Source organism: Staurois parvus, unplaced genomic scaffold (assembly GCF_062004578.1).
Source record: "Staurois parvus isolate SC_StPar_1 unplaced genomic scaffold, SC_StPar_1.0 ptg000796l, whole genome shotgun sequence".
NCBI classification, from domain to species: domain Eukaryota; kingdom Metazoa; phylum Chordata; class Amphibia; order Anura; family Ranidae; genus Staurois; species Staurois parvus.
In genome coordinates, this window is record NW_028318592.1 from 1,192,748 (window position 1) to 1,264,836 (window position 72,089).

The window sequence follows — 72,089 nt, forward strand, 5'->3', positions numbered from 1 at the left end:
TATAGTACCGCCACGCTAGATCCCTTTTTATACCAGTAAAATGAAAAGTCCCGTTTGACTTGAACGCCTTCGTACAATGGGCAATATCTGCAGACGCGGGGAATGTGTGTGTAGATAAACCAAGCTGATTCTCTATCAGTACCAGTGTGCCGATTACATGGACTTTCTGATTGGCTAGCGATGATGTCACGACTAGTTGTGTTTTGTTGGACTTTGATACATTGTAATCTGATTTTCCTCCATACAGTTCTAAAAATAGAAGCCCGGAACTTGTTTGTCTTTTGTATCTCAATTCTCCATCAAGTATGTACTTTATGGGGCTGGATTACTAAAGGCAAATAGACTGTGAACTTTGCAAGGGCAGTTACTCCAGAGCAGGGGCGGACTGACAACTCATGGGGCCCCCGGGCAATAGGGGATCATGGGGCCCCTGTGCCCTTGCCCTAACTCAAAAAAGCCTATGAAAAAGGTACCAGGGGCATCTCATGGGGCCCCCTACTGACCCCGGGCCCTCGGGCAGTGCCCGAGTTTCCAAATGGTCAGTCCGCCCCTGCTCCAGAGCTTAGTAAATGGACAGAAGCTCTGCTGACTTCATCCAATCACGTGTAAGCAAAAATGCTTTTTTTTTTTTTTTAATTTTCCTTGCATGTGATTGGGTATTCTTGGCAAAGGGAAGCTTCTTCACCTCATTTACTAAGCTCTGGAGCAACTGCACTTGCAAAGTGCACAGTCTATTCGCCTTTAGTAAATCAACCACAATGTGCTATGAGTTTAACTGCTGCTATTATAATGTAGCGATGGGCTGGACACCCCCCTGTTCGATTCGCGGTCGAACATTTGAACCTCACCGTTTGACCGTGAACTTCAAACGCGAACAATTTACTGAGCGTTATCTAATCGCATCTGAGTATGTGGTAAGATACTAAAATACTGCATGAGTTATGTTAATAAATAATGTGATATTCTAGTAGTTAAACATTCTTCAGGGCCGGTTCACACTATAGAAACGCAGTCCAGATGTGTTTTTGCAGGCGCGTTCTTGGTGCGTTCAGTGCATTTTTGATACATTCCAGTTCATTTTTTCCCCCTCTCTTTTTCTTCAATGTAAATGGGGACTTGTGTGTTCCAGTGCATTTTTGGTGCATATTTGTGCATTCCAGTGCGTTTTTAATGTGTTTTAGCATGCCAGTGCATTTTTGGTGTGTTCCGGTGTGTTTTTGATGTGTTTTACCGCGTTCCAGTACAGTTCTGTGCAGAAAAAATGCAGCCTGTTCTACTTTATTTTCTGCAGCCGGAACGCACTGGAACTGCAAGCGCTGATATGAACTATGACCATTGACAACCATATAACCTACTTTCTGTGCGTTTTGGATGCAGAAAAAAAATCAACTGAAACACATGTAGCGTGAACTGGCAAGCATGCAACTTAATTGCATGGCGTGTGAACTGGCATGCATGCAACTGAAGGGCACATAGTGTGAACTGGCATGCATGCAACTGAATTGCATGGAGTGTGAACTGGCATGAATGCAACTGAACGGCACGTAGTGTGAACTGGCATGCATTCAACTGAAATGCATGTAGGCTAGGTTCACACCTATGCAGTTTGCGTTGATCTGTTTCTGCAGTGCTTTTTGCATTTTTGCACATGCGTTCTTGACGTGTTTTTGATGCATTTTTTTTTCTTGTTGCTAGGCAGATTAAAACGCATCAAAAACACGTACAAAATGCATTACATGCTTTTCTGCAGCATCTCTATTGAAGTCTATAGATCCAAAAACGCAACGTTTTGTGTTTAAAATAGTACCTGACCCTTTCCAAAAACACACCGGGTGAAAACGCAGAGATGTGAACCTGTCCCAGTATCTATACCGTCATTTGTAAACGCTATAACTTTCACGTAAACCAATTAATTTGCACATATTGGGATTTTTTTTTTAGCAAAAACACGGAGCAGAATACATGTTTGCCTAAATTTATAACAAAATTAGATTTTAAAATTTTTTTTACTGGACATATTTCATAGCAAAATTGTCGGTCATTTTTTTTTTTCAGTGCAAAAAATAAAAACCACACAAGCTATCAAATACCACCAAAAGAAAGCTCTATTTGTGGGAAAAAAGGACGTAAATTTAATTTGGGTGCAGCGTTGCATGACCGGCTTCTGAAACTCTTAAAGGGCCAAGAGGCGCCAGTGCCAAGAGAGTAAAAGGTACAGGGATGCATGTGATGCCCAGCTATAGCCAGGGGCGGACTGACAACTCATGGGGCCCCCGGGCAATAGGGGATCATGGGGCCCGTGTCCTTGCCCAAACTCAAAAAAAGCTATGAAAAAGGTACCAGGGGCATCTCATGGGGCCCCCTACTGACCCTGGGCCCTCGGGCAATGCCTGAGTTTCCAAATGGTCAGTCCGCCCCTGGCTATAGCAAAATGACAGCAAAGGCAACCAGTGCGTCCCAGCATCGAAATGATCCAACTGCACAAAAAATGTCAACCGTCCCAACCAGGGGCGGACTGACAACTCACGGGGCCCCCGGGCAATAGGGGATCATGGGGCCCCTGTGTCCTTGCCCAAACTCAAAAAAGCCTATGAGAAAGGTACCAGGGGCATCTCATGGGGCCCCCTGCTGTCCCAGGCCCTCTGGCAGTGCCCGAGTTTCCAAATGGTCAGTCCGATCTATAACCAGCCTATAATCGAATGCAGTCTTTGAAGGAAGTCAGAATATGTTTCGATTCAAATTTTGGAATAAATTTTATTTTGTTATTTCGGATTCATTTAAATTCCTTACTATTTGAATTCAGAAATTCGAACACATCTGAATCTCCAAATTTCGTCAAATTTCGATTCGGAATGAAACGAAACGCACATGTCTAGTTTGAGTTCAGATCTACTGTTTGCCTTCAAATATGTTGAAAAAGTCAACATTTTCTATCGGGTGTACTTACTTTTTCACATGACTGCATAAATGGATGTTTCCTTGCTCGTCATTTTTTCAGCTATTCATAAAAGCGAATGTTAGATAACTCTGATATTGTACACCTGGAAATCCATGGCAGGCTGCCAGCCACACCGCAAACATATGACCAATATCTGTAGTGATAAGCGGGAGGTGGGGGCGCGCGTCAGTTTCACTGTTGTTTTCATGTGGTTTCTATTGCTAGTGCAGGAAATCTCACTGTCAGTGAATCTGGTGAACTCGCATCACTCTTCTCTCACAATCACTCATTTGTCGGATTCATTATAATCACGGTTGGTGAAATTTTAAAATAAAATCCGGCTCAGGAAATTTTTTCTCCTAAGCATGTAGAACACCCCAACCGATTCTCAACGGGTACACATACCATGATATCATTGTAACAAGCCTTTGTGGGCAGCACAGTGGCTAAATGGTTAACACTTCCGCCTGGCAGTACTCGGGTCATTAGTTCAAATCCCAACTACTGCACCACCTGTCTGGAGTTTGCATGTTCTCCCTGTGCCTGCGTGGGTACTCCAGTATCCTCCCACCTGCCAAAGACATGCTGGTAGGTTAATTGGCTCCTGTCTAAATTGGCCCTAGTATATGAATGTGAGTTAGGGACCTTAGATTGTACACCCCTTGAGGGTTAGGGACTGATGTGAATGTACAATATATATGTAAAGCGCTGTGTACATTGATGGTGCTATATAAGTACCTAAAATAAATTTATAAATGGCCGTACTCTCTGAATAAAAGAACAGTTAGGCTAGGTTCACATCTGAGCGGGTGGTGCCACTGCAGATCCGCACAAAAATCTGTGTAACCACACCACCCACACAGAAGAATGCAGACCCGTGGGCGGGTGACATTAGTTCTAATGGCACTCTGCCCACACTGGAAGAAGCAACTGTACTGGAAACCGAGGTTCCCGTGCGGGCTGTGTTTTCAGAAGAAGTGCAGGGACTTCCTCTCTACAGGGCACGGGAGTCTATTCAAATGAATGGGCTCTCGTGCCCCTGTAAAACGCGGCAACTACGGCCGCATATATGTGAACCGGGGTTAGAATCCAATGTGACTAGATTAGATACGATAATCAGATGACAGATGAACTTGCAGAACTGTAAAGAGGTTGTATAGCCATTTGTGTAGATATAAAAGTGAAACCAACCTGAAAGAGGCAATGAATATACAAAGGCTAGGGATGCCGAGAACGAGGCCATACACAAGAACATGTCCCCCAACTTTCCTTGGGGCACAAAATACTAAGAGAGACCCGGTCACCAGACCATTCACTACGACAAAAATCGTACAATTATCTGTGCATGCATTGTATTTTTTCATGTTATTTACCTGTAAAGGCATCTCTTGTGTAGACATCCAAAAGCTTCTGGGTGCCGCCATCTTGAATGAGATGTCAGTAGCCCCGGCAGACTCAGAACTGTCACTCAAGTGAGACACGATAGCAGCCATTTTAAACCAGGGCTCCTCCAAAGATTTTTAGGGGTTCCTTGAGTGGTGGCCTATTAGCCTAAAATTAGTTGGTGCCTGCATAGTTCCAGGGCCAACACCATTTGGCAAAGCTATCTGCATGACACCAATTATCTTTTTAGCTGTCTGTAAGGGGGGCATCAGGACCACAATATACTCACTGGCCACCATTGTAAGGGGAACATTCTTCCCACTGATCATCAATGTAAGGAGTAATCTTCCAACTGACCACCAATGTAAGGAGCATTCTTCCCACTGACCACCAATGTAAGGAGCATTCTTCCCACTGACCACCAATGTAAGGAGCATTCTTCCCACTGACCACCAATGTAAGGAGCCACCAATGTAAGGAGCATTCTTCCCACTGATCACCTATGTAAGGGGCATTCTTCCCACTGATCACCAATGTAAGGAACATTCTTCCCACTGACCACCAATGTAAGGGGCATTCTTCCCACTGATCACCAATGTAAGGGGCATTCTTCCCACTGATCACCAATATAAGGGACATTCTTTCCATTAACCACCAAAGTAAGGAGCATTCTTCCCACTGACCACCAATGTAAGGAGCATTCTTCCCACTGACCCCCAATGTAAGGGACATTCTTCCAACTGATCACCAATGTAAGGAGCATTCTTCCCACTGACCACCAATGTAAGGAGCATTCTTCCCACTGATCACCAATGTAAGGGACATTCTTCTCACTGACCATCAATGTAAGGGACATTCTTCCCACTGATCACCAATGTAAGGAACATTCTTCCCACTGATCACCAATGTAAGGAGCATTCTTCCCACTGACCACCAATGTAAGGAACATTCTTCCCACTGACCACCAATGTAAGGAACATTCTTCCCACTGACCACCAATGTAAGGAACATTCTTCCCACTGACCACCAATGTAAGGGACATTCTTCCCACTGATCACCAATGTAAGGAGCATTCTTCCCACTGACCACCAATGTAAGGAACATTCTTCCCACTGACCACCAATGTAAGGAACATTCTTCCCACTGACCACCAATGTAAGGGACATTCTTCCCACTGATCACCAATGTAAGGAGCATTCTTCCCACTGATCACCAATGTAAGGAGCATTCTTCCCACTGACCACCAATGTAAGGGACATTCTTCCCACTGATCACCAATGTAAGGAGCATTCTTCCCACTGATCACCAATGTAAGGGGCATTCTTCCCACTGATCACCAATGTAAGGAGCATTCTTCCCACTGATCACCAATGTAAGGAGCATTGGTCCCACTGATCACCAATGTAAGGGGCATTCTTCCTACTGGCCACCAATGTAAGGGGCATTCTTCCCATTGGCCACCAATGTAAGGGGCATTCTTCCCACTGATCACCAATGTAAGGAGCATTCTTCTCACTGACCACCAATGTAAGGGGCATTCTTCCCACTGATCACCAATGTAAGGAGCATTCTTCTCACTGATCACCAATGTAAGGGGCATCCTGACCACTATACCAGACCCTTATCCTTGCTGTTATTGAGGAACCCACAAAAGGGGTTCCCTCTAGAAATGCATATCAGACCCTTATGTTTGATGAGGGTCTGATATGGGTGTCAAGGGTAACCCCATGCATGGGGAATTGCTGTGATGTCATTGACCAAATATGTTGGTATCCATAGCTGCTCGATGACTTCACCCTGGAGACCCCTTCCCCTTTGTTTATACTCAGCAGTCATCTGCTGCCAACGTCTGCAGGATGTTAGTGTGTTTTTTTTTCGGTGGGCGTTGGGCATCTCCATTATTGGACATTCTGACTTACAATGCATTTACATTATGGGCCATTTCTTTCCTAATAGACTTATTAAAAACTGTGTTTGTGTTTATTTACTTTTCACGTTTTTCTCTTGTGAATGAATAGGGGTTCTATGTACTCCTTAAGCTGCCCATAGATGGAATGAAGTTTTGATCCATCTATGGATATTCGTCAGAAGTCAACCTAATGACCCACTGGCTGATCGAAAAAAAACGTATCCACGTATGGTCAGATTTACTCCTTTACATAGGGGAAGGCTATTATTTTTAAAGGGGATTCTGGATTCCGATAGACCCCTACCCAAAGACCCCACAACTGCCGGGCCAGGGTTGTGGGGAAGAAGCCCTTATCTTCATCAACATGGGGACAAGGTGCTTTTACAAGGACCCTGGGAAAGTACCTCATGTTGAGGGAATGTGGCTTGGTAGAGTTCAGGATCGTTGGCACAAAATTGTTCCTTGGCCAGCCAGGCTGTATGCTTGGATACGGGTCTATTGTGGATTTCTGGTAAAGAACTTGTGGGGACCCGGCCCTTTTTTCTTTTTTTTTTTCATGGGATGGCCCTTAAAATTCATACCAGACTTTCCCTCCAGACTTACAATCAGGGGTGGGATAATGGGTGGGCAGGAGGGGCGGCTGCCCTGGGCACTGTGGTATCATAGGAGGGGGCGGCACCACAAGGACACTGGGGGGAGAAATTTGTGTTGGGAGGGGGTAATTGGGGGTGGCAGGGGGCAAGGATTGTTCTGGGAGGGGAAATTTGGGGAGGTGTGCTAGACATGGTGATTTGGGGAGATTTGTATGGGTGCGGATGGGATTTGAGCTAGGAGGGAGGATTTGGGGGGTTTGTGCTAGAAAGGGTGATATGGTAGGGGGGAAGGGATTTGTGCTAGGAGGGGAAATTTTATTTGGAGGGGAGGGATTAGTACTAGTAGGGATGATTGTGGGGTATTTGTGCTAGGAGGGGAAATGGGGGGGATTTGTTCTGTGGAATATGGGGGGGGGAGAATTTCAGCTGTGGGCAAAGATTTGTGCTGGGAGGGGGATTTCAGTGGGGGGGGGGGGTTTGTACTAGTAGGGATGATTGTGGGGTATTTGTGCTAGGAGGGGAAATGGGGGGGGGGATTTGTTCTGTGGAATATGGGGGGGGGGAGAATTTCAGCTGTGGGCAAAGATTTGTGCTGGGAGGGGGATTTCAGTGAGGGGGGGATTTTTACTAGTATGATTGTGAGGTATTGGTGCTAGGGGGGGAGATTTGGTGGGGTGGGGGGTTGTCCTGCGGAATATGGGGGGGGAATTTCAGCTGCGGGCAAAGATGTGTGCTGGGAGGGGGGATTTTTAGTAGTAGGGATGATTGTAGGGTATTTGTGCTAAGAGGGGAAATTTTTTTTGGGGGGGGGGGTTGTTCTGCGGAATATGGGGGGAGGGGAGAATTTTAGCTGCGGGCAAAGATTTGTCCTGGGAGGGGGGATTTTTAGTAGTAGGGATGATTGTAGGGTATTTGTGCTAGGAGGGGAAATTTTTTGGGGGGGGTTTGTTCTGCGGAATATGGGGGGGGGGATTTCAGCTGCGGGCAAAGATGTGTGCTGGGAGGGGGGATTTTTAGTAGTAGGGATGATTGTAGGGTATTTGTGCTAGGAGGGGAATTTTTTTTGGGGGGGTTGTTCTGCGGAATATGGGGGGAGGGGAGAATTTCAGCTGCGGGCAAGGATTTGTCCTGGGAGGGGGGATTTTTAGTAGTAGGGATGATTGTAGGGTATTTGTGCTAGGAGGGGAAATTTTTTTTGGGGGGGGTTGTTCTGCGGAATATGGGGGGGGGGGGAGAATTTCAGCTGCGAGCAAAGATTTGTGCGGGGAGGTGGGATTTCATTGGGGGGGGGGGGAGTCAGGATGTAAGAATGCAGATTAATGCTCATGTTCTTAGGGGGGAGGGAATTTTGCTGACACATAATGCTCATACATCTTGGGGGGGGGCACAATTTGGTATGTTTTCCCTGGGCTCTAGATAACCTTGTCCCAGCACTACTGACAATGCTCCTGTACAAAGGTGTCTCCATTGTTTGTCCATCCAGAGCGGAGACACCATAAGTCAGGAAGTGTGTTACTGATTGACTCTCCAGGTGACAATAAAGGAGAAAAAAAACTAATGCAGCCACCACATCTATGGGCTGGTAAAGAGCACTATTTTACATTTTTTTGTTTGTGGGTTTAATACCTCCTTAAACCATTGCAAAGGGTGTGGCGTTTAAATCTTTGCATTGCTTTGGCTTTGTAAACATTAGATTCAAATACCAGAAATGACTTTGACCACCTTGTGTATCAGGAATGATGTAAGGAATGTTTTTTTCACTAGATGACTTTTCAGAGCCGACCACATTGAATACTTTCCACCTCCTCCTGAACTCCAGCCATTGTCATTAAAAACACAGTTTTGTGATGACAGACAATAACCGCATGCCTACAGAGCTGCTCACCCCTCAAGGGTGACATACAGACCGCGTTCCAGAAATGTGGACGTGACTCTCGTTCGGTGATGTCATAATCTGGATCCTGCTTATCTGTTTAGATAATAACCCGGGTACAATGTACACGTGGATTATGTAATGATACAATGTAACAATTGATACTTCCCATTTAAAGTGTTTCTTAAGGCTCCTTTCAAACAGTTGTCTTTTGTTCTGATCATCAGGGGTTCCGTGAACGGATCATCCGCTGAATCCGAAGAGAACAGATATCACTTTTGTGTGTTCTTTTTTTTTCATCCAGCTTGTGACCGGAGGCAAATAAACCCATGTTAGGTCTATGGACAGGCAGATGTAAATGGTCTGAAACAGGGCTGCTGTTAGAATTTTCAGAGCCCCATACAGCCAACCTGACAGGGCCCCCCTCCAAAACATTTTTAAAAAAACACAGTTTACTATGCTTCAGTTATGAATGAACACAGTGAGTGATCAGTACCGATCACTCACTGTGTTCATTCATAAAAGGAAGGGCTGGTAAATGTGACATATTTACAAAACTCTTCCCCCACCCTCCATCCTAAAGGATCCTATTGTGTGCTTGTAGCTGCCGGTAGAAAGGAGAGGAGGGAGGCCAGCAGCACTGGTGGTGGGGGCACACAGGCGGGCCTGGGCAGCAGGGGAAATGTATGATGCACAGGGAGGGTGATGGGTGCGGCAGGGGGGCAATTACTGAAAGTGATCCCCTGTATGACTCTCTTTGCAGCAGCTGAAAGCCAGCAGGATGGAGAGGAGAAGAAGCCAGCTTTCAGCTGCTGCTTAGAGAACCATGCAGGGGATTGGTTCCAGTAAGGGCTCCTCCCCCACCGTGCTGATCACCCTCCCTGTCCACATCTGATTCACCCAGCTGCCTGGGCCCCCCTGCTGGTCTGGGCCCCATACAGGAGGACTGATGGTACCCCCTTCACCCAGCTGCCTAGGCCCTCCTGCTGGGCTGGGCCCCATACAGGGGGACTGGTGGTACCCTCTTTACCCAGTTGCCTAGGCCCCCCTGCTGGGCTGGGCCCTGTATAGGAGGACTGGTGGTACCCCCTTCGCCCAGCTGCCTAGGCCCCCCTGCTGGGCTGGGCCCCATACAGGAAGACTGGTGGTACTCCCTTCACCCAGCTGCCTAGGCCCCCCTGCTGGTCTGGGCCCCATACAGGAGGACTGATGGTACCCCCTTCACCCAGCTTCCTAGGCCCCCCTGCTGGGCTGGGCCCCATACAGGGGGACTGGTGGTACCCTCTTTCCCCAGTTGCCTAGGCCCCCTTGCTGGGCTGGGCCCCGTACAGGAGGACTGGTGGTACCCCCTTCACCCAGCTGCCTAGGCCCCCCTGCTGGGCTGGGCCCCATACAAGAAGACTGGTGGTACTCCCTTCACCCAGCTGCCTAGGCCCCCCTGCTGGGCTGGGCCCCATACAGGGGGACTGGTGGTACCCTCTTTCCCCAGTTGCCTAGGCCCCCTTGCTGGGCTGGGCCCCGTACAGGAGGACTGGTGGTACCCCCTTCACTCAGCTGCCTAGGCCCCCTTGCTGGGCTGGGCCCCATACAGGAGGAATGGTGGTACCCCCTTATCCATAGCCTGGGTCTGAAAATATGGAAAAGGATGCAAATGTTTTCTTTTTTCATACCTAGAAGGACTTAGAGGTAATTGCAAACCCTTTGGCGCTATATAAATACTGTATAATAACAATAATAATAATTGGATGTAAATAGCCATGTGCTTTGATGAAGGTGTCTTCAACTATGAACACTTAAAAACATTATTTTCTTTGCAGGTTAGCAGTGTGTTGTGTTTTCCTGTACAGCCAGAAGTCCTGGAGAACCCGCCATCCCATAACCGGACTTTACGAGAAACCCAGTGCAATGAGAACGAATATCACTTCCAAGAGATATGTTGTCAGAAATGCCCAGCAGGTGAGAATTTTATATTATATAATTTTTTTTTGTCATCGTGCCACAAATTTCCATGTTTTAAATCTCAAAAGGTTTGGCCACCCTTGTAGTTTGTGCGGGTCACGTGGTCATTTCACGGGGATAGGCTCTAGCTGAGGGTTAACAATTTGAATTTTCCGCGCTATATATGATTAAATATCCCACAGTATAAAAAGGAAGCAATCAGCACAGTATCGCAGGTATCAATACATAGAGCTAATAGAACAAAAAAGTGCAGCGCTACCAGGGGCGGACTGACAACTGATGGGGCCCCTGGGCAATAGTGGATCATGGGGCCCCTGTGTCCTTGCCCAAACTCAAAAAAGCCTATAAAAAAGGTACCAGGGGCATCTCATGGGGCCCCCTACTGACCCCGGGCCCTCGGGCAGTGCCCGAGTTTCCAAATGGTCAGTCCGCCCCTGAGCACTACACATTTAAAAGTACTACTAAAGATAAAAAAAAAAAACATAAAAAATTATAGTGTCCAATAACGTGCAAAAAAAACTTGAATTAAACATAAAGTCTTTAGTGATAAATAAAAGTTCAAATAATTTCAGAAAAAATTGTGCTTCCAACAAAAATATATAAAAAAAAATATAAAAAAATTTATAAATAAACTTCTTGGGAATCCACCATCACCAGCACCTTAAAAATTACTGCCTCTTACCAGACTTACTGTATGTAACCCCCCAATTAAGTGACGGTCAAGAAAAGCATAGTACGGATACCAAATTAGGATGATGAACTCCATTACTGCTGACTTTGGGGGGGATACGGTGCACTCCATACACTGATGTAGATAGACGCCAATTGGATCCCTCTCATTAGATTCCCAAATCAAGGCATGAGCTCCCAAACTGATACTTCAGATAAATCGGGGGAGCACAGTAGCTAAATGGTTAGCACTTCCGCCTGGCAGTACAGGGGTCATTGGTTCAAATCCCAGCCATGGTACCACCTGCCTGGAGTTTGAATGTTCTCCCTGTGCCTTTGTGGGTTTCCTCCCACACTCCAAAGACATGCTGGTAGGTTAATTGGATCCTGTCTAAATTGTCCCTAGTATGTGTATGTATGAATGTGAGTTAGGGACCTTAGATTGTACACCCCTTGAGGGTTAGGGACTGATGTGAATGTACTATATATGTGTAAAGTGCTGTGTAAATTGATGGCGCTATATAAGTACCTGAAATAAATAAATTGACAAATATAGACCTAAAATAATGAATTATCCTCAGAGGACAAAATCATCCAAAAAGCAAAAGAATCCTCATGGTGTAGTATAATTAGCAGGATTTATTGCCTTACAACGTAGTATTATACGTACATCAAGATATACTTAAAACAGCATGTCACCATATAACCAAATGGCAAGTTTCTAACCAACAAGATGGCTGCCGCTTTTGGAAGCACAATTTCTAGCTGAGGGTTGTCAAACTGCTGGCCCTCCAGCTGTTGCAAAACTACAAGTCCCATCATGCCTCTACCTGTGGAAGTCATGCTTGTAACTGTCAATATTGCAATGCCTCATGGGACTTGTAGTTTGGCAACAGCTGGAGGGCCGCCAGTTTGACACCCGTGTTCTAGCTCATCCAAGTCAGCAGATAAGTCAGAACCTATAGGTGAGCATGTAAAGTGATAGCAAATTCAACACGTAAAAGTTATTACTGGAATAGGAACAGAGAGATAATATTCCAATGGGGACACCTGTCCCGGTGATAACGGTCTATGGGCTCATTCATACGGGCAGCCAGGCGGCATTACCGCCCCCCATCTGCCTACCTAAACAAGGGCATGTAGCTGCCCAGGGCTGTGCAATGCTGCGGCCGAGGCATCGGGTTCCTGGCCATCAGTATATTTATGGACAGTTTGTAAAAATCAGTGATTTGTACAATTGTCTGTAAATATCAGGGGCTGTTCAACAGGTTCAACAGGTAAAAAGTTTTGGGCATAAAATTAGCTAATCTTACATAATTTTGGGGTGCTGAAAACGAAAATGACCCTAAAAAATGTTGATTGGCTCTAGTTTCCATGATATATTCACCCATCTAATGACGTAAGCCATTCAAAATTATGATGCAACTTCAGCTGCATATTGCGCAATTGATACTGGTGACCAATAGAAAATTGCATGTATACTGAGATGATGCAATATTAGCCTTTAATTGCATCACTTCACTGCATAAAAGCTGCAGTATCTGTAGCTGATTGTAGTTCGACAGCGTCTTTACATTTCGTTTTATGCTTATATAGGCTACTCAGTAATGCCTCGAACTTGTGTGAATAAAGCAGATAATTTCTGCTATATCTGCGGTGAAATAACTTTTATCTCACAAAAAAGGAGGATAACAGGAATGATTAAGAAAGCCTACAACTTGTATTTTGGCTGCAAGATAGGAGACCAGGACAAGAGCTGGGCACCACATATATGCTGCAATTCTTGTGGGACGGCACTGGAGCAATGGTTGAATGGAAAAAAGGCATCTATGCCTTTCGCTGTGCCAATGATTTGGAGAGAGCCAACAGATCATGTTAGTAATTGTTACTTTTGTATGGTGCCTCCAATTGTAAAAGGGCTAAATAAGAAGAAAAAGTTATCTGTGCGCTATCCAAATATTCCATCGGCAATACGTCCAGTTCCTCATGGAGAGGGGCTACCAATTCCTAAAGCACCAGAATCCTTCGTGGTTGAGTCAAGTGAGGAAGAACCTGAAGCGTGTAGTCACGTGCAGTTGTAAGAGATAGCCCTTTCCTCGAATACAAGAGAAAAGCCAAGAGAAGCAAAACCGACACAAACTGAAGACAAAACTAGTGAGAATCCTAAGTATTAAAATGATTCAACTTAGCTTATGGCTATAATTTTTCTTGGTAATCCTATGCAATATATTATGCCATTTAGGCTTTGTTATGTAGTCAATATCACTTGCTTTATATTTGTGGAAAGACATCTATCTATATAATTATTGTGCATCATGTAGTCATTACGCCTATAGTAGAAAACTTTCCGTTTACAGAAAAACTAGAGCCAATTGACAAATTTCATTGTTATATTTGAACTCAGAATGTGAAATTCATTAAGAAATGGATCCTTTTGTTTCCAAAACTGCCAAAAAATAAAAATTTGTTGAACAGTGAAATTTGTCATGCTGTGTTGACTTTTGAAAGTGTAAACCAGTCAAATGATCTATTATGGGTATTGTCAGTGTTTCCATATTGTGTTTATACTGCTTAACCACTTTCTCCCCGCTCTATAGCAGAAATACTGCTACAGGGCGGCAGGGCTGTGTAAAATCACGTCTATATACTTGATTTTTCATTTCCTGGTGGAGGAAAGCTGATTGGCAGCCTGAGCTGTCGATCACCAGGTCTGCATAGGCCGCATATTTGCGTGTGGCCGGCGCCAAGAGGTTAAATATTGATGGTCTTAGTTTTTACTGCCCTTTTTCAGGTTGTAAGTAAAAAATGTGCTCCGTCAGTGAATTTTCAATGTTTTGTCAGTAAAAAATGTAGCGGGAGGTTGGCAATGCTGCCACGGCCAAAGTTAGTTCCTCTGCCGCATTCAGGAATGCCACAACACATGCGCAACAATCAGGGGCGGACTGACAACTCATGGGGCCCCCAGGCAATAGGGTATCATGGGGCCCCTGTGTCCTTGCCCAAACTCAAAAAAGCCCATGAAAAAGGTACCAGGGGCATCTCATGGGACCCCCCTACTGACCCCGGGCCCTCGGGAAGTGCCCGAGTTTCCAAATGGCCAGTCCGCCCCTGGCAACAATAATAATTCAAAATATGAGCTCTCAGATAAATACCTAGAGCTAGGGTGGGCAGCTGTTGTAGAACTACAAGTCCCAGCAGGCATTGCAAAACAAACAGTTACAAGCATGACTCCCAAAGGCAGAGGCACGATGGGACTTGTAGTTCACCAACAGCTGGAGGGCCACAGTTGCCCACCCCTGCCCTAGAGCAAAGTTAATAAGATCAATGATTTAAATCCTGAAATAAATAAATGTACATATCGTGTTATGGAATGTGTGATGTATCGTATGGTTCCTACGCTAGGTACATATGTCGCTGATCATTGCACTGGGAACCACCAACGAGGATCATGTCAGCCATGTTCTGCCGGACAAGAATTTTTGGCAAGCCCCAGTGGATTCGAGGCATGCTTGCCCTGCCTGGTTTGTAGATCAGGTGAGTCCAGCAGCCGCGGTCTGAGGTCACCTGTGCAGACCATGGGCCATTCCCACCAGGAGGGCAACCTACTGATCGACTTTTGTGTTGCAGACCAAGTCCAGGTGCATGCGTGTACTCCGACAAGTGACACCGTCTGCCAATGCAGACCTGGGACTTTCTGCATCCAAGGAGACGTATGCGAAATCTGCAATACGTGTTCAAGGTAATTCATTATACTGTATTTGCAAACCCTCCCCTTGTAAAACAAACCATTCAGTTTAAGAAATGAAAGGCGAAACATTTGTGTATAGATATAAAAAAGAATTATAAATACCTTTTTTTCCCCATTTTTTCTATATGTGTGGCATACCCTCTATTCTCAGCTGATTAGAGAGTGGGGGGAAGGAAAAGCAGCAGCACAGTGGTCTTACCAGTGAATGGCAAAAGCAGAACACTGGTCTTCCCAGTGAATGGCAAAAGCAAAACATTGGTCTTCTTAGTGAATTGCTGTTCGGGGGGGCATGTGCTAGGACAAGTCTGAGTCCTCAGGCACACTGGACGTTTTTGCAGCGGCTGTTTTTAGCTTTTGATGTTTTTTTCTACAGCCAGTAAACCCCCCAGCATGTTATCTTTGGTGTCCATGCACACATAGACTGGAATCAATGTTTTTTGGCAGAGGTGTCTTTTGGCTGGAAAAAAAACCCCAGAACTAGTGGGTTTCTAAAGGAATTATTTGACTGTAAAAACGCTCTAATGCTGAAAAACGCAGCAAAACGCAGTAAATCACAGAAATCGCGGCAAACCACCGTTTTTGGATTATTTTTGTCCAAAAAAATTAAACATTTTTGGTAAAAAAAAAATTTCTAAAAACAGTGCAAAACGCCAGTAAACGCTAATACAAGAACACTAAAAAATGCTGAATGGAGCCTGATCCTTGGAGGAAAGCAGACTGAGTTCACAGTATGGCTAGAGAACTGACCACACTGTCCTCTCATACCTACCGTGGTTAGTTTTTAATAGGAAAGCAGAGGGACTGGCAGGAACACCAGGGATTTCACACAAAGGAAGCAATACAAAGAGAACAGGAGACTTTCTCATACAAGTATATGGTACAGCAGGCACATATCAGGACTATGAAATGTTGGGTTGTCATATTCCTGATCCCCTGGTTCACACCAGATGTTGATTTGAAATTGTGCTGCTTCTGCGCAATTTCCAAGCTACCGATGGGTGTGACTTCATTGTACTGCTTTCCAACATCTGTACAGATGTCAATGCTAGTCACACATGCAGTCACAAAAAATAGTGTAGCAACCTTTTTCATGCAAGTCGTTGCAAGTCAGAGTCACCACGATTTGAATGATTCCATAGCCGCAAATAGGGTGCAATTTTTCTTGCGACTTTAATCTGTCAAGTCGCATGACATGTTGTACTCATGTGAACCAGGAGGTTAAAGCCAAAACCCTCCCTCCATCCCTTTCTCCCTTTATTTTTCCTCTCCTTCCCTTTCTTTTCTCACCTCTTTACTACCCCTACCTCCCCCCCCCCCCACTTCCTTTCCATCCTCCTCCCCTAAACACTCCTAGGAAGCAGCCACAGTCTGAGTAGAAAAGCCTGCCCCCTGCCAGCATGCTGTAGAGAAGGGCCTTTGTAAGGGACTTCCGGCAAGACGAATCGCGATTATAAATGCGCATAGGAACGCCCGGAGAAGAATTGTTGATTGTGCGCAGAAATGCGCGATCGCGCACGGCGAAGATTGGCACCAGACGGCCTATTGAAAGAGTGTCTCTGCCCATGTTAGATGCTGACTGGTCTTCAGCTCCCCCGTGTCCTGCTTGTTCCTATGTGATTCCTTTGTTGCTGACTTGGCTTGTTCCTCACCTGACTCTGATTGCTCTCCTGATACCAGTTCCTGACTTCGGCTCTGCTCCTGTAGCTTGGCTTTTCCTTCTGATTCTGTACTGTGCTGCCCGACTGTTGATGACCGCGGCTATTCCCATGACATTGCTCCTGTCTCTTACCCTCACTACCTGCCTTGCTCTGGTGCACGCCTGGCAATCTACAAGACCTGCTCTGCTTGTTACTACTGTGCCTGAATCAGAAGATCATCAGTCTTCCAGAGTCATCATCTGCAAGAGCTGCAAACAACAACTACTGGCACTCTTGTCTCCGGTCCTAGACTCCCTCTGTTCCAACTCCAGTGGGGTCAGGGCTAGGGACCAGGGGTGGACTGACAACTCATGGGGCCCCCGGGCAATAGGGGATCACGGTGCCCCTTTGTCCTTGCCCAAACTCAAAAAAGCCTATAAAAAGGTACCAGGGGCATCTCATGGGGCCCCCTACTGAGCCCAGGCCCTCGGGCAGTACCCTAATTTCCAAATGGTCAGTCTGCCCCTGCTAGGGACACAAGTGAGGCCGACCTCATCATTTCAGTCTCCCATCAGGTACGTGACAGCCTTTGCACAGTGTGTGGAAGCCATAGTCTCTCTGCCGAGGTCCAACACGCCCCCCTACTGAGTCAAGGCTAAAGTTTTCCAAACAGCAAAGCACATGATTGTTCTGTAATATGAAAATTGTTTTCTTCTTTAGATGTGGCAAAGGAAAGCGCATTAAAAAGGAATGTACTCCCACAAAGAATACGGTATGTGAGGATATTCCGAAAACACAACCTACCTCAAACACAACCAGCTCGTACCTCCTGCCAACAGGTATGTATCTGTAAATTATACTTGTAAAATATATATACAAACAACTGCCAGGCATTACCACTTACTTTTTTTTCCCTTTTTTTTTTTAATTTTGTCCCCATCATTGCCCTTGTCATTTATTTGATGAATAATCAGGAGAAAAGTATTGTGCGCATGAGGATTAAAAATGTATCTGTTGCTACAGTGATCTCACTAATATATTTTAACGTTGATGTTTTTTTTAGATCTAACAAAGATGATCAGTTCAACCCCTAAAATAGGTAAGACGACTGGAAGGTAAAGCACTTTATGCCAGCAGCAGGAACCTTCGAAATGTCAGGCAGGGCTGCTGTTAGACACCAAGGGGCCCCATACAACCAACCTGACAGCCCCCCCCCAAAAAAAAAAAAACAGTTTACGATGCTTCCGTTATGAATGAACACAGTGAGTGATCAGTACAGATCGCTTATTGTGTTCATTCAGTGTAGGAAGGGTAAATGTGATGTATTTTATTGTGCCGGTGGGAGAGGAGGGAAGCCTGTAGCACTGAGGGGGGGGGGGGGGCCTGGACAGCAAAAGGAAACCTATGGTGCACAGGGAGGACGGGGGGGGGGGGCAATTACTGGAACTGATCCCCTGCAGCAGCCAGCGGGAGGGAGAGGAGAAGAAGCCAGCTGCCGCAGAGAGAGCCATACAGGAGATTGGTTCCATTAATTGCCCCCCACGCTGTGCCAATCACCCTCCCTGCCCACATCCGATTCACCCAGTTGCCTGGACCCACCTGCTGGCCTTGGCCCCGTACAGGAGGACTGGTTTTCCCCCCCTTATCCATGGCTCTGATATGAGGTGCCCTGGTATGCAGGTACTCACCAGCTTCCATGCCTTCGGCTTCCAAATTGGGCCAACCCCTTCCTGACTCCTGTTCCTCACCACTGGCCCATCAAAATGACAGCCAGTTTCACTGGCCAATAGTGAGGTACATGCTCTGTCCTTGTGGAAATTGGAGTTGGTCAAAATTTGCCAATGACCTCAAATTCCAAGGCTTCAGGGGTGCTCAGTAAACTGATATGGTAAAGCCTTCTATGGCACACGTGGTTGACTATTACTGTCTATAGCTCTGCTTTTGTTGGTACCACTAATATAGTGTTTCTTGTTTTATCTTCTTTTAGATGTCGTAAAGCCCATCAACTCCACACCTGAAAAAGGTATGATCATAGGACAGAGAATTAAGACCACAAAAAAAAGTAACAAGATGATAGTCTTCTTCCTGATACAGTGTATTATTTCAATATTGAACTGACCATTGAACGAAAGAATTTCTCCCAGTAGAAGGTCTCTGGGGAGACCAGATATAGTGAATGCAGGGTCCTGGGAGACCGGATATAGTGAATGCGGGGTCCTGGGAGACCGGATATAGTGAATGCAGGGTCTGGGGAGACCGTATATAGTGAATACAGGGTACAGGGAGACCGGATATAGTGAACGCAGGGTCCTGGGAAACCAGATATAGTGAATGCAGGGTCCGGGGAGACCAGATATAGTGAATGCAGGGTCCGGGGAGACCAGATATAGTGAATGCAGGGTCCTGGGAGACCAGATATAGTGAATGCAGGGTCCTGGGAGACCGGATATAGTGAATGCGGGGTCCTGGGAGACCGGATATAGTGAATGCAGGGTCTGGGGAGACGGTATATAGTGAATACAGGGTACAGGGAGACCGGATATAGTGAACGCAGGGTCCTGGGAAACCAGATATAGTGAATGCAGGGTCCTGGGAAACCAGATATAGTGAATGCAGGGTCCGGGGAGACCAGATATAGTGAATTCAGGGTCCGGGGAGACCAGATATAGTGAATACAGGGTCCGGGGAGAGCTGATATAGTGAATGCAGGGTCCAGGGAGAGCTGATATAGTGAATGCGGGGTCCGGGGAAACCAGATATAGTGAATACAGGGTCCGGGGAGACCGGATTTAGTGAACGCAGGGTCCTGGGAGACTGGATATAGTGAATGCAGGGTCCGGAGAGAGCAGATATAGTGAATGCAGGGTCCGGGGAGACCAGATATAGTGAATGCAGGGTCCTGGGAGACCGGATATAGTGAATGCAGGGTCCGGAGAGAGCGGATATAGTGAATGCAGGGTCCGGGGAGAGCGGATATAGTGAATGCAGGGTCCGGGGAGAGCTGATATAGTGAATGCAGGGTCCGGGGAGAGCTGATATAGTGAATGCAGGGTCTGGGGAGAGCGGATATAGTGAATGCAGGGTTCGGGGAGACCGGATATAGTGAATGCAGGGTCCTGGGAGACCAGATGTAGTGAATGCAGGGTCCGGAAAGAGCGGATATAGTGAATGCAGGGTCCGGGGAGAGTGGATATAGTGAATGCAGGGTTCGGGGAGACCGGATATAGTGAATGCGGGGTCCGGGGAGACCAGATATAGTGAATGCAGGGTTCGGGGAGACCGGATATAGTGAATGCAGGGTCCGGGGAGACCAGATATAGTAAATGCAGGGTCTGGGGAGACCAGATATAGTGAATGCAGGGTCTGGGGAGACCAGATATAGTGAATGCAGGGTCCAGGGTTTAGTAACACTTTAAGCCGGCCAAAGATGGATCAAATATTGACCGATTCAGCAGGGACCAATCAAGATTCAATCCTTCTATGGGCAGGCTGGTTGTACTGAAGTTGACTTCAGCACAACCAGCCTGTCTGATTTTTCACATGCGATCTATATAGCCACCAGCAGTAATCATTGTGTGCAGCCGTCAATGCAGGCTTCCCCTCCTACAGAACACAATGGCACTCTGAGAGCAATTCCCCCATCAGCGCTGACTGTGTTAATAAGGAAACCCAGTGATTTTCTTTCCTTCCACCTGGGGAGGAAAGAAAGAGAATTGAATAATAAATGTCTTGCTTCAGTGTCACAAAATAATGGATATTGAACCATATGTACCATCTCCATGTTTGGAAAAATTGGGAGTCCCCTCCAAACAGGCAGATAGGGAAGGGCTGAGGCACCGGGGCCGCGGCACAGAGTCTAGATACACTCCACCAGATCTTCACCAGAGCATCCCTCAAGGGGAGATGGACTTTACTGGAGGATATACAAGTCTGCGTCCTTTGGCCACGCCGTTGCACATGGCGACTGATCAGGGGTTAGCACCACAATGGTGGCCCAGATTCAACAGGCAGATTTAGAAACAGGAAAAGGCAAAAGGATAACAAGTGTAGTACAATACGATCCAAAGTTGGTAACCAGAGATGGAAGAATGCAGACCACAGGAACTAACAAAGAGTGGCGCTTAGGGCTAGGAAATCAACCTATTGCTCAGGTAATGGGTGTTGGCCTGAGAACATCTAAATAGTGAGGTTGGGTGGGGACGGGCCATGTAGTTACTATATCAATTAGCTGATGGAAACCAGAGATGCTGTCACGTACCTATTATTATAATACAGGATTTATATATTATTATTATACAGGATTTATATATTATTATTATAATACAGGATTTATATATTATTATTATTATAATACAGGATTTATATATTATTATTATTATTATACAGGATTTATATATTATTATTATAATACAGGATTTATATATTATTATTATTATAATACAGGATTTATATATTATTATTATTATTATACAGGATTTATATATTATTATTATTATTATTATTATTATACAGGATTTATATATTATTATTATTATTATTATTATTATACAGGATTTATATATTATTATTATTATTATTATACAGGATTTATTTAGCGCCAACAGTTTGCTCAGCACTTTACAAAATGAAGGCAGACATTACAGTTACAATACATATATATTTGGTACAAGAGGAAACAGAGGGCCCTGATCCTGAGAGCTTACAGTCTAGGAGGAAGGGTGAGGGATACAAAAGGTAATAGCTGTGTGGGGGATGGGCTGATGGAAGAAATAAATGGCAGTTTACTAGGTAGAAGCAGGATAGACTTCTTTAACCCCTTGATGCCTAAGGGTAAAACAAATCTAAATGCCTAAGCACAATTCTGCAACGTTGATATGTGATAGTTAAACCGTACATATCATCACGACTACTTTGTACATCCAGGTGGATTATACCGCGATTTTTTCAGTACAAATTGGGCTTTTTTTGGTGGTAAATGGTAATAGATAGCTCCTCATATTTTTTTATTATTAAAGGAAAACTGGCCCAAAATAGTAAAAAAATATATATTTTTTTTATTTAGCTGTGTGTTTCTTGTTACTACCATAACCTACCACCAAAGAACAACCGAAAATAAATTCTCCAGCTCTTGACGATCACAGCGATACCATATATGTTATTTGTACCCGTAGTACAGCCCAGAAACAATAGTGCGCATTTTGTTTTTGTCATTTTTTTATTACCTAAAACACACTGACATTAACACTAACTGACATTGATACCAATTTTTTTTTAAATCCTGACATTTGACCCTGACCTTGACCCAGACACTAACCCTGGCTCTGAACTAGATCAAACTAGGTATTTTTCTTTATTTTTTCTTTTAATTTTAAATATTTATTTATCTTCTTTTTTTTTTTTACAAACTTTTTTTTTCTCTCTATGCCAGGAGTTAGAGAGATACAATGTATCTCTCTTCTCCATTCATAGAGAGAGAAAAAAGCAAGGGGGCCGGGCTGTACTGTGACTGATCACTGTCATAGCCAATCAGAGGCTATCACAGCGATCATGTGACCCGGAATCAGGAGTCCCGGGTCCCAATTGTTAGAACGGGACCCGGGGCTCTCAGTGACACCGCGGTCTTTGTGCTGGGAGCGCGCCCAGCACAAAGACAGGTACGCAAATATGTGGCCCCACGGAAAAAAGTCCAGTTCTGTGAGGCCGCATATTTGTGTGACGTCGGCATCAAGGGGTTAAAGAGAAAGGTTTTCAGGCTCCAAAAAAAGGGTCCCTGGGGCTTGGGGCGGCTCAGTCTAAAATCCCCGGGCCTATATTTTGTCCCAGTCTGGTCAAGGCAGATCAGGAGGGCAACAGATCAGATACAGGAACAGGTAGCAGATATGCAGGAAATGCTGTAGCCCATGAGGCAAGGTCCTGTTTAAATAGCCCGCTTGGCACCTGCCTTAGTGGTGGGGGTGCATGCCGACGCGTGCATGTGCGCACATGAGCATGGCTAGTAGGAATTCTGCAATTGCGCATAATTAGGCGCCTGAACACATTCAGCTTTTCCTGACTGATGCCCTTACCTCCCAGTCCTATGGAGCAGAGCAGCCTGCAGTACAAAGTCGGGGAGATTACATTGGGATAGAACTGCACAGAAATGCAGATCAGCTTTGCTGCTGATCTGGGACACTGACACTGATCATTTCTTGCACTAGCTGTAATGTTAACAATGTTTACTGGTGGGAGTGGCCAAGAAGAAAGTATATGAGGGTGTCAGGTGCCGGTCCGGCATATCCACTGCTCCCTGATGACAAGCCGCAAAAGTAGGAGTGTTAGCTTGTTATGAAATGAGCTGATTGGCTGATCATTCTTCTGTTTTGGGGAGACTGTATTGTGATGTTTGATATCTCCATAGGTACTCTAGTATACTGACTTGTCTGTATTACCTTCTAGCTGTACCAGAGGATCCCGATCCCAAAAATGAAATTGGTAAGACACTGAGACACAAAATTGTATAGATTTAGTGAAGTGCAGGGTCTGGAGAGACCAGGACCAGACATAGTGAATGCAGGGTCCGAGGAGACCAGATATAGTGAATGCAGGGTCCGAGGAGACCAGATATAGTGAATGCAGGGTTCAGGATGCCCAGATATAGTGGATTCAGGGTCTGGGGAGAGCGGATATAGTGAATGCAGGGTCCGGGGAGACCAGATATAGTGAATGCAGGGTCCGAGGAGAGCAAATATAGTGAATGCAGGGTCCGGGGAGAGAAAATATAGTGAAATAGTGAATGCAGGGTTCTGGGTTTAGAAACACAGTCACATTTGTATATGCTCTATTTTTTTTTTTTCTTTAAATTGCTAATTTTTTTCCCACGAAAGTGGAGTTAAGCTCTGGAGCAACTGCACTTTGCCAAGTGCACAGTCTATTGGCCTTTAGTAAATCAACCCCATAGCCTGCTTACTTACCAAGCTGTTGCTTGATTTCTATACATGTGCAGTTCATTTAATTTGGAATTCGGACAACTTTTTCGTTATTTGGACATTCAGATGTTTAAGAATTTCCAAATTATAATAGTAATGAATCCAAAATAACGAAATTCGAATCGAATTTGACTTGGATTTGAATACGAAAAGAATAGAATAGAACATAAAAGAATAGAATAGATTAGAATATAATAGAAAAGAAAAGAGTAGAATAGAAAAAAATAGAATAGAACTGTCTTCTGAAATTCGAATTTAAAATAGAATAAATTTGAATTAGAATAGAATAGAAAATAATAGAATATAGTACAGACAAAAACAATAGAATAGAATACAATAGAAAGAATATAACTGTCTTTTGAAATTTGAATTTCAAATAGAATTCAAACAGATTAGAATAGAATATAAAAAGAATAGAATGTAAAATAATAAAATAGTAAAGAATACAATAGAATTAAAAAAAAAAACAATAGAATAAAACAGAATATAACTGTCTTCCAAAATTCAAATAGAATTTGAATAGATTAGAATAGAAATAAAGAGAATAAAATATAAAATAAGAGAATAGATTAGAATGGAAAATAATAGAATAGAAAAGAATATAATAGAATAGAAAAAGCAATAGAATAAAACAGAATATACCTGTCTTCAGAAATTCAAAATTCGAATATAGTTTATTTTTTTTTAATTCTATTCAAATTCAAACTATATTCGAATTTTGAATTTCGGAAGACAGGTATATTCTGTTTTATTCTATTGCTTTTTCTATTCTATTATATTCTTTTCTATTCTATTATTTTCCATTCTCTTCTATTCTATTCTCTTATTTTCTATTTTTTTTAATTCTATTCAAATTCAGAAAATAAGAGAATAGAATAGAAGAGAATGGAAAATAATAGAATAGAAAAGAATACAATAGAATAGAAAAGACTAGAATGGAAAATAATAGAAAAGAATACAATAGAATAGAAAAAACAATAGAATACAGTAAAATATAACTGTGTTCCAAAATTTGAAAAGAGTACATTTGAATTCGAACAGATTAGACTAGAACAGAAAAGAATAGAAAATATGAGAATAGAATAGAATAGAAAAAAAATACAATAGAATGAAAAATAATAGAATAGAAAAGAATACAATAGAATAGAAAAAACAATAGAATAAAATAGAATATAACTGCCTTCCGTAATTTGAAATTTGAATATAATTCAATTTGAATAGATTAGAATAGAAAATAAGAGAATAGAATAGAAAAAAATACAATAGAATGAAAAATAATAGAATATAAAAGAATACAATAGAATAGAAAAAACAATAGAATAAAATAGAATATTACTGCCTTCCGTAATTTGAAATTTGAATATAATTCAATTTGAATAGATTAGAATAGAATAGAATAGAAAATATGAGCATAGAATAGAAAAAAATACAATAGAATGAAAAATAATAGAATAGAAAAGAATACAATAGAATAGAAAAAACAATAGAATAAAATAGAATATAACTGCCTTCCGTAATTTGAAATTTGAATATAATTCAATTTGAATAGATTAGAATAGAATAGAACAGAAAATATGAGCATAGAATAGAAAAAAATACAATAGAATGAAAAATAATAGAATATAAAAGAATACAATAGAATAGAAAAAACAATAGGATAAAATAGAATATAACTGCCTTCCGTAATTTGAAATTTGAATATAATTAAATTTGAATAGATTAGAATAGAACAGAAAATATGAGCATAGAATAGAAAAAAATACAATAGAATGAAAAATAATAGAATAGAAAAAAAAACAATAAAATATAATTCAATAGAATAGAAAAGAAGAAAATAGAATATAACCATCTTCTGAAATTCTAATTTTGAACAGAATAAATTTGCATTCAAATAGATTAAAATAGAATAGAAAGGAAAGAAAAAGGAGAGAATAGAATAAAACAAACAATTAAATAGAATAGATTGAGATAGAAAAAAATATAACCATCTTCTGAAATTTGAATTTCAAATATAACAAATGCCCATTTGAATTTGAATGCCGATTTGAATTTTCCGAATTTCGTCAGTTAGAATTGAATCGAATTTGAAAACTAAATGAATTCCGAAAACAAATTAAATGAATTTAATAAAACGAAATTATTTAAATAACGAATCGAAACAAAACACATTTTTTTTCGTTCTGCACATGTCTATGGACTTCAAACTTCTATCTGCCAGGGGGGGCCAAGCCTGAAAGGCAGAATCTGGGCAGGCCTAGTGGATTGCTTGGCTCCGCCCCATCTACCCATAATGCAATATTCCTTTTAGCCAGAATGGTCTTTTCATATATGTGTCAATCAAACCAAATCTATATTTTCTTTTCCCCCAGATAAACAACCAATAAATTACTATTTTGTGGCTTTCATCATCCTAGCCGTAATAACATTACCGATGATCCTGATTGGCTCTTGGTGCTTATACAGAAAATCACGAGGTAAGAGAGACGTGCGGTATAATGTCTTTGTATGAACTGTATTTGTAGATTGTTACATAGTTAGTCTGGCTGAAAAAAGACAAAAGTCCATCCAGTTCAACCATTAAAAAAAAAAAAGTTATAATCCTACATCCACAGTTGATCCAGAGGAAGGCAATTAAACCCAGCAAAGCACGATCCAATTTGTTCCCGCAGGGAAAACATTCCTTCCTGATCCCCCGAGAGGCAATCAGATATTTCCTGGATCAACTTTACCTATAAATGTTATATCCAGTTATATTCTGTGTATCCAAGAAGGAATCCAGGACTTTCCTACAGCAATCCACTGAGCTGGCCACAACCAACTCTTGAGGGAGTCTATTCCACGTTTTCACAGCTCTTACTGTGAAGAAACCTTTCCGTGTTTGGAGATTACATTGTGTTTTGAAATAACTCCACGTAGACTTTTACATCTTTCTTGCTTTCCCAAGGGCACAAAAGATTGACAAGGTGTGCTGATCCCCCCCTTATTCTTACCTGAGCCCAGGGGCGGACTGACAACTCATGGGGCCCCCGGGCAATAGGGGACCATGGGGCCCCTGTGTCCTTGCCCACACTCAAACCACACCCAAAAAAGCCTATGAAAAAGGTACCAGGGGCATCTCATGGGGCCCCTTTCTGACCCCGGGCCCTCCCAAATGGTCAGTCCGCCCCTTCCCGAGCCCAATCTCGATCCATCGATGTGTATGAGAGCAGCTGCTTGCCCAGCTCCCTCCCTCCTTATTGGCTCAGACACAGCTCCTGCTGCTGTCAATCAAAGCCAGTGAGGAGGGAGCAGAGGGCACTGCTACACCATGATCTGTGTGTCTTATGGACATAAGGAGGTGGCGAGCACACATGAGTGCCCCCATAGCAAACGGCTTGCTATGGGGGCACTCAGCAGGGGGGAAGGGCCAGGAATGCCAGCGATTTCTAAAGTAACGCATGCACTACTTCAGGTGCGACTTGCCTAGATATCTAGGCAGATGTCTTGCAAGTTGCACCTCAAGTCGGAATGCTATCTGACTTTGAAATATTGCGACTTCACTGGAAGCCGCACGATTTCAAAGTCCGATCGGGGGGGTAATAATATAATGTAATAAAGAACTGCTGCAAAAAGAAGGAGGAGCTATAACCCAGTCCAGGAGTCAGTAATGACCCCACTCATTTTTTATAAGGCCAGGTTCACATCTCCACGTTCCTGTGGGCCGCGTTTTGCGCGGGTACAAGAGCCCGCTCATTTGAATGGACTCCCGGGACACGCAGGGAAGAAGTCTCTGCACTATTTGGGAAATCGCAGCCCGCACAGGAACCTCCGTTTCCAGTACGGTTGCGTTTTCCAGTGCTGGCGGTGTGCCATTAGAATTAATGGCACCCGCCCGCGGGTCCACATTCCTCTGTGGTGGTGCGGCTGCACGGATTTTTGTGCGGATCCGCAGCGGCCCCACCCGCACAGATGTGAACCTAGGGTAAAGGAGGAAATGGGATTGGGTGCAGATGGTTTCCTATGGCAGTCATATGGGACCCCTGTACTGTATACTAGTTGTATCTGCCGTCAGTTGTAAAGATTCACAATGTGGATCCATCTGAACCCTCAAATTATTTCTACTTTGCTACAAATAAATAAATCCATCAATACAACAATGTCCAAATGTTTGCATGTAATGGTTTTTGTTTTTTATACTCATCCTAAATCCTGAATATTTATTTTTCTTCATTTTAGATAAACGAAAATTCAACCAGGTAAGACATGTTTTCTACAATCGTGTTGATGTTCTCAATTTAGCGTTTTTAAAAAAAAAAAAAAAATTATATATATACATTGCTCAAAAAAATGAAAGGAACACTTTGAAAACCCATCAGATCTCAATGGGGAAGAATCTCCTGCTGGATCTCTATACTGACATGGACGGCGTAATGTGTTAGGAATGTAAGGACGCCCCATCGTTTGATGGAAATGATAATGATCGACTTACAGAGGACTGAATTCAAAGACACCACCCAAAAAATCAAAGAAAACATTATGCAGCAGGCGAGTCCATTTTAATGAAATTTCATTGCAGCAACTCAGAATGGTCCTCAGTAGTTTGTGTGGCCCCCACGTGCTTGTATGCATGCCTGACAGCGTCGGGGGAGGCTCCTAATGAGACGACAGATGGTGTCCTGGGGGATTTCCTCCCAGATCTGGACCAGGGCATCACTGAGCTCCTGGACAGTCTGAGGTGCAACCTGGTGGCGTCGGATGGACCGAAACATAACATCCCAGAGGTGTTCTATTGGATTTAGGTCAGGTGAGCGTGGGGGCCATTCAATGGTATCAATTCCTTCATCCTCCAGGAACTGCCTGCATACTCTCCCCACATGAGGCTGGGAATTGTCATGCACTAGGAGGAACCCAGGACCCACTGCACCAGTGTAGGGTCTGACAATGGGTCCAGGGATTTCATCCCGATACCTAATGGCAGTCAGGGTGCCATTGTCTAGCCTGTAGAGGTCTGCATGTCCCTCCATGGATATGCCTCCCTAGACCATCACTGACCCACCACCATATCGGTCATACTGAACCATGTTACAGGCAGCATAATGTTCTCCACGGCTTCTCCAGACCCTTTCACGTCTGTCACATGTGCTCAGGGTGAACCTGATCTCATCTGTGAAAAGCACAGGGTGCCAGAGGCAGACCTGCCAATGCTGTGTTCAATGGAAAATGCCAATCAAGCTCAGTGGTGCCGGGCAGTGAGCACAGGGCCCACTAGAGGACGTCGGGCCCTCAGGCCACCCTCATGAAGTCTGTTTCTGATTGTTTGGTCAGAGACATTCACACCAGTGGCCTGCTGGAGGTCATTTTGTAGGGCTCTGGCAGTGCTCATCCTGGTCCTCCTTGCACAAAGGAGCAGATACCGGTCCTGCTGATGGGTTAAGGACCTTCTACGGCCCTGTCCAGCTCTCCTAGAGTAACTGCCTGTCTCCTGGAATCTCCTCCATGCTCTTGAGACTGTGTTAGGAGACACAGCAAACCTTCTGGCAATGGCACGTACTGATGTGCCATCCTGGAGGAGTTGGACTGCCTGTGCAACCTCTGTAGGGTCCAGGTATGGCCTCATGCTACCAGTAGTGACACTGACCCTAGCCAAATGCAAAACTAGTGAAAAACAGTCAGAAAAGATGAGTAGGGAAAAAAATGCCCACCTTTAAAACCTTCCTGTTTTGGGGGTCATCTCATTGTTGCCCATCTATTGCACCTCTTGTTCATTTCATTAACACCAAAGCAGCTGAAACTGATTACCAACCCCCTCTGCTACTTACCTGACCAGATCAATATCCCAGGAGTTTCATTGACTTGATGCTACACTCTGATTAAAAAGTCTTCCTTTCATTTTTTTTTAGATGTATATTCACACACACACACGGTATGTGTGTGACCAGGGGCGGATTGACCATTCGAGCACTTGGGCACTGTCTGAGGGCCCGGGGTCAGTAGGTGGCCCCATGAGATGCCCCTGGTACCTTTTTCATAGGATTTTTTGGGTGTGGGCAAGGACACAGGGGCCCCATGATCCCCTATTGCCCGGGGGCCCCATGAGTTGTCAGTCCGCCCCTGTGTGTGACATTGTAATATGATGTCCTTGATTCATTATTTTTCGCCTAGAATTTGCTCGCTAGCAGCACAGATCCCAGTGCCAGCTCTTCCTTACAGTCTACGCCGCTAGCTGAGAGGGCCAGTCAAGGGGTACCAACAGCACCAGTTCTGGAGACAATGCCACTACTGAAAAGCAGCAATGTAAGAAGTTTTTTATTTTTGTATTTTCAAAGTGGAATTCCAGCCGAAATCCTTTTTATTTTAGTTTTTTTACAGTCTATTCTATTCCTTTTTTTCTCTTCTATTTTTTTCTGTTTTACTCCATTCTATTCTGTTTCATCCCATTTTATCATTTTCAAAATTCGAATTTTGGAAAACCGCTATATTCTATTCTGTACAAATCTATTATCTTTTTCCTGTTCTATTATTTTCTAGTTTATTCTATTCTTTTATTTTCTGTTATGTTCTATTTTATGTTTTTATTTTCTATTCTATTCTTTTATATTCTATTTTATTCTACTCTGTTCTTTTTAAAATTCGAATTTCATAAGACGGATATATTCTAACACAAATATGCATAGTCTGGAGGAAATCAGCAAAAGGGCAGCAATATTTTATATCTCAAATTTGTTTTTTTAATTCAATTTGAAGTGCGAATGAAATTTAGTTTCAATATTTTGTATTCTTTTACATTTTTTACTATTGTCATTTGGAAATTCGGATACATGCAAATCTTCTAATAATGAAAAATTCATCCGAATTAGATTTGGAACTAAACGACCCGCGCATGTCTAATCACAATAAAAATGTGAGGTTTGTGTGTTTTTTTGCTGATGTATCCACTGCCAATGTGTACCAGGTTTACACCCCGGTCACACCTCTGCGATCTAAAATTGCGCGATCTGTGTGCAATTTCAGAAGACTTTATTGCTACTTGTGAAGATTTTCAACAATTTCTTGCATTTTGCAGTGCGATTTCCATTATATTCTATGTACGTGAAACAAAAACTGCAGAAAAAGTAACGCAAGAACTACTTTAGAAATCGCGCTGCAGCAAATCGCACGTGTTAAGACACCGACATTCACATTCATTAGATGCGATTTCAAGTGCGATTTTTATTCGCAAAACCTGAAATCGCAGCGGTGTGCCCGGGTACTTATGCGGTAGACATACCAGTTTGTATGTTTTCTAATGTGAACACATACAGTATTTCTCTTTCTATCTACCCAATCCACACTTCCCTCTTCTTCCCGCATTAGGCTATGGATCCTTCTAATGGGGTAACTGAGCAGAAAGAACCTTCCCAGACACAGGGACCCCAATGCACCGAAGATCCTGGGCCTGGCAGGGATGACAGCGGAGGGGGCGGGGGAGGAGCCACTGAGAACAACGAAGTAAGTTCTATATTTATCCACATCTTTTCTTTCCGCAGTAAAACATTTCCATTCCGCTAGAACACTAATATAGTACAATGGGATGAGTGGTGGAAAAAAAGACACGTTTATTAACCACTTTCCCGCCGCCCTATAGCAGAAATATTGCTACAGGGCAGCAGGGCTGCGCAAAATCACGCGTGTGTGTGTGTATATATATTTGTATGTGTGATATATATGTATGTATATATATATATATATATATATATATATATATATATATATATATATATGTGTGTGTATATATATATATACAGTTGCAAGAAAAAGTATGTGAACCCCTTGGGATTACGTGGAGTTTTGCATGAATTGGGCATAAAATGTGCTCTGAACGTCATCTAAGTTACAACAATAGAAGAACACAGTCTGCTGAACATAATACTACACAAACATTAGATGTTGCCGTGGTTTAATTGCACATAACATGTAAACATTCACAGTGCAGGGAGGAAAAAGTATGTGAACCTTTGGACTTAATAACTGGTTGACCCTCCTTTGGCAGCAATAACCTCAACCAAACGTTTCCTGTAGTTGCAGATCAGACCTGCACAACGATCTGGAGTCATTTTGGACCACTCCTCTTCACAAAACTGTTTCAGTGTAGCAATATTCTTGGGATCTCTGGTGTGAATCGCTCTCTTAAGGTCATGCCACAGCATTTCAATCGGGTTGAGGTCAGGACTCTAACTGGGCCACTCCAGAAGGCGTATTGTGTGCTGTTGCAGCCATTGTTTTGTTGAATTACTTGTATGCTTTGGGTCATTGTCCTGTTGCATCACCCATCCTCTGCGGAGCTTCAGTTGGCGGACAGATGGTCGTACGTTTTCTTGCAAAATGTCTTGATAAACTCTGGAATTCATTTTCCCATCAATGACAACAATCCATCCAGGCCCTGAGGCAGCAAAGCAGCCCCAAACCATGATGCTCCCTCCGCCATGTTTCACAGTGGGGATGAGGTTTTGATGTTGGTGTGCTGTGCCTTTTTTTCTCCACACATAGTGTTGTGTGTTCTTCCCAAACAACTCAATCTTGGTGTCATCTGTCCACAGTATATTCTGCCAGTAGTGCTGTGGAACATCCAGGTGCTCTTTTGCAAACTTCAAATGTGCTGCAATATTCTTTTTGGCCAGCAATGGCTTCCTCCATGGTGTCCTCCCATGTACTCCATTCTTGTTTAATGTTTTCCTTATTGTAGATGTGTCAACAAAAATGTTAGCATGTGCCAGAGATTTCTGTAGGTCTTTAGCCGACACTCTGGGATTCTTCTTTACCTCATGCAGCATTCTGCGCTGTGCTCTTGCAGTCATTTTTACAGGATGACCACGCCTAGGGAGAGTAGCAACAGTGCTAAACTTTCTCCATTTGTAGACAGTCTGTCTTACCGTGGACACATGAACATCAAGGCTTTTGGAGATACTTTTGTAACCCTTTCCAGCTTCATGCAAGTCAACAATTCTTGATCGTAGGTCTTCTGAGAGCTCTTTTCTGCGAGGCATGGTTCACATCAGACAGTGCTTCTTGAAACCAGTAAACCCAAAACAGGTGTGTGTTTTTTAAGGGCAGGACAGCTGTCAGCAACACATCCAATATCATCACACTGATTGGAGTCAAGGTTGGCTCACTCCTGGCTCCAATTAGCTCTGGGAGAAGTCATTAAGCCAGGGCCTCACATACTTTTTCCTCCCTGCACTGTGAATGTTTACATGTTATGTGCAATTAAACCATGGCAACATCTAATGTTTGTGTAGTATTATGTTCAGCAGACTGTGTTCTTCTATTGTTGTGACTTAGATGACGTTCAGAGCACATTTTATGCCCAATTCATGCAAAACTCCACGTAATCCCAAGGGGTTCACATACTTTTTCTTGCAACTGTATATATATATATATGTGTGTGTATGTATGTGTGTGAGTGTATATATACATGTCTGTGTGTGTATTTGTGATTTGCAATTCCAGGTAGGGGGCGCCATGTGCTGCACTACCCATGCCGCTATTGGCGGCTAGGGATGTCAATCACCGGGTCCCAGCCGGCACTTGGTGATCGTCGGGGAAGGCTGACAGGGGAGAAACCTGTGTGTAAGCAACACAGATCTCTCCCCTGTCATCATGGACATGCTGCTGTGTATTTCTCTGTGCAAGGTGTAGTAGCTCCTGAAAACACGACCTGTTGAGGACTGAGGTTAAGAATCATTGCCCTATTGGTGTCAGTTGCAGGAATTGTGTACCATCGTTGGTGTCAGTGGGAGGAATAGTGCCCTATCATTGGTGTCAGTGGGGGAAATAGTGCCCCATCATTGGTGTCAGTGGGAGGAATAGTGCCCCATCATTGGTATCAGTGGGAGGAATAGTGCCCCATCATTGGTGTCAGTGGGAGGAATAGTGCCCCATCATTGGTGTCAGTGGGAGGAATAGTGCCCCATCATTGGTGTCAGTGGGAGGAATAGTGCCCCATCATTGGTGTCAGTGGGAGGAATAGTGCCCCATCATTGGTATCAGTGGGAGGAATAGTGCCCCATCATTAGTATCAGTGGGAGGAATAGTGTCCCATCATTGGTGTCAGTGGGAGGAATAGTGCCCCATCATTGGTATCAGTGGGAGGAATAATGCCCCATCATTGGTGTCAGTGGGAGGAATAGTGTCCCATCATTGGTATCAGTGAGAGGAATAATGCCCCATCATTGGTTTCAATGGGATGAAGAGTGCCCATGATTGGTGTCAATGGGATGAATAATGCCCCATTGTTGGTGTCAGTGGGAGGAATAGTGCCCCATCATTGGTATTAGTGGGAGGAATAATGCCCCATCGTTGGTGTCAGTGGGAGGACTAGTGTAATATCATTGGTTTCAATGGGTTGAATAGTGCCCATCATTGGTGTCAGTGGGAGGAATAATGCCCCATCGTTGGTGTCAGTGGGAGGAATAATGTAACATCATTGGTGTCAATGGGTTGAATAGTGCCCATCATTGGTGTCAATGGGTTGAATAGTGCCCATCATTGGTGTCAGTGGGAGGAATAATGCCCCATCGTTGGTGTCAGTGGGAGGAATAGTGCCCCATCATTGGTGTCAGTGGGAGGAATAGTGCCCCATCATTGGTGTCATTGGGAGGAATAGTGCCCCATCATTGATGTCTTTGGGATGAATAGTGCCCCATCATTGGTGTCAATGGGATGAATAGTGCCCATCATTGGTGTCATTGGGAGGAATAGTGCCCCATTGTCGGTGCCAGTGGGAGGAATAGTGCCCCATCATTGGTATCAGTGGGAGGAATAATACCCCATCATTGGTGTCAGTGGGAGGAATAGTGTCCCATCATTGGTATCAGTGAGAGGAATAATGCCCCATCATTGGTGTCAATGGGATGAAGAGTGCCCATGATTGGTGTCAATGGGATGAATAATGCCCCATTGTTGGTGTCAGTGGGAGGAATAGTGCCCCATCATTGGTATTAGTGGGAGGAATAATGCCCCATCGTTGGTGTCAGTGGGAGGACTAGTGTAATATCATTGGTTTCAATGGGTTGAATAGTGCCCATCATTGGTGTCAGTGGGAGGAATAATGCCCCATCGTTGGTGTCAGTGGGAGGAATAATGTAACATCATTGGTGTCAATGGGTTGAATAGTGCCCATCATTGGTGTCAATGGGTTGAATAGTGCCCATCATTGGTGTCAGTGGGAGGAATAATGCCCCATCGTTGGTGTCAGTGGGAGGAATAGTGCCCCATCATTGGTGTCAGTGGGAGGAATAGTGCCCCATCATTGGTGTCATTGGGAGGAATAGTGCCCCATCATTGGTGTCTTTGGGATGAATAGTGCCCCATCATTGGTGTCAATGGGATGAATAGTGCCCATCATTGGTGTCATTGGGAGGAATAGTACCCCATTGTCGGTGCCAGTGATAGGAACTATGCCCCACTGTTGCTGAAAGTAGTTTGAATAATGCTTCAAGGGCCAGATAAAAGCAAACGATGGGCCACATCCGGCCCCCTGGCTGCAGTTTAGAGACCACTTCCCTAAGGCAAGTGGATACTCCCTAGATGAAGAATCTACTATGTAATTATAAGTATTAGTAGGCAGTTATATTCTGTAGAACCACGTCCAGCATTGTGCTGATGGGGGGATGATGGGGAATGATGGGAGATTGTGAGGATACTGGTTGGTTATATGATTGGTTATTGATTATTGATGAGGATGGTGATGATGATGATGATGATGATGAAGGGTGCTTGATGAATATATTGAAGCCGTGGTCTCCAACCTGTGGCCCCCATTACATTTGGGGCAGGGTACCGGGTAGATAACAGAGGATAGCTAGGAAGGAAGATATCATTCAGTGCAGGACGTGGTATTTCTGGCAGGATCCGCGGGGATTCTCTGCATTTTCTAAAAATGTATTTACAGTGAAAAAAAGAAAAGAAAACTAATGCAGCGACCACATCCGAGGATTGTAAGCTGCAATACATTCCTGTTTTGGTTTTGTTATCTTTTAAAGGTGACTATATTAGTAGCTTATGGTTCTCTAATGATATATCTTTTTTCTTACCAGCCCTGTACTGACTGTAGCCAGCGGCCGCCTTGTGACTGCTGTAAGTATTTGTTAGACCCCCATATTGAATTTAAATACACTTCATTGTTGTAGCCAATCAGAGGTCTTGTTCCCTGATGCCACCACACACATGCATTCCCATTTTTCTCAATGAATGCAAGGGTTCTCTTCCTGGACAAGGTGTAGAGCTGGAGTGATAATGTCCAACTCATCCAATCAGCAAAATCTTTGCATTCATTGAGAAAAATACAAGGTGTTCTCAGGGGGCCCCCCCTGCTCAGCACGGAATCCAGAGAACTGCCGATGTCGCTTAGCTCAGCTCAGAACTTTTGAACAAAGGTGCATTCACACCTGCAAATACACATGCACTGTGATTAGATGTGTGAACCCCAGCGGCAGGTCCGTCTTATCTCATGGACACTAGGTGCACGGTCCTCCCCCAAGCAGGGGGAATTGCATATGTTTTGTGCAGGTGATCAATGAGTCGGGTGGGGGAAATAAGAATTGTTCTTTCGTGGCTCCCCTGCAGCAGCTGACAGCCAGCAATTCCTCCTCCCTCCCACCGGAATTCAGCTGCTGCAGAGGAGCAACAAAAGATTGATTCAAGCTATCTCCCCCACCTGCCATGTTGATCACAATCCGATTCTCCTCCCCCTGTTGCCTGGACCCTTCTGTGTGCCCCAAGTTTGAATGGCCAGAGCGCAATGACGTCACTAACACACATGCGCTCTCCTCTCTCCCACCGGCATTCAGCTGCTGCAGGGGAGCAACAAAAGATCGATTCAAGCTATCTCCCTCACCTGCCATGTTGATCACTATCCGATTCTCCTCCCCTTGCTGCCTGGACCCTTCTGTGTGCCCCGAGTTTGAATGGCCGGAGCGCAATGACAATCACTAACACACATGCGCTCTCCTCTCTCCCACCGGCATTCAGCTGCTACAGGGGAACAGCAAAATATTGATTCAAGTTATCTCCCCCATCTGCCACACTGATCACTATCCGATTCTCCTCCCCTTGCTGCCTGGACCCTTCTGTGTGCCCCAAGTTTGAATGGCCGGAGCGCGATCACATCACTTCCACAGATGCGCTCTCCTCTCTCCCACCGGCATTCAGCTGCTGCAGGGGAGCAGCAAAATATCGATTCAAGTTTTCTCCCCCACCTGCCACACTGATCACTCTCCGATTCTCCTCCCCTTGCTGCCTGGACCCTTCTGTGTGCCCCGAGTTTGAATGGCCTGAACGTGATGACGTCACTAACACACATGCGCTCTCCTCTCTCCCACCGGCATTCAGCTGCTGCAGGGGAGCAGCAAAATATCGATTCAAGTTATCTCCCCCACCTGCCACACTAATCACTATCCGATTCTCCTCCCCTTGCTGCCTGGACCCTTCTGTGTGCCCCGAGTTTGAATGGCCGGAGCGCGATGACGTCACTTCCACACATGTGCTCTGCATCAATGCAACTGCTTACCTGTAGGGCAGACTTTCACTTCAGAATTTACTACTGCTTTAAGAATTGGGAAACTGCAATATAATACATTAATGTTTTGGGGTTTAATACCACTTTAATTATAAAGCGAATCTGATTCATCTCATTCATTGTTGACGTTTCTTTTTTCCCGACAGATTGGACAGCTTGCATCCACTGTGTCATTGATAATGTCGACATGAAACACATCGTTCGCCTTGTGAGAGACCTGCATGTCCCCAATATCACCATAGACTGTATAATTAAAGACCATCCTAACAATACTTATGAACAGTGTTATAAACTCCTGGAACGCTGGCGGACCCTGACGGGGAAGCAAGCCTCTATGGAGAGCATCTTCTGCGCCCTCAGAAACATGGAGTTGGCAGGGTGTGTTGAAAATATTATAAATTATTTAAGGAGTAGAAACCCTCCAATCATGTAGGGTTCTGGTGCCTGCATCGGCCACCATTTTATTGGTTATTTCTGTGGTGTTAAAACTTGACCTCTTGAAGACCATTTTTGCCCTTTGGGGCCATCTAAATATGGAATCTCTTGAGTGTTTTTGGTCTTAAAGAGACCACTTCAGATTCCAATGCGGATTTTAGCTTTTAAGGGAAGACTCCCCTTCTATTGTCCCTCCTGTACAATGGCCACTCAAAAAGGGAACTGAAAGTTGGATATTGGAAGACTTTCTACGTCTATCCCTTTCGGGCCAATACGGTAAAACTAGAAAATGTATCTTACTAAAAAGGTACCTGATGGATCGCTGATGGTCCGCTAACACGTGTCGCACATTATATACTTTGTTTTATAATTCAGACAATTTCCTGGGAGGAAGTTACCTTATTTCCTTTTTTTTAATTTAAAACGAAAGTTTAACGTTTAAAGCCAACTAACAAAAGTCAACGGTGGAAAACAGCAGAATGTTTCCTTCGTATTTTTGTATCAAGCTGCTTTTATGATACTGTTTACTAGGCTACTTTTGTAGGTATTTTTTTACTTTTTCATGAAGTATATACAGACCTATATAAACAGAATACTATTTTATACTTTATGATGCCTATGGCATGTTAAAGGCTTAATTTAAACTGGTAGTAGTGAAAAATAGAGGGTTGATCCCCATGTTTACCACTCCTGCCTGTCCACCTACAAGCAGACATGGCGGCTGCTCCGTTTTGTTTACATAGTTGTCACCTGCCAAATTCGCCCATTGAAGTCAATGGGGCAGCACTGCAACCATGTGCCAAACACAGCCATGCTGTTTTCGGCTGAGTAATTCACTGTAAAATTTCCAATGGGATCGAAAAAAAAAATTTAAATTCAAGATGGCGGTTGTTCAGGTCTTTTTACATTGCCATGGTCTGCGGTGCCACAATTATACCTTGGCATGTTGACTTTGACATCTCCTGTGAATGGGACACCATTGCAACCGCGTGCCAAACATGGCCATGGTGGTTGTGGTGCAGTAGTTTAATGTAAAATCCCAAATGGGATCGAAAAAAACCTGGAAGTCAGGATTGCGACTGATTAGTTCTGTTTACATTTCCGCAGCCACAATACTTAATGGCGCGGCAATTGTAACTCAACATGCTGAGTTGGACAGGCGACAATGACTGTCAAACTCGCCCATTGAAGTCAATAAGACAGCACTGCCACCACATGGTGGTTGTGGCATGGTAGTTCATTGTAAAATCCCCAATAGGATTGGAAAAAAAAAATTAAATTCAGGATCACGGCTGATCGGTTCTGTCTACTTTTGCCACATCCACGATGCTTCGTGGTGTGGAAATTTTAACTAGGCATGTTGGGTTTGACAGGCGGCGCTGCCTGGCAAACTTGCCCATTGAAGTCAAGCCACCACTGTATGCCGAAACACGGCTATGGTGGTTGTGGCATGTTGGTTCCATGTAAAATCTCCAGTGGGAATAAAGAAAAAAATTGGATCTCAAGAGGTCGCAGTATGCCTGTAAACCATCTCTGGAAAAGTGATCCACCATGGATTAAGGCTACTGCCAATGTGAAAGAAGCCTAATGCCGCCCTCCCCAGCAGCATAAACTCCTGACTTTTGCTCAACTGTATATCTGTTTGCAATGAGGAAAAAGAAATATCTTCTGGGTAAGAGGGAGCATGCGACTTAGAAAAGTGGCGTTGTAGGTTGGACTTTTCCATTGAAGTCAACTGCATGCCGCAACTCCTTCACTGTGCTGCAATTCTAACATGGCACAATGAGTTTGGCAGATGGTGCTGCCTCTGAAACTTGCCCATTGAAGTCGGTAGGACCGTGCCGCAACCATATGCCAAACATGGCTATGAAGAATGCAGCATGGTAGTTCAATATAAAATCCCCAATGGGAATGGAAAAAAAATTGGAATTGGAATGGCAGTAGTATGCTTGTAAGCCATCTCCAAACCACCTCCGAAAAAGTGACCCACCATGGATTAAGGCTACTGCCAATGTGAAAGAAGCCTAATGCCGCCCTCCCCTGCAACATAAGCTCCTACCTTTTGCTCAACTGTATATCTGTTTGCAATGAGCAAAGAGAAATATCTTCTGGGTAAGAGGGAGCATGTGACTCCCTCCCCTTCGACTTTAAAAAGTGGCATTGTATGTTGGACTTTTCCATTGAAGTCAACTGCATGCCACAATTCCTTCACTGCGCAGCAATTCTAACATGGCACAATGAGTTTGGCAGATGGTGCTGCCTCTGAAACTTGCCCATTGAAGTCAATAGGACCGTGCCGCAACCGTATGCCAAACACGGCTATGAAGACTGCGGCATGGTAGTCCAATGTAAAATCCCCAATGGGAACGAAAAAAAAATTGGAATTCGAATGGCAGTAGTATGCCTGTAAGCCATCTCCAAACCACCTCCGAAAAAGTGATCCACCATGGATTAAGGCTTCCCAATCTGTAAAAAGCATAATGCCGCCCTCCCCCGCAGCATAAACTCCTGCTTTTTGCTCCCCTGTTTCTCTTTTTGTGATGAGCAAAGAGAAATACCCGGTACTTCCCGGTAAAGGGGCTCATTTGACTCACTGCACTTCCTCCCATGTGATAGCACTGATGCTTGCTGATTGGACACATCGCCAGCCAGGGCTGTCACATGGGGAGTGAGAGAGAGTCTTCAGCCATATGTAAGCTCCAAGTCATACCCCGGAGTTTCCTCTTTACTATCCTGGAACCGGAACCGCACAGCGGAGAGGGTAGTAAGAGAAACAAATATAAGCAGCCAATGGGATCAAACCAGTTGTAGGTAGAATGTGAAAAAAATGATTTTATTAGTTAAAGACTTTTATTATTTAAACCATAATCAGATGAAGTGTTTTATTCTATTTATGTTAAAATGTACATTATGGCTATTAAAAGGCCGCATTTGTATGCCATAATGGCAGGTTTTTTACATGACGGCCAGAATTAAACAAAGGAAAAAAAAAAAAAAATAGCGGATATATGAAGCACAGGAATTTGTAAATGAGCAAAGTGTGCCAAGTCCTGTAGTAAAATACGTCTTGTAAAAAGGTGGGACCTGGCTGGCTCGCCAAAGTGGACCAAATCTAATGTTTGTATATTACCATGATTTAAGGTAGTATTAAAATTGGGTTGACTGGGAGTAAAACAGCACAGGGGCACGTGCATGCTCTTATTTTATTTTTTTTGCAAACGCCAGAGTTGCCACAGGTGGCTGGTCTGGGTCTGATATATACCCAGATACAAGAAAAATATATTTTAAATATATTTTTAAAATATTCTTCCCAAATATGTTGACATATATTTGAAATACTACAATTTTGTCCGTATTCAATATATTTCAATAAATTATATATATATATATATATATATATATATACATATATATACACACATACACATATATATATATATATATATATATATATATATACATACACACACACACACACTGTATGTTGAAATGTGTTTTTATTACAAAATATATGAAAAATATTTTTAAAAATACATTTTCAAATATACTGTATGTCTTTAAATGTATTTTTAATCTATATTTTTTTGAATGCATTTACAAATATATGTAAAAATATATATTAAAATTACTTTTTTATATGTTTAAAAAATCTCAGAAGAATATAAATCAATTTTTTAAAATATTTTTAAAATATTTAGTAATATATAAAAAATGCATTCCAACGTGCAGTATATATATATATATATATATATATATATATATATATATATATATACACATACACAGATAGAGACACACTCACACACATATATATATATATATATATATATATATATATATATATAAAATATTTACATATATATACTGTATGTGTGTGTGTGTATATATATATATATATATATATATATATATATATATATACACACACATATATATATATATATATATATATATATATACACACACATACGCATATAGATAGATAGATAGATAGATAGATAGATAGATAGATAGATAGATAGATAGATCTATATATATTGAAGTATATTGAATACGGCCAAAATTGTAGTATTTCAGATATGTCAATATAATTGGGAAGAATATTTTTTAAATGTATTTCAGATATATTTTTCCTCCAAGTGGGTACATATAGGGCTTTGCACATAACACCCCAGTCTTTTCTCCAGTGAACTGTAGATCTAGATATGACTGTACTGCTGTGAAAGTTCGATCCATGAAGGGAATAAAATGGCTTTAAAGGGAACCTTTAATGATAGAACTACAGCAGCTGCCTATGCAGACTTGTGTGTTGAAGGCTCAAGCTGTAAACTTGAATCAAGTGGATTCATACTTGATTCTCCACTTAGAAGTCCCTACCCTGGAACAAGTATGCGTCCTGTGAAGTCAAACACGCCTGATCGCCACACTTGTTCTGGGTTTCTGTAAGATATTTTGTTAAATGCAGAACATTAAAGAGCAAGCCGAGCCATGAGATCTAAGATACCCCTTTGCTGTGTATTATGTATCATGGATTTCGTCAAACAGGTGTTTTTTTAAGTATTTGTGGGTGCATCTCAAACAAATGAACATGGTGCTATCTCAATTTGAATATTCATTAATGATAAGACTCAAATAGGGGCAAAACGTGATTTTTCAACATTGGTTATAGAATGGCGTGTCGTAAAAAGTGGATTGCATTTCAAAAGATAAAAGGGGCTTTCAGCACAGATCCTTTTGTTCACCCTGGATGTAGTGGCCTGTAAAGAAAAGTCAGCAGTACCAAAGTAGATTTTATAGGCACGTTAACACTCCATGACTTGCAGGCTTCCATCTATCGGCGTGCTTGCTGTCCTCCTGGCTGCCATTAGAGGGCGCTGTTGGGAGAGGAGGAGCTCATTCCGTCCCATGCAGAGCCAGTCTCTCAACAGCGCCCTCTAGCTGGGAGTGGCTCCCTTGCCAGACCGGCATGCACACTGATTGACAGTAGCCTGTGCTTATGGAAGCGTGCTGGTATCTTGAAATTAGGTACCCTGTTGATTTTTTTTTTTTCTTTTAGACCACAGGCACCAGGGCAACCAAAGTAAGTGTAGCTCTCCTTTAAGCTCTTCCTATTGGAATTTAGGAAAAAGGGGAGGGTTTCTATGGGCAGTAGGAGCTTTTTACTGTCCATCACACCTCTCTCAAGGAGAAAATGTCACAAACTGGGGTTTTTGGAGGTTTTTTTGACCAAAAAATAAATTTTTTTGGTTGGAAAAAAACCCCAGGACTGGTAGGTTTCTAGAGGAGCTTTTTTGCTGTAAAAACGCTCTAGCACTGAAAAACACGGTAAAACGCTGCAAACCGGAGTTTTTGGAGGTTTTTTGACCAAAAAATAAAGTTTTTTGGCTGGAAAAAAAACCCAGGACTAGTGGGTTTCTAGAGGAGTGTTTTTAGCTGTAAAAATGCTTCAAAGTTGAAAAATGCTGAAAAACGAAGTAAAACGCCACAAACCAGCATTTTTGGATTTTTTTTTTGAACAAAAAAAAAATGTTTACTGTCCGCACACATCACACATCTCTAAAGGAGAAAATGCCACAAACCGGTGTTTTTGGAGGTTTTTTTGACCAAAAAATAAAGTTTTTTGGATGGAAAAAAACCCAGGACTAGTGGGTTTCTAGAGGAGCTTTTTGCTGTAAAAACGCTCTAGCACTGAAAAACGCGGTAAAACGCCGCAAACCAGCATTTTTGGAGGTTTTGTTGACCAAAAAATAAAGTTTTTTGGCTGGAAAAAAAACCCAGGACTAGTGGGTTTCTGGAGGAGTTTTTTAGCTGTAAAAATGCTCTAATGCTGAAAAATACGGTAAAACGCCACAAACCGGTGTTCTTGGAGGTTTTTTTGGCCAAAAAATTTGTATTTTTTGACTGGAAAAAAAACCCAGGACTAAAAAATGTTTTTTAGTAAAAAAAAAAACAGCAAATGTGGGAAAACGCCACTAAACGCTAATGCAAAAAAACACTGAAAAACTGATGTTAATTGAACAAGCTGAAGTCAGAAGCTGATTGGCTGCCATGCACAGCCGCACCAGATTTCTGCACCCTCCGGTTTTAGTAATTCAGCCCCTATGGGTTATTGCGCCCAGGGGCGGACTGACCACTTGGGAACTCGAGCACTGCCCGTGGGCCCGGGGTCAGTAGGGGGCCCCATGAGATGCCCCTGGTACCTTTCATAGGCTTTTTTTTGGGTGTGTTTTGAGTGTGGGTGAGGACACAGGGGCCCCATGATCCCCTATTGCCCGGGGGCCCCATGAGTTGTCAGTCCACCCCTGATTGCGCCCCTTGCGATGTATTACTGTACATGTAGTCCACAATGAAGACGCTCCCGCCCCGGGTACTGAGATTATAAGCACTGGACATTGAATGCACTCTCTTTTTTTTCATTAAAATATTTAAATGTAAGTTATATATTTATTGTATTTATAAAGCAGCGGTATGCTTCGTGTTCCGGCGGGGCTGCTACCATAGTATTCAGGTATCTGAACTACTGCTGTGAGAGAACAAAACGTCTTTTGGGGGATTTTGTGTTCAATTCCTGGTTTACCCGCACAATGAACCTCTTTTTTGCCTCAGGATCTCAATGATCCTGAAGAAGAGAACATTCAATGTAATTGAAACATTATATTAAATGATCTAGAACAGTGGTTCTCAACCTGTGGGTCGCGACTCCTTTGGGGGTCGAACGTCCCTTTTACAGGGGTCCCCTAAGACCATCAGAAAACACATATTTCCGATCTGTAAAGAGCAGCTGCTGTGTTGAAAGCAGCTGCTGTGTTGAAAGCAGCAGTATTGGAGGTAAAACGACACTCATGAATTATAATTACTGGGTAAATAATGTTATGGTTGGGGGTCACCACAACATGAGGAACTGTATTAAAGGGTCACGGCATTAGGAAGGTTGAGAACCACTGATCTAGAAGGACATTTCATCCTTTTTTGGGCCCGTATCATGTAAGGAGGCGTGACGGAAGTCACATGACTCATGTTCAATTTCTACATCTTCCGGCTGTTGCTGATTGGCAGTTGACGCTGCAGCACACGGATGTACTTTTCCGTCATGCCACGTGGGCCTCAAATAAACTGAGAATTAAAGTACAGGACTGTTTATTTTCCTAAAGTGCATGGAAACCAGGGGATGCACATAGGGGAATACTGTCTGCTGTACTCCAATGAAGGGACACGGAAAGGGATATTTTTGATTTGTATTTTTTTTTTTTCAATAAATAAGGTTCATTTACTCCAAATGGTAAACGCCGTTTGTATTGTTTAATTGTATGTCTAAACTGTTTATGAACTGGATTTTATCTTTCAAAAATACAATAAAAAGATAAGCGATTGTTTTGTATTTGTATTCTTGCTCAGACTGCGTTCGGATGGAAATATAAAATGGAGAGCCATTTATAACCAAAAACATGGCGCCGTGGCCCTTACATCGGGAGCTGCATTGTCATACCTGATCTAGAATAATGGGTGGTGATTGGTTGCTGCTTACAGCTCCGGGAGATCATGTAGAGCTATGGCACTGGACAAGACGTCACAGCAACCAATCAGATCAGTTTTCTGCAGTGAGATCAGGGGCGTCCCTAGGGTTGGTGTCACCCGGTGTGGTAACACTTGGTGACACCCCCTCCGACGATTCCCCGCAGAATGGATCAGATCTGCGTATTGGGGAGCATAATGGATCTGACTCCATCTTGCGGTAATCATCGGCTTGCTTTACAACTTACCTTTTCATGGAGCTGGTCCGGTGTCACCCCGTGCGGTAGGTGTCACCCGGTGTGTGCACCCCCTGCACCTGCCTCAGGACGCCACTGGGTGAGATCACTATATTGATTGGCTGTTGTGCATTACTGTCCATTGTCATTGCATTAAAGTACAGGCGTACCTCGGTTTACGAACGCCTCAGTTAACGTACTTTTCGGTTTACAAATGAAAATCCATTGAAAATAAAGCCTCGGTTTACACATTTTTTAAAGAATTATTTTCACAATACCAATACTAAATAATATACACTGTTATGGGTTATTTCTGCCCAATAAATGTAGCAGAATTCATTTTGGTCTACATTCTTTTTTTTTCTTCAAAATGTTTTCATTTGTATAGCAAACAATAAGAAAAACCCAGCGGTGATTAAATACCGCCAAAAAAAGCTCCATCTGTCATACGAGTAAAAAGGGCGGACTGACCATTTGGAAACTCGGGCACTGCCCGAGGGCCCAGGGGCAGTAGAGGGCCCCATGAAATGCCCCTGGTACCTTTTTCATAGGCTTTTTTGAGTTTGGGCAAGGACACAGGGGCCCCATGATCCCCTATTGCCCAGGGGCCCCATGAGTTGTCAGTCCACCCCTGACAAGTACAGTGTTGCATGACTGAGTAATTGTCACTCAAAGTGTGATCATGCTGAAAGCTCGATTTAGTAGTTGGTAGAGCTGATCCAGCAGCACCACCTCCCTATTGAATTGAATCAAAATGAAATAGAAAAGAACATGGGGCTTTTAAGGTGCTATCATACCCTCAGGAAAAAAATATTGAAACACAACTATGTATAAAAATATCACAAATTTTATTACACAATATAAAAATATAGAGAAGAAAACCTTCCCATAAAAACAATACATAGCATGGACCCTTCAGTACAGCAAAGCGCTGACAGCTGAAAATTGGCCTGGACTGGAAGAGGGTGAAAGTGTCCGGACTGGAAGTGGTTAAGGTAACTAAAAGAAAACTGTCAATGCAGATGAACTTATAATTACCTGCAAGAATATCTGGAGCTTACAAGCAGTGACTAAGCAGTGCCTTTGTGTTTCGGGGCCCCGGGGTTGGAAAGTTTCCCTTTGCCCCACCCTGGTGTGTGAGTCCCGCAGCTTTTATCTCTGTTTAATAAAAAATGTATACTTGTAATACCGAGACCTGATACGTTTTATTCAGTTTTGTACTCAGCTTATCCACCCTGTCCTCTAAGGCCTGGTTCACACCAATACAATGTGCTTTTTGACCATTTTGCACATGCGTTTTTTTTGCCGTATTTTTTCCACATTTTGCATTTTTCAGCTTTTTTTTAATTAAAAGGGAATTTTTTATGTTGCTGGGCAGAATAAAAAACACAAAACGCTGCAAAAACATGGCAAAAACGAACTACATGTGTTTCAGCTTCTCCATTGAACTCTATTGTAACACAAACGCTGTTTTTTTTCCTTCTTACCCCTGGTTCACATCTGTGCGGGTGGTGCCGCTACGGATACGCGCAAAAATCCGTGCAGCCGCACCACCCGCACAGAGAATTGCGGACCCACGGGCTGGTGCCATTAGTTCTAATGGCACGCCGCCCGCACTGGGAAACGCAACCATACTGGGAACCCAGGTTCCCATGCGGGCTGCGTTTTCCAAAGAAGTGCAGGGACTTCATCTCTGCATGTCACAGGCACGGAAGTACATTCAAATGAATTGTCTCTCGTGCCTGAGCAAAATGCGGCCCGCACGGCTGCATAGGTGTGAATCGGGGGTACAAAAGTCCCTGACCCTTTCCTAAATGCAGCAGCTCAAAAAATGTGAATGTGTGCCATAGGAAACCATGCTAAATAGACTGTAGTGCGTTCCTGCAAAAAGCGAACAACACCACATTGGTGTGAACCAGCTCTAAGGCTAGGTTCACATCTGTGTGGGTGGTGGCGCTGCGGATCCGCACAAAAATCCATGCAGTCGCACCACCCGCACAGAGGAATGCGGACCCGCAGGCGGGTGTCATTAATTCTAATGGCACGCCGCCCGCACTGGAAATCGCAACCGTACTTGGAACCGAGGTTCCCGTGCAGGCTGCGTTTTCCAAAGAAGTGCAGGGACTTCTTCCCCTGTGTGTCACGGGCACAGGAGTCCATTCAAATGGACTTCCGTGCATTTGAATGGACTCCCGCGCAAAATGTGGCCCGCAGGAACGCAGATATGTGAACCGGGGGTCAGTCAGAGAAGGACTTTCCAGATGCTGCAAAAGGGTAATGGAGGGGGCATGGAGACATTGGTGTCATATAGGTGGACCGGGTGTACTAGGAGTCACTAGATGGCATAGGGTGGCACTGGGGGACTCTTAGAGTCATGGAATGTGCAGGGTGCACTGGAGGACTCAGAAGGCTCTGGGGTGCGTTGGAGACACCAGGGACACTGAGATCATTACATGACATAGGGTGCACTGAAATCAGTGGAAACACTGACATAACTAGAGAGCAAAGGATGGTCTAGAATGCACTGGAGTCACAGGGCACATGGGGTTACTAGCAGGGGAGGACTGACAACTCATGGGGCCCCCGGCAATAGGGGATCATGGGGCCCCTGTGTCTTTGCCCACACTCATAGCACACCCAAAAAAGCCTATAATAGGTACCAGGGGCATTTCATGGGGCCCCCTACTGACCCCAGGCCCTCGGGCAGTGCCGAGTGCTTGAATGGTCAGTCTGCCCCTGGTTACTAGATGTACGCACCTCTATTAGCCCATCCCCTCCTCCGCCCGGGAAGGAAGGTAGGGTACAGTTTGCCGTCTTCGCCCTGGGCACTGGATGACCTTGTCCCGGCACTGCCAACTCCTGACCACTGAAATCTGCAAGCTGCTCTCTGCATTACATAATCCTGACCCCTGCGCTCTAAGGCTCTATTCACACCTACGCATTTAATTTTTGTGCGTTTACGAAACGCATGAAAAAGTGCATGAACTGCATAATAACAGTGTCACGCTTCCCCCCCCCTTCCCCTACCAGTAAAATGTGACTTCAAATAATATTCCTAATAACACTGAATTGGTGAAATATACTATAAGCCCGGGTTCACACTGACGCGGTGCGGGAGTCGCAGCGGTTTCAGTGCGAATTCCACACCACATCAGAATCGCACCCCGTTCATGCGAACTGCTGCGGGTGTGTATGTTACGTTAACAACACCCCAAAAGCGGTCTGCAAAATGCAGAATCGGATCGCATAGGGAAGAGGCGTTTTTGGGGTCGATTTTTTTAACCGCCTCCCACCAAAAAGGTAATGACAGGCGCAAGGCAGTTTTCTTGTTCTGGGAGGACGTCCTCCCACTCTAACCGCACGTGCGCTGCTCTGGGGGTGCGCAGTGCGGCGATCGGTGGTGCGCTGTGTCCCTCGGACACAGCGGATCATTGATCAATGGAAAAAGCCGAAGACATTGGCTCTGTCATGTGATCAGCTGTGTCCAATCACAGCTGATCGAATGTAATAAGGAAATGCCGGTTATCGGCATTTCTCTCCTCTCGAGCTGACAGAGGAGAGGAGAGCCGGTAATTGGCATTCCTCAGAGGGGACATCTACACTGATCATCAGGGCACTGATGATCAGTGTGCCCTAATGATCAGTGTAGCCCCTGCAGTGCCACCTGTCAGTGCCCATCAGTGCCACATCAATGCCACATATCAGTGCCCATCTGAGCTGCCTTTCAGTGCCACCTATCAGTGCCACCTATCAGTCCCCGTCAGTGCTGCCTGTCAGTGCCGCCTATCAGTGCCTGTCAGTGCCGCCTATCAGTGCCAGTCAGTGCCGCCTATCAGTGCCATATGAGTGCTGCCTTTCAATGCCCATCAGTGCAGATGCCTGTCAATGCCCATCAGTGCCACCTACCAGTGCCTCCTCATCAGTGCCCATCAGTGCTGTCTATCAGTGCAGCCTATCAGTGCCCATCACTGCAGCCTCATTAGCGCACATCAGTGAAGGAGAGAAATCACTTATTTACAAAATTTTATAACAAAAACTAAGAAAAAACTTTTTTTTTTAAATTTTTCAGTTGTTTTTGGTTTGTTTAGCAAAAAATAAAAAACCCTGAGGTGATTAAATACCACCAAAAGAAAGCTCTGTCTGTCACAAAAAAAATGATAAAAATGTCATATGGGTACAGTGTTGCATAACCGCACAATTGTCATTCAAAGTGCGACAGCGCTGAAAGGTGAAAATTGGCCTGGGCAGGAGGGGGGTAGAATGGCCCGGTAGGCGAGGGGTTAAACTGAACAAACATACTCCAAAGATGCTGCAAGAAGGGGGTTTACACCGCAATGGAGGCACAACGCCCCAGTGTGAAAACACACATAAACATTACAAATATTTCCCAGCGTCCAATCAAATCAACTCCATCAATGTGTATCCTTCAGAGTCTTTACAATTCTTCAGGAATCTTTCAATCCTTTAAATTCTTAATAAAGTGACATCCTCCTCTTCTTCTTGTAACCCCCCAGGTGATCATCCCTTTACATCCGCTAGTTCATAGAAATACACGGGTGTCTGTTTTTCATCTGTAAACAGACAGATGGAAAATGGACATATGGAACACCCGTTTGAAAGGGGCCTATTTTTCTTCTGGGAAAAAAAACCGGAACTGACAGAAAACGGATGTAGACGGATACAAACTGACAAAAAATGGATGTAAATGGATGAAAATGTACAAAAACTGATGTAAATGAATGAAAAACGGATGTAAATGGATGTAAACGGATGAAAAATGGATGTAAACCGATGAAAAATGGATGGAAACAGATGGAAACGGACAAAAACAGATGTAAATGTATGAAAACGCATGAAAACAGATGTAAATAGATGTAAACTGATGAAAAATGGATGTAAATGGATGAAAAATGGATGTAAACCGATTAAAAACGGATAAAAACAGATGTAAATGGATGAAAACGGATGTAAACTGATGAAAAATGTATGTAAACGGATGAAAAATGTATGTAAATGGATGTAAACAGATGAAAAATGTATGTAAACAGATGAAAATGGACAAAAACAGATGTAAATGGATGAAAATAGATGTAAACAGATCCAAACTGATGAAAACGGATGTAAATGTATGAAAAATGGATGTAAACCAATTAACAACGGATAATAACAGATGGAAATGTATGAAAACGGATGTAAACAGATGTAAACTGATGAAAAACGGATGTAAATGGATGTAAACGGATGAAAAATGGATGTAAACCAATGAAAAATGGATGTAAACAGATGAAAATGGACAAAAACAGATGTAAACGGATGAAAACAAATGTAAACAGATGTAAACTGATGAAAACTGATGTAAATGGATGTAAACGGATGAAAAATGGATGTAAACCAATTAAAAACGGATAAAAACAGATGTAAATGAATGAAAACGGATGTATACAGATGTAAACTGATGAAAAATGAATGTAAATATATGTAAACGGGTGAAAATAAATGTAAACGGATGAAAAATGGATGTAAACCGATGAAAAAAGGATGTAAACAGATGAAAATGGACAAAAACAGATGTAAATGGATGTAAACAGATGTAAACTGCTTAAAAAACGGATGTAAATGGATGTAAACAGATGAAAAATGGATGTAAACTGATGAAAACCGGATGTAAATGGATGAAAAACTGATGTAAATGGTTGTAAACAAATGAAAAACGGATGTAAACGGATGAAAAACGGATGTAACTGGATGTAAACCGATGAAAAACAAATGGAAATGGAAGAAAAATGGATGTAAAAGGATGTAAACTGATGAAAAATGGATGTAAATAGATGTAAAGGGGTGAAAATGGATGTAAACGGATGAAAAATGGATGTAAATGGATGTAAACCGATGAAAAAAGGATGTAAAATGGACAAAAACAGATGTAAATGGATGTAAACAGATGAAAAATGGATGTAAATGGATGTAAACTGATGAAAAATAGATGTAAACAGATGAAAGTGGACAAAAACAGATGTAAATGGATGAAAACGGATGTAAACAGATGTAAACTGATGAAAACTGATGTAAATGGATGTAAACGGATGAAAAATGGATGTAAATGGATGTAAACTGATGGAAAATGGATGTAAACCAATTAAAAACAGATAAAAACAGATGTAAATGCATGAAAACGGATGTAAACAGATGTAAACTGATGAAAAAAGGATGTAAAATGGACAAAAACAGATGTAAATGGATGTAAACGGATGTAAACAGATATAAACTGCTGAAAAACGGATGAAAAATGGATGTAAACGGATTAAAAACGGATGTAAAACAGATGCAAATGGATGTAAATGAATAAAAAATGGATGTAAATGGATGAAAAACGGATGTAAATGGATGTAAACTGATGAAAAACGGATGTAAACAGATGAAAAACGGATGTAAATGTATGTAAACGAATGAAAAATGGATGTAAACGGGTGAAAAACGGATGTAAATGGATGTAAACCGAAGAAAAACGGATGTAAACCGATGAAAAACAGATGTAAACGGATGAAAAACAGATGTAAACAGATGAAAATGGACAAAAACAGATGTAAATAGATGTAACTGATGAAAAAAATGGAACGCCCGTGTGAAAAGGGTCAAAATGGTTGGGAAAACATTTTCTTTTTCCCACTACTATTATTTTATACCGGCTTTTGAGATGTACAAATACAACAATTTAGAAACTGGATGAAAGGGTTAAGCTGGCCATACTTTCTACAATTTCCTTGAGGAAGGCTCCGTTCACCCCAATGCGTTTTTTAGTGAAGTGTACGACAGTCCATGTAACATGGTTTCCTAAGGGACACGTTCACATTTATGCTTTTTTGAGCCGCTGCATTTTTGGAAAGGGTCAGGAACTTTTTTCAGCCCGGGTTCAAACTGATGAGGTGCGAAATTTGCGCCGGTTTCTGTGCAATTCCCGCACCGCATCATAATCGCACCCCGTTCATACAAACCACTGCGGGTGTGTTTTTTAAGTAAACGACACCCCGAAATCAGTATGCAAAATGCATGGGTGCGAACACCCATGAGATCCGATTCCGGTGTGGACAAAAAAAGGGTCCTGCACTTTTTTGGTGCGGATGCAGTGCGATAGGAGCGATACAGACTGTACGGCTCAAACTGCACTGCACACAAATCGCATGTGATTGGCACAGGACTGCGGTGCGGTTCCTGTGTGAATCACGTGTGATGTACCGCACCGCATGTATGCAAACCCGGGTTAAAAGCAAAAAGCAGTGTTTTTGCTACAATAGAGTTCAACGGAGAAGCTGATGAAATGTACGGTAGTGTGTTTTTGTTTTGTTTTTTATTCTGCCCAGCAACAATAAAAATTCCACTTTAACCCCCCTGGTGGTATTCCTGAGTGTAGCTCGGGGGTTACCGCTTGTGGTGCTGAAACTTTACCCCGAGCTACACTCGGGAACAGGGGCGGACTGATCATTTGGAAACTCAGGCACTGCCCGAGGGTCCAGGGTCAGTAGGGGGCCCCATGAGATGCCCCTGGTACTTTTTTCATAGGCTTTTTTGAGTTTGGGCAAGGACACAGGGGCCCCATGATCCCCTATTGCCCGGGGGCCCCATGAGTTCTCAGTCCGCCCCTGCTCGGGAATACACTGCAGCGTTGCTCTGGGATCCCTCCAACACTTACCTTGTCCTGCGCTCCTGCGATGTCCCCCCTGCAGTGTCCCCGGCAATGTCCTCCGGCCGATGCCGGCATCTGTCATCTGGGGTCCGTTCCCTGTGACGTCGGGACGTACGGGGGACGGAACTGGCGGGAAATTTGAAAATTTTAAAAGTGACATTCACTAAATACACTAAAATCACATCGTATAACATTCCTGTATCAAACCATTTCACATACATTGTGTCCCGAGTGCTTTGTCCGGCGCCCTGCCTGCATTTTTACTGTTCTTTCTGCCTGGAAACTGAGAAACGTCCATGGCGTCCAAAAAGCGTCCCTTTAGGTCAAAAGCGGTTTTAGACCGGCTAGAGAACAGCGATAGTAAATCAGAACCACTTGCAGAATTGAGTGATAATGATTCGTGGGGGAAATTCCTCATCAGACACTGAAAACGATTCTGTGACTTTGCTCAGCGATGTGCGAACTTGCCGCTATATTTCACATTTCAGTGTTTTTGGTTTGATTATATTATTGAATTAAATTTATTATTATTATTATTATATTATTATTTTTTATGAGTATTTATTAGATTATAATTTATGATTTCAAATTTTATCATCCCCGACTTTTATCAGACTCTTGTTTAGACAGATTTCAGTGAGTTATTCCTACAGCCTACAATAAAAAAACGACATATTTCCATGTAAAAAAAAGTACCGCTTTGAGCACAGAAATATTGACATAATCAGACCGCTAGGGAGGTTAAAAAAAAAAAAAAAAGCTGAATAAAACACAGTAAAAATGCTTCAAAAAGGCATGTAGAAAAACACAAACAAAATGCAAAAAGCACTGGAGAAAGCATCAAACGCAAAATGCATTTATGTGACCCGAGCCTGTGGCCTGCAGCATAGATTGGGAGGATCCCAGAGTTTTGGCATCGATTTGTTGGCTACAATTCAGGGGCAGATTGACAACTCATGGGGCCCCCGGGCAAAAGGGGATCATGGGGCCCCTGTGTCCTTGCCCAAACTCAAAAAAGCCTATGAAAAAGGTACCAGGGGCATCTGATGGGGCCCCCTACTGACCCCGGGCCCTCAGGCAGTGCCCGAGTTTCCAAATGGTCAGTCCGCCCCTGCTACAATGTAACTCTTGCGTTCCGTTGGAGTCTCCCTTTAAATGCCATGACAGCCTCTGCTAACACTCGCAGCACATGTTACACTTCCCGTCTCGTGTGCGTTTCCTGTCATTGTTCCGTGCAAAGGCGTTAGTCATGTGCTCTGTGCAGAGCCGTGATTGGCTGATCTTATCAGCACAGGCTTTGTGAGTCCCTTACACTTCAACTGAACTCCATCACATGACAGCGCGGACGACCGCTGAATCACCCCATCTCCGTCCCACGCCATCCGTGTTCCACCCGCTCCCTACCTCCCAGTATCGCCCTATTACAGGATACAGAACCAAGCATCGATTTGTATGGAGTTTGTAGTAATAACAAGAAAAGCGCTAAAAGGATCCCCTGCAGCCAGCAACAATAGATCCCCCCAGCAACAATGGATCCCCCCACCATCAACAATGGACCACCTGCAACAAATACACCCCCAGCAGCAATAGTCCATCGGCAGCATCAAGAGATCTCCCCACAGCTAGCATCAATATATCCCCCAGCAGCTACAACAATAGGCCCCTCCCTCAACAGTAGGTCCCTCCCAGCAACAATGGACCACCTGCAACAAAATACACCCCCAGCAGCATCAATAGATCTCCCCACAGCCAGCATCAATAGACTCTCCAACAGCTAACAATGATAGACCTCTCCCACAACAGTAGATCCCTCCCAGCAACAATGGACCACCTGCAACAAAATACACCCCCAGCAGCAATAGTCCTCCGGCAGCATCAACAGATCTCCCCGCAGCCATCATCAACAGATCCTCTGGCAGCTAGCAACATTAGACCCCTCCCTCAACAGTAGATCCCTCCCTCAACAGTAGATTCCTCTCAGCAACAATGGACCACCTGCAACAAAATACCCCCAGCAGCAGAAATTGTCCCCCAGCAGCATCAAGAGATCTCCCCACAGCCAGCATCCATATATCCCCCAGCAGCTAGCAACAATAGGCCCCTCCCTCAACAGTAGATCCTCCCAGCAACAATGGACCACCTGCAACAAAATACCCCCAGCAGCAGAAATAGTCCCCCAGCAGCATCAACAGATCTCCCCACAGCCAGCATCAATAGACCCTCCAGCAGCTAGCAATGATAGACCCCTCTCTCAACAGTAGATCCCTCCCAGCAACAATGGACCACCTGCAACAAAATACACCACCAGCAGCAAAAGTCCTCCAGCAGCATCAACAGATCTCCCCGCAGCCATCATCAACAGACCCTCTGGCAGATAGCAACATTAGACCCCTCCCTCAACAGTAGATCCCTCCCAGCAACAATGGACCACCTGCAACAAAATACCCCCAGCAGCATCAACAGATCTCCCCGCAGCCATCATCAACAGACCCTCTGGCTGATAGCAACATTAGACCCCTCCCTCAACAGTAGATCGCTCCCAGCAACAATGGACCACCTGCAACTCCCAGCAGCAGAAATAGTCCCCCAGCAGCATCAACAGATCTCCCCACAGCCAGCATCAATAGACCCTCCAGCAGCTAGCAATGATAGACCCCTCTCTCAACAGTAGATCCCTCCCAGCAACAATGGACCACCTGCAACAGGAATAGATGCATTCCATTTAAAAAAAAATGCTACATGTTCTACTTTTGTTGTACCACTGAACTACAGAACACCTCCCTCGTGTGTTATTGGAATGAGCAGAGATGGAGGTGTTCTGTAGTCCCGACACGCTTCCTGCCTTTGAGGGACAATGTTGCTCCTCCACTTTTTTAGTGCCGGCCGTCATCGAGTATCAGAACTCTTTGCAAACAGCTGGAGCCTGCTAGCACCTTGTTTAATATGATCATCAGCACTCCCATGAATGTGTGTTGGCCAATCAGTGATCACATGAAGAGCAGTAAGCAAGATATCACTTCTGACATTATTGCTTACTGCGTGTGAAATCTGTGAATGATCACAGAGATCACATGGTACAGGGCCATTCACAGCAGCCTTGTACCATGTGACAAGCTGTGACCAATCACAGCTCACACAGTATTTCTCAATGGCTGCAAGAATGCAGCCAGAGAGAAGGAGAAATGATTGCTTTTACAGCCTTTATGGGTGTAAAAGGAATCCGTGTAAAAAAAAAAAAATCTTCATCACCCCCCACAAGTAGTACAGTGTCACCATGGTGACACTGTACTGCTAGGGTGACAGTATGTAGAAAAAAAAACATAAATAATAATATAAAAAAATAAAATTAAAATTTCAAAATAAAATGTAAAAAAATTATAATTTTTGGTTATAAACTAATTCGGGTTATTTTTTTTACTAAAAAGATAACGGAATAAATTTTGGCCAAGATTTATGATGAAATACTATTTATTTGCAAAATTTTATAAGAAAAACACTTTTTTTCAAAATGTTCGGACTTTCTCATTTATATAGCAAAAAAAAAATAACAATCCCAGTGGTGAATAAATACCACCAAAATAAAGCTTTATCTGTCTAAAAAAAATGCTAAAACATTCATCTGGGTACAGTGTTGCATGACCGCGCAATTGTCATTCAAAGTGTGACAGCGCTGGAAGCTGAAAATTGGCCTGGACTGGAAGGGGGTGAAAGTGTCCGGACTGGAAGGGGGTGAAAGTGTCCGGACTGGAAGGGGGTGAAAGTGTCCGGACTGGAAGGGGGGAAAGTGTCCGTACTGGAAGGGGGGTGAAAGTGTCCGGACTGGAAGGGGGTGAAAGTGTCCGTACTGGAAGGGGGGTGAAAGTGTCCGGAATGGAAGGGGGTGAAAGTGTCCGGACTGGAAGGGGGGTGAAAGTGTCCGGACTGGAAGGGGGGTGAAAGTGTCCGGACTGGAAGGGGGTGAAAGTGTCCGGACTGGAAGAGGGTGAAAGTGTCCAGACTGGAAGGGGGGTGAAAGTGTCCGGACTGGAAGGGGGTGAAAGTGTCCGGACTGGAAGGGGGTGAAAGTGTCCGGACTGGAAGGGGGTGAAAGTGTCCGGACTGGAAGGGGGGTGAAAGTGTCCAGACTGGAAGGGGGGTAAAAGTGTCCGGACTGGAAGGGGGGTAAAAGTGTCCGGACTGGAAGGGGGGGAAAGTGTCCGGACTGGAAGTGGTTAAAGTAAACAGGTTTTTTTCCCTTGGGATAAAAGTATTATAGCAATAAATAAAGGCTGATCATTGTAAGCACCCCTGTCAGTGGTCAGTCCCAGGGAGCGCGCTCAGTCCATAATGGTGGGCGCTGTTTATGAATGGCAACCCGCCCCTGCACTGCCACCGTCCGGCCGTTTATATACAACGGCCGGACGACAAGTGGTTAATCTGCCCAGCAACAAGTTGGAAAAAACGCACCGCAAAAAACTGCAGAAACTGATCGAATGCAAACTGCATAGGTGTGAACCGAGCCTAAACGTATTAGCAGATTTAAATACACAAACAAACTAAAGCCAAACTCCAGCTTGCACTAGAGTAATGGGATAAAGGTTTTATACAAATACATAAAAGCTGATCATTTTAATCCCCCCCCCCCCCACACCCGGCAGTGATAAATGATTTGTCTCATCCATGTAAACGGATATGTTCTACTGGAGAGCTTGTGTTTTTTTTTAGAAACAACAGACTTGCTGGCTGGATCACCAAATGACAGTAGAAGAAAGAAAGCCTATAAAAGAAAACTAATGCAGCCGCCCCATCTAAGAATTGGTAAGCTGCCACATAATAAATGTTTGCTGTGAGGTTTGATTCCGCTCTAAGTGACGCAACACCCCGCGTAGCGAGATGTATCATCTTCGGATGAAAGTGAAACAAACGTATTAATCACGGCGCTCAGTTTTCGGAGGTTCCTCTGAGATTGGCAGTGATTACAGATACAGTGGAGTTCTGATCCATGGTAAGGTGTCTGTTCCAGTCATTTAACCCCGCGGTGGCTGCGATCTGATTCATTGCTGAACATCGGCCTGTATACGGTAAGTCAGAAGGTCACAACCCGTGATATCATGCGTGACTCATAGGCTTTGTTGTGAAAGACACGCAGAACTCCTGACCGGCCTGCCTGCAGTTCCGGAACCCTGTTTTAGGACTGCTGACTTGACTTGTGATTTACTAAAAGGCCAGTGGTCTCCAAACTGTGACTCGGGGGCCAAATGTGGTCCATTGCTTGTCTTTATCTGGCCCTATTCCTCCTACTGACACCAATAATTCCTGCCACTGACACCAATGATGGGGCACTATTCCTGCCACTGACACCAATGATGGGGCACTATTCCTCCCACTGATACCAATGATGGGGCACTATTCCTCCCACTGACACCAACAATATGTCATTATTCCTTCCACTGATACCCACAAAGGAACACTAGTCCTCCTATTCCTGCTATTGCTTCCACTGACACCAATAATTTCTGCCACTGACACCAATAATGGGGCACTATTCCTTCCACTGACACCAATGATGGGGCACTATTCCTCTCACTGACACCAATGATGGGGCTCTATTCCTTCACTGACACCAATGATGGGGCACTATTCCTCCCACTAATACCAATGATGGGGCACTATTCCTCCCACTGACACCAATAATGGGGCACTACTCCTCCCACTGACACCAATGATGGGGCACTATTCCTCCCACTGAAACCAATGATGGGACACTTTTCCTGCCACTGACACCAATGATGGGGCACTATTCCTCCCACTGATACCAATGATGGGGCACTATTCCTTCCACTGACACCAATGATGGGGCACTATTCCTTCTACTGACACCAATGATGGGGCATTATTCCTCCCACTGACACCAATGATGGGGCACTATTCCTCCCACTGACCAATGATGGGGCACTATTCCTCCCACTGACCAATGATGGGGCACTATTCCTCCCACTGATACCAATGATGGGACACTATTCCTGCCACTGATACCAATGATGGGGCACTATTCCTCCCACTGACACCAATGATGGGGCACTATTCCTCCCAATGACACCAATGATGGGGCACTATTCCTCCCACTGACACCAATGATGGGGCACTATTCCTCCCACTGACACCAATGATGGGGCACTATTCCTCCCACTGACACCAATGATGGGGCACTATTCCTCCCACTGACCAATGATAGGGCACTATTCCTCCCACTGATACCAACGATGTGTCATTATTCCTTCCACAGATATCAAGAGGCAGGCGTTGCTTGAGCAGGGGGCATGTTCAAGAGGCAGGCGTTGCTTGAGCAATGGGCGTGTTCAAGAGGCACTCGATGCTTGAGCAGGGGACGTGTTCAAGAGGCAAGTGGTGCTTGAGCAGGGGGCGTGTTCAAGAGGCAGGAGGTGCATGAGCAGGGGACGTGTTCAAGAGCCAGGTGGTGTGTGAGCAGGGGGCGTGTTCAAGAGGCAGGTGGTGCGTGAGCAGGGGCGTGTTCAAGAGGTAGGTGGTGCATGGGCAGGGGCGTGTTCAAGAGGTAGGCGGTGCATGAGCAGGGGCGTGTTCAAGAGGTAGGTGGTGCATGAGCAGGGGCGTGTTCAAGAGGTAGGTGGTGCATGAGCAGGGGCGTGTTCAAGAGGTAGGTGGTGCATGAGCAGGGGGCGTGTTCAAGAGGCAGGCGGTGCATGAGCAGGGGGCGTGTGTAAGAAGCAGGCGGTGTGTGAGCAGGGGGCATGTTCAAGAGGCAGGCGGTGCATGAGCAGGGGGCGTGTTCAAGAGGCAGGCGGTGCATGAGCAGGGGGCGTGTGTAAGAAGCAGGCGGTGTGTGAGCAGGGGACATGTGCAAGAAGCAGGCGGTGCATGAGCAGGGGGCGTGTTCAAGAGGCAGGCGGTGCATGAGCAGGGGGCGTGTGTAAGAAGCAGGCGGTGTGTGAGCAGGGGGCATGTTCAAGAGGCAAGTGGTGCATGAGCAGGGGATGTGTGCAAGAAGCAGGCGGTGTGTGAGCAGGGGCGTGTTCAAGAGGCTGGCAGTGCCTGAGCAGGGAGCGTGTTGAAGAGGCAGGTGGTGCATGAGCAGGGAGCGTGTTAAAGAGACAGGTGGTGCATGAGCAGGGAGCGTGTTGAAGAGGCAGGTGGTGCATGAGCAGGGGGCGTGTTCAAGAGGCAAGTGGTGCATGAGCAGGGGGCGTGTGCAAGAAGCAGGCGGTGTGTGAGCAGGGAGCGTGTTCAAGAGGCAGGTGGTGCGTGAGTAGGGGGCATGTTCAAGAGGCAGGCTGTACATGAGCAGGGGGAGTGTTCAAGGGGCAGGTGGTGCTTGAGCTAGGGCCGTGTGCAAGAGGCAGGTGGTGTGTGAGCAGGGGGGGTGTGTGTTCAAGAGGCAGGCGGTAGTTGAACAGGGGGTGTGATGACTCAACAAACCACCCAGTACAGGCATGCCGTGTGTCTGCACACAGAGTCCTGTGCCTCTTAATAGCCAGCCAAAAGATGAAAACTGACCACACTAACACAGATCAGCTTCTGTACTTCATGTGGTCAGTTTAGAACAAAGAAGAAAGGTGATTGGCTGGATCCACCAGCTATTTCAGATGAAAGAAGTACATGAAAACGATAGAGACTATGATTTATAAAATACACATGTGAACACACACATAGAAAGGATTTAGGATTATCAAATAATAATGCACAATATGTATTATTTATTTATTTCAGGTACTTATATAGCGCCGTCAATGTACGCAGCACTTTACATATATATTGTACATTCACATCAGTCCCTAACCCTCAAGGGGCGTACAATCTAAGGTCCATAACTCACATTCATACATACACATACTAGGGACAATTTAGACAGGAGCCAGTTAACCTACCAGCAAGTCTTTGGAGTGTAGGAGGAAACCGGAGTACCCGGAGGAAACCCACGCAGGCACAGGGAGAACATGCAAACTCCATGCAGGTGGTGCTGTGGTTGGGATTTGAACCAATGACCCGAGTACTGCCAGGTGGAAGTGCTAACCACTTATGCATGCACACTCCCTGTACCTGGACGTCCTGCTTCCATATTATTCGCCATCAAGTAATATATAAAGAATGTACAAGATATATATATATATACTGTATATGAAGTGTATACGAGTCAGTTCTCAACAGGGGCGGACTGACCATTTGGAAACTCGGGCATTGCCCGAGGGCCCGGGGTCAGTAGGGGGCCCCATGAGATGCCCCTGGTACCTTTTTCATAGGCTTTTTTGAGTTTGGGCAAGGACACAGGGGCCCCATGATCCCCTATTGCCCGGGGGCCCCATGATCCCCTATTGCCTGGGGGCCCCATGGGTTGTCAGTCCGCCCCTGGTTCTGAATTCTGGTGTTGAGTTCCAGATTTTGCAGGAATGTTTCACACACCCGTGTCAGCAGCAAAGCAGAAGTATGTGCGTACACCGACCCTTCTGAAACTGTCAGGGGCCCCATGAACAGCAGTCATCTTGGGGCCCCGGTCACCATGAATCCCGTGTTGGGATACTTAGTACAGACATAGTGACAGATTCCTTGTCTACTGGCAGGTGGCAGTAAAGGACTGAACGAGTCCAAGACCGATGGACTTTTCCTGGCAATTGCTGCCTTCCGGGGCGGTCTGATCTTCTTGACGGATTTTCCCCGAATTCTGTTTTTCACCCTTGGAGGAGCCGGGCCGACATTTCCACGGGATGTTGGTGAATGAAGGAATCTGAGAATGGTTCTCTTGGCACTGAGCGTCATAGGATTGTCTGCAGTGGTAAGTGACCCCCTCGTGTACCCAAATCTATCAGACTCCTGAGTCGCAGAAAACCATATCATTCAAAAGCAAAAAAAAAAAAAAAAAAAAGGAGTTTTGCCTTCAGCTCTACTTTATTAAATCAAAAAACAAACATCTATTGTATTGCAGCTTACCCATTCTTAGATGTGACGGCTGCAGTAGTTTTCTGTTTTAGGCTTTCATTCTTTTATCTTCATCTGGCAATCCAGCTAGTACGTCTGTTGTTTTTCAACAGAACACGCTGTCCTGCAGATCGAACAGTTACAGGGAGGAGACAAACCATTTAACACTGACAGGGGTGCTTGCAATGATCAGCTGTTATTTATTGACATAAAACTTTTATCCCCAAAAGGAAAAAAACTGTTTTAGATTTATTTAATTGTATTTATTTGTGCAAAACCTTTATCTCTGAAGAAAAAGCTGTTTGCTGTAACTGCCATTAAAGGGGGTGATTTACTAAAGGAAAATAGATGGTGCACTCTGCAAGGGCAGTTGCTCCAGAGCTTAGTAAATGAGCAGAAGCTCTGCTGACTTCCATCATCCAATCATGTGCAAGCAAAAGTGCTTTTTTTTTTATTTTCCTTGCATGTGATTGGGTATTCTTTGCAAAGGGAAACTTCACTTCATTTACTAAGCTTGGAGCAGCTGCACTTGCAGAGTGCACAGTCTATTTGCCTTTAGTAAATCAACCCCAAAGTATTAATTGGAGTTTGGCTTCAATCGATTAGTATATCTAAATCTGCTAGTGCATCTAAGACTCCCATCCCCCCCAGACTGACACTGCTGGTGTCCACGGTGCCCCCTGTGCTCCTTCATCCAGAGTGGGGGGCACTGTAACCCTAGGTTCACAGCTAAGTGTTTTGCAGAAACCTAACAAGCCTGCTAGTGCATCTAAGACTCCTATCCCCCCAGACTGACGCTACTGGTGTCCAAGGTGCCCCCTGTGCTCCTTCATCCAGAATGGGGGCACTGTAACCCTAGGTTCACAGCTAAGCGTTTTGCGGAAACGCAGTACGGTCCATTTAACATGATTTCCTATGGGACAGGTTTACATCTGCGCCTTTTCACCTGGTGCGTTTTTTGGAAAGGGTCAGGGACTTTTTTAAATGCAAAAAGTTGCATTTTTGGTTTTATAGACTTCAATGGAAATGCTGCAGAAAAGCATGTAGTGCGTTTTTGCTGCATTTTTGCATTTAAAATCTGCCTAGCAACTAGAATACAAAAATGAACCCCCGCAAAATGCATCAAAAACACATCAAAAAATGACTTCTTATCTCTACCCCGGCCCGCAATGCATTTTAAATCTGCCTAGCAACAAAAAAAAAAAAAAAAAACGCATCAAAAATGGATGTGCAAAAATGCAAAAACGCACCACAGAATGCAATGCAGAAATGGATCAAATGCAAACTGCATAAGTGTGAGCCTAGCCTAATACAGGAGATGTGTTACTGGCCAGATCACCAGGTGAAAACAGAAGGGGAAAAGCCTAACAAGAAAACAAATGCAGCTACATCTAATGTTTGGAAAGATACCACTTTAACTATTTTTTTTTTTATTGATGATTTTTTTTTTCCATTTGGTTTTTTAAAAGGATTCTTTTTTTTTTTTGTAGTGTATTAAAAAGCACAAAGTTAATTAAAAAAAAGCGCGAATAAAATAGAATTGGTAAAAAAAAAAAAATCCTTTATTTAATTTGCAAATAACATTGCAACGCTTTGTATCAGTTTCATAATTTCAGCGTCATTTTCAACAGGACAAATTATAGAATGAAATACGTCATTTTTAACCAAAATATATATTTTTTGTGGAAAAAAGTATACATTTTATTTTTTAATTTGACTTTGTTTGTACAATTTGAGAGCAGTAATTCTAGGTCTATTATTCATGGTTAACTCTTAAGCAGGGGTGGACTGACCGTTTGGAAACTCGGGCACTGCCCGAGGGCCCGGGGTCAGTAGGGGGCCCCCATGAGTTGCCCCTGGTACCTTTTTCATAGGCTTTTTTGAGTTTGGGCAAGGACACAGGGGCCCCATGATCCCCTATTGCCAGGGGGCCCCATGATTTGTCAGTCCACCCCTGCTCTTAAGTGATGACTTGTAGGGGCTTTTAAAGCATCGCCTATGGAAAATATAAGGTGCTGAAGTTTGTCGCGGTTTCACAGGCTCATGCGATTTTAGGATTTGACGTGTTGGGTATCTATTTACTCGGCACAGGCTCACCTTTTATTCTTTACCAAAAATTGGCTAAAATAAATTGGCTAAAATTAACTTTAGTGTATTTTTTACTGAAATTTTGCATTTCCTTAACCGTTGCGCTAATATCATGTGACATGAAAAATTGGAGCTACCACTATTTTATTCTCTAGGCCTGGGCACGGGTGTCAAACTAGCGGCCCTCCAGCTGTTGCCAAACTACAAGTCCCATGAGGCTTTGCAAGATTGCCAGTTACAAGCATGCCTCCCAAAGGCAGAGGCATGATGGGACTTGTAGTTTCGCAACAGCTGGAGGGCCGCCAGTTTGACACGCCTGCTCTAGGGTATCTGTTGCCAGAAAATATATAATGTTTGGGGGTTTATGTAATCTTAAGACCTTAAAGAGGTAGTAAACTTTTTATATGTTTATATATATATATATATCAGGGGCAGACTGACAACTCATGGGGCCCCCGGTCAATAGGGGATCATGGGGCCCCTGTGTCCTCACCCAAACTCAAAAAAGCCTATGAAAAAGGTACCAGGGGCATCTCATGGGGCCCTCTACTGACCCTGGGCCCTCGGGCAGTGCCCAAGTTTCCAAATGGTCAGTCCGCCCCTGATATATATATATATATATATATATACACTTTTACCTACAGGTAAATTTATATTAACCCCTCGCCCTCCAGAGGATTTCCCCCCTTTCCTGACCAGGCCATTTTTTGCGATACGGCGCTTCGTTACATTAATTGCCAATTGCGCAGTCATGCAACGCTGCACCCAAATGAAATTTACGTCCTGTTTTTCCCACAAATGGAGCTTTCTTTCGGTGGTATTTGGTCACCTCTGTGTTTTTTATTTGTTTGTGCCTTACTGATAATTTAAAAAAAAAACAATATTTTTTACTTTTTGCTATAATAATAAAAAAATGTAAACAGTCAACTTTCTTCATAAATTTAGGCAAAAATGTATTTTGCTCCATGTCTTTGTGAAAAAAAAATCTCAATACGTGTAAATTAATTGGTTTACGTGAAAGTCACTGTGTTTACAAATGGCGGTATAGATACTGGGATTTTTACTTTTTTTTTCCTACTAGTAATGGCGGCAATCAGCGACTTTTAGCGGGACTGCGGAGCAATACAAACCAGTGTGCTGCTGCTGACAGGAGAGAGACCTGTATTGTTTACATACAGACCTCTCCCCCCGTCAGTGTTCCTCGGCGATCACCAGGTGCCGGCGAGGAATCTCCGGCCAGAAACCAGTGATTGAAAGCTGAAGCCACCAATGGCGGCGCAGGTAGGGCAGCGCATGCGTGCGCCCCCTACCTGAAAATGCAAGATCACATATACTGTATACACGTGATTTTGCGCAGCCCTGCCACCCTGTAGGAGTAGTTCTACTATAGGGCAGCAGGGAAGTGGTTAAATGAATATTTCCTAAACATGCATCTGTTATGAGATATTCACTTTTTTTTAAAGCCGGCGCATGCGTGCCGCATACCCGTACTACCGATTTTTTTTTTTTTTTTCCAAACACAAATGCAAAAACGTCTCTGGCAGCGAAATAACATCATATACAGTTCAAAGTTCGTCCAGATTAATGAAGCAGTAAATACAATGTTACTTTCTATCTCTCTAGTTCCCATGTAAACAATGTTTTATAAAGGCTCTGTGGGAAAGGTGCTTCCCATGTGCATCGCGGGTGAACACACTGACCTCCTGTTCTGCATTTGGGAGCCAATGTATTGTTAACACTTTCCCACCCAGTCTATAGTAAAATGACAACCAGGTGGGACTTCCATCAATCTGAGTGGACGTCACAACTGGAAGTTGAAAAACAACAGACCTACTGGCTAGATTACCAAATAAAAATAAAGTAAGAAAGCAAAAAAAAAAGAAAACTAATGCAGCCATCACATCTATGATTTGGTAAACTGCAATATATTACATGTTTTTTTGGGGTTAGATGCACTTTAATAAGTTGCACCCACTTTTCCAGCCCTATGTAATGATGTATTAGTGGTGCTAAACTCCAAGGGCCACAAACGTGTTTTTACTGCTACCAGGTAGGAGACCCAACAGCACGACTTGTTGGAAGAGAATGTTGTCTTAGCTGGGCAGAGGTCCGGAAAGCATGCCATGTCGGCAGCCTTTTAAAAATCTGATCATATGACGTTGACACGATGATTTCCTGACGGCTTGGCTGCTGTTCAGTTCAAAATATTCCATTCAGTCCTCAGACTGCAGACGGCCACAAGCAGCAGGATTACAATGTACCTGGCTCATCTGGCAGTGTGGAGCATGCTGGGAAATGCAGGGGTGGTAAGTGACCATCAGAACCAGGATTGTGCATTTATGGGCATTTTATGTGACCTTCCATTGTACTGCCTGACAGAACTTCCCAGGCTGCCACTGCTGACCTGAAAATGCTGGTTATCTGGCTGTGATGACTGACTTTCGGAGTTATAGACCAGGATTGAGCATGCAGATAGGGAGTCATCACTGACTGCATGCTTGTTTCTATTGAAACGATTGAAGCCATTAGATCAGAATGAGGATTAAGGACTGAGAACCACAGCTTCATACAGCAATGCTTTTCTATGGCAAAGTTAGAACTGGGTTAAAGTTGTCCCGGATCCATAAGGTCTGGGGGCCCCAAACATAACTGCTCCCCCTTCCTAACACAGCCGTTCACTTTCTGTTTATTACATTCTATTATAAACGCACACCTACATGTGACACCTATGTATTACACTATCACAGGGAAACATTTCCGAGAATTCACTGCCTTAGGGGTTTATTGCACTAATTATCTGAATGCAGTATTGCACAATCAGCTATGTGTAGCAATGGTCCTAGATCCGGTTTATGGCTCAATCTATTTTTGTATGTATATTATGGGGATTTTCCCTATATTTTCGATAGATAGATAGAAGATAGATAGATAGATAGATAGATAGATAATAGATAGATAGATAGATAGATAGATAGATAGATAGATAGATAGATAGATAGATAGATGGATGGATGGATAGAAGGAAAGATAGAGAGAGAGTCATGGCCAAAAATATTGGGGGGGGCCTGCATTTCTGTTAGATAATGCAACTCTTTGCCCAGAAAATTGGTGCAATTACAAATGTTTTGGAATTCTCATGTTTATTTCTTTTGTTTGTATTGTTATGACACAAAGTGGAGAAACAAAAAGCTAAATCTGACACATTCCACCCACAACCCCCAAAATGGACTGGCCAAAATTATTGGCACCCTCATTTTAACCACATGCCGACCAGCCACTGTAGAAATACAGTGGCAGGTCGGCACGGCTGCACAAAACCACGTTTTAAAACGTGCTTTTGAAAAACAGATAGGGGGTGCGTGCGAGGCACGCCGCCGCCCTACCTGCGCCGCCGATCGTAGCCACGGGTGTCAGTCGCCGGCCGTGTCCCGGGGATTAGCGGCAATCACTGACAGAGAGCACAGCTGCAGTAGCTCTGCTTTCTGTCAGTTCCCTGTCAGCTCCTGACATGCTGACCCGGAGGGAAGAGTTTATCTCTCTGGGTCAGCATGTTTCCGGTTTCCATGCAGTACACACCCCGCCCCCTAGTAAAACACTCCCCTCACACAGTTAACCCTTTCAGTGAATAAAAAAAGTTAACCTCTTCCTCCCCAGTGCCATTAGTACAGTGTCAGTGTTTTTTTTTTTGCACTGATCACTGTATTGGTGTCACTGGGGATATCAGTGACCCGAAGTCAGTTCCCCCCCAGTGTCAGAATGTCTGCCGCAGTCCCACAGTCCTGCCATAAGTCGCTGATCACCGCCATAAGTCACTGATCGCCACCATAAGTCACTGATCGCCGCCATTATTAGTATAAAAAAATTTTAAAATCCCAGTATCTTTCCCGCCATTTGTAAACACTATACCTTTCACGTAAACCAATTAATTTACACGTATTGGTTTTTTTTTTTAGCAAAGACATGTCGCAGAATGCATTTTGGCCGAAATTGATGACGAAATTTGATTTTTAAATTTTTTTTTTACTAGACATGTTTTATAGCAAAAAGTCCAAAATATTGTTTTTTTTTCTCAAAATTGTCAGACTTTTTTCTAGCGCAAAAAATAAAAACCGCACAGGCGATCAAATACCACTGAAAGAAATCTCTATTTGTGTGAAAAAAGGACATCAATTTTATTTATGTACCGTATTGCATGACCGCGCAATTGTCCGTTAAACTAGCGCAGTGCTGTATAGCAAAAAAATGGCGTAAATTGCAGTATTTATACCATAGTTTGTAGACGCTATAACTTTCACACAAAGTAATCAATATACACTTGTTGGGATTTTTTTTACCAAAAACATGGAGCAGAATACATTTTGGCCTAAATTTATAACCAACTTTGAGTTTACTATATATTTTTTATAGCTGAAAGTAAAAAATATATTTTTTCTTCAAAATTTTTGGTCTTTTTTTGTTTATAGCGTGAAAAATAAAAAGCACACAGGTGATCAAATACCACCGAAAGAAAGCTCTATTTGTGTGAAAAAAAGGACGTAAATTTCATTTGGGTGCAGCATTGCATGACCGCGCAATTATCAGTTGAATTAGTGCAGCGCCGACCCCCCACCATGTGTGACTGTAGGGACTGGATTCTTTTCTGTAAAGACCTCATATCTTTATCTGAAACCAGTAGAATGATGGGCTTTACCAAAAAGCTGCCATTTTGTTTCGTCTGTCCAAAGCACATTCTTCCAAGAGGATTTTGAATTCCTCAGGTACTTTTTGGCAAACTCCAGTCTGGCTTTTTTCTTTTTCTGTGTCAGCGGTGGGGTCCTCCTGGGTCTCCTACCATATCTCTGTGTCAGCGGTGGGGTCCTCCTGGGTCTCCTACCATATCTCTGTGTCAGCGGTGGGGTCCTCCTGGGTCTCCTACCATATTTCTGTGTCAGCGGTGGGGTCCTCCTGGGTCTCCTACCATATTTCTGTGTCAGCGGTGGGGTCCTCCTGGGTCTCCTACCATATTTCTGTGTCAGCGGTGGGGTCCTCCTGGGTCTCCTACCATATTTCTGTGTCAGCGGAGGGGTCCTCCTGGGTCTTCTACCATATCTCTGTGTCAGCGGTGGGGTCCTCCTGTGTCTTCTACCATATTTCTGTGTCAGCGGAGGGGTCCTCCTGGGTCTTCTACCATATCTCTGTGTCAGCGGTGGGGTCCTCCTGTGTCTTCTACCATATTTCTGTGTCATCAGTGGGGTCCTCCTGGGTCTTCTACCATATTTCTGTGTCAGCAGTGGGGTCCTCCTGGGTCTCCTAACATATTTCTGTGTCAGCAGTGGCGTCCTCCTGGGTCTCCTACCATATTTCTGTGTCAGCAGTGAGGTCCTCCTGGGTCTCCTACCATATTTCTGTGTCAGCAGTGGGGTCCTCCTGGGTTTCCTACCATAGCGTTCCTTTTCATTCAGATGGCGACGTATAGTGCGAGCTGACACAGTTGTACCCAGTGCCTGAAGGTCAGCTTGAATTTGTCTGGAAGTTGATCGAGGTTCTGTAGTCACCATTCCAACAATCCTTCGGTTCATTCTGTGATCAATTTTTCTCTTTCGTCCACGTCCAGGGAGATTAGCTACAGTGCCATGGGCTGTAAACTGCTTGACAATGTTGTGCACAGTGGACACAGGAACATTAAGATCTTTGGAGATGAACTTGTAACCTTGAGATTGTCCATGATTAGCCACAATTTTTGTTCTAAAATCCTCAGACAATCTTTTGCTGCTCATTCTCTTCTCCATGCGGCACACAGAGACACACAACACAAAGGTGGAGTAAATTTTTCACCATTTTAACTGGTTGCCAATGTGATTTCTATATTGTCGGCATCATTAATTGATACAAGTGAGTTTAATTACAAATTACAGGAGGATCACAAACTTGGAATGCAATTATTTTTTATAATTGTGAGAAGGTTCCAATCATTTTGTCCAGTTCATTTTTGGGGTTTTGGGTGGAATTTGTTAGATTTGGCTTTATGTTTCTCCACCTTTTTGTGTCATATCAATACAAACAAAAGAAATAAACATGAGAATGTCAAAACATTTGTAATAGCAACAATTTTCTGGGTGAAAGTGGTACTTTATCTGACAGAAATGCAGGGGGGACAACAGGGGCGGACTGACAACTCACAGGGCCCCCGGGCAATAGGGTATCATAGGGCCCCTGTGTCCTTGCCCAAACTCAAAAAAGCCTATGAAACAGGTACCAGGGGCATCTCATGGGGCCCCCTACTGACCCCAGGCCCTTGGGCAGGGCCCGAGTTTCCAAATGATCAGTCCACCCCTGGGGGACAATATTTCCTTGAAATGTTCCCCATGTTGTCATGTTACAACCAGAAACGTAAATGTACTTTATTGGGACTTGATGTGATAGACCAACACAAAGTGGCACATAATTGTGAAGTGGAAGGAAAATGGGAAATGGTTTTCAACAATTTTCACAAATAAATCTGTGAAAAGTGTGGCGGCATTTGTATTCAGCCCCCCTATCAATACTCTGATACCCTTAACTAAAATCTAGTGGAACCAATTACCTTCAGAAGTCTCTTAATTAGTAAATAGAGTGAAAGATAGAACAACAAAATATCAGAATTTTTTTGTTTTCAAAATTCAAAAACAGAATCACCAAGAAAAAGGATCCCCTCCTTGTGTCAGTGTTTTGTTGAACCCCCTTTTGCTTTCAGCCTTTAGTCTGTTGGGATGTCTCCACGAACTCTGCACAGTTAGACTATGCAATATTTGCCTGCTCTTCTTTGCAGAACTGCTTGAGTTCAGTTACATTTGATGGCGACCAAGTAATTCCACAGACTTTCTTTCCATTTTCCGGGTATTGTTTATGGCCGCATGGCGTTCAGCCAAGGTGTCATGCTCAGCTACTGATAAGATTTTGGAATAGGATGGTCAGGCCACAGGAAGGTCCTTGGCTGCATCACGGCTCTTCAAAGTCACTGAAAATGCCAGTATTCCGGTGGAGAGGTCTGGGTGCCGGATCTCCAGCCAATACAAATAGAAGCTGATGGCTTAGGTTCAGCTGCTCCCTACAAAACCGGGGCCCCTCCTAAAGGGCAGAGGTCACCCAAATTGAGTAATCCAGGAAGAACGGAGCCGAAAATAGAGCCAAACAAACCTTTCTTATGCAGGCCATAGACGGGGAGAAAACCGGACGTTTTTTTTTTAGAAAAACGAAAAATCGGTCGTTCAATCAGCTGACATTACAATTGGTAAAAAAAAGTCGGCTGATTTTCGTCCCGTCTACGGCTGGCAATTAATAAAAAAGCGGTGTCCCTGCAGAGAGCTCCACTATATTTGACGTTTAACCTCCTCGGCGGTTTCCGATTTTTGGTGCTGAAAGCGGTACATTTTTTTGCATGGAAATATGTAGTTTTTTATTGTAGGCTGTAATTTTTAGGAATAACTCACTGAAATCTGTCTGAACAAGAGTCTAGTAAACATCCCGGGTAGGATAAAACTTGAAACACGAAATCATAAATGATAATTTAATTAATAATCATAAAAAATAATAATATAATAATAAATTTAATTCAATAATATAATCAAACCAAAAACACTGAAATGTGAAATAGAGCGCCAAGTTCGCACATCGCTGAGCAAAGTCGCAAAATCGTTTTCAGTGTCTGATGAGGAATTTCCCCCACGAATCATTATCACTCAATTCTGCAAGTGGTTCTGATTTACTATCGCTGTTCTCTAGCCGGTCTAAAACCGCTTTTGACGTAAAGGGACGCTTTTTGGATGCCATGGACTTTTCTAAGTTTCCAGGCAGAAAGAACAGTAAAAATGTAGGCAGGGCGCCGGACAAAGCAGTAGGGACAAAATATATGTGAAATGCATTGAAAAAGCAATGTTTTACTATATAATAATCATTTTTTAAAAAATGAAATTTTTTTAAAATTTCAAATTTGGCGCCCGTACGTCCCGACGTCACAGGGACCGGAACACGGAAGCCGGATGC

At 43.8% G+C, this 72,089-nt stretch overlaps 2 protein-coding genes across 2 annotated transcripts in view; both read left to right on the plus strand.

Annotated features, from left to right (window-relative positions):
• Positions 1-797: 797 nt before the first annotated feature.
• LOC149444252 (uncharacterized) lies at positions 798-40,934 on the plus strand. Its single transcript, XM_089654751.1, has 14 exons — positions 798-914; positions 10,514-10,652; positions 14,727-14,858; positions 14,952-15,063; positions 17,430-17,548; positions 17,773-17,808; positions 18,697-18,732; positions 23,145-23,180; positions 26,044-26,148; positions 27,890-27,909; positions 29,816-29,947; positions 31,007-31,141; positions 35,728-35,767; positions 37,355-40,934. The coding sequence occupies exons 1-14, from the start codon at positions 798-800 to the stop codon at positions 37,639-37,641; spliced, it is 1,446 nt and encodes a 481-aa protein (XP_089510877.1). The 3' UTR covers positions 37,642-40,934.
• Positions 40,935-61,733: 20,799 nt separating this feature from the next.
• Positions 61,734-72,089, plus strand: part of LOC149444253 (tumor necrosis factor receptor superfamily member 10B-like) — a 64,176-nt gene continuing 53,820 nt past the window's right edge. Inside the window, exon 1 of the mRNA XM_089654753.1 lies at positions 61,734-61,857. Coding sequence (XP_089510879.1) covers positions 61,816-61,857 — 42 coding nt within the window. The 5' untranslated portion in view covers positions 61,734-61,815. The remainder of the gene's footprint in view (positions 61,858-72,089) is intronic.

What these genes read in the sequence shown, in the direction of transcription:
- LOC149444252 (XM_089654751.1), top strand. Translation starts at nt 798, where the DNA reads ATGGGCTGGACACCCCCCTGTTCGATTCGCGGTCGAACATTTGAACCT. An exon ending in CAACTCCACACCTGAAAAAG is followed by an intron (nt 18,733 to 23,144) that starts GTATGATCATAG and finishes ATTACCTTCTAG; the next exon opens with CTGTACCAGAGGATCCCGAT. An exon ending in GCGGCCGCCTTGTGACTGCT is followed by an intron (nt 35,768 to 37,354) that starts GTAAGTATTTGT and finishes TTTTCCCGACAG; the next exon opens with ATTGGACAGCTTGCATCCAC.